This window comes from Euprymna scolopes, chromosome 3 (genome assembly GCF_053919585.1).
Source record: "Euprymna scolopes isolate OS-2025 chromosome 3, ASM5391958v1, whole genome shotgun sequence".
Classification (NCBI taxonomy): Eukaryota; Metazoa; Mollusca; class Cephalopoda; order Sepiida; family Sepiolidae; genus Euprymna; species Euprymna scolopes.
Genome location: NC_136484.1, coordinates 118,287,113 through 118,359,201, shown reverse-complemented (window position 1 = coordinate 118,359,201; position 72,089 = coordinate 118,287,113). Strand labels below are relative to the sequence as shown.

The following is a 72,089-nucleotide window of genomic DNA, read 5'->3' as shown; positions in this document are numbered from 1 at the left end:
TTGGATACGATAAGTCGAAAGTGGTAGAATATCACTAAGTCCGTTAAAGATAAATTTCACGAGATCTCTTACTTACAGAAGGGTGCCACCGAGCCATATCCACCTTCATACAAATTTAAAAGGCGTGAACAACTTCGGAAAAATAACGACAATCGAATAAGCACTCTAGATCGCTGTACTGGGATAAAATAACATTTATTAGTCTGTTTAAGAAAGTGTAATTCAAATTATTTGAGCATCAATGGCTTGTACATCAAGTGTTCATTAAAAAGTCTTTGTCGATGAGTGTCTCGTAGAAAAGGCAAACGCTCATGAGTATGCGTTTTCATGTTGAGAGAATACACATGTGGTTAGTTTTTGGAAGGAAAAGAAAATATTCATTAAAACATGCATGCGTTTTGCGTGTGTGCGTGTGTGCGTGTGTGCGTGCGTGTGTGTGTGTGTGTGTGTGTGTGTGTGTGTGTGTGTGTGTGTGTGTGTGTGTGTGTGTTCCATACATATGAAAACAGCAGTTCGAAATGACTTGTTGAAAAGAATTAATTCTCGTTTGATATGCTACTTTCCATGTTGAGAATTTAAGTGTATAGCATGCGCGAAGTCATGTTGGTGATGTTACGTCCCACAATACGAAGCCAACAGCGAAGTTGTTATTTGTAGAACTGCATTTTGAACTGGCTGAACCGGACTGGTTTAATTTATGCGCCCAAAAACGTATATAGACGAGTTCTAGAATATTCCCGACTATTTGTTGTAATACTGCGCGCGATGCATAACGTAGTCCTTTCATCGCAAATCAGGCCGTTGTGTTTTTGCGCGTTCTTCAAACGCGTGCGTGTTGAAAACGGTGATTGCTTTGAAATGTCTCTGCCGAAAGTTTGTTCCGGCCATATATAGTGGATGCTATAACACTCTCCTCCTAGACGAGAAGTCGATATAAGAAGGAATAAAATATTTCAAGTTCATAGCAGTTCGAGAGAAAAGTGACCTCATCAATTTTTGAGTTACGGGCTTGCCTGGGTTTGATAGAATTGTGAAATTTCGAAAGAAATGGGCCCCCATGTATTCGCGAGGTGCATTATGGACGTTTGTATCCGTTTAGAGCATACCGTAGTGTTGAGCGAAGGCAGAATGTCGTAGTGGATAATTCCTCGTCATCCCTCTTGTCTGCTGCGATCTGTCGTAAATCAGCGTTGTTGATGGCTTGAATGCGTGCAGTGAATCGGTATTGTGGAAGAATGCGATGTACTTGTAAGATGCTCCCTTATGCATGCGCGGAAAAGAATCGGCTGTATTTGCAATAAGCTCGTTCCGAAGGTGTCGAGCGTGGTTTGCTCGGCGGAGGGGGAGGGGCGTTAATAATTTCCGTATGTGCGAAAACTGGCGGTATCTTCATTGTACTCGGGATGACCGTAGTTGATCGCAAGAGCGGTTGTTTGCATTGAGTCGCGAGTTCCATGGAAAACTATCGCGTTAAATAAGTATTGATAATCACCCATGGCAACAATGTAAGTAAAATACTATTGGTTGGCAAGTTTTCCAACGTGCTGGCTACATGACCGTTTTCCGTAGAAGATCCATGCGTGTTTTGATGTTAATTGACTTATATTTAAATTAACATTCTCGTCAATAAACGCGTAAATTAAATGGACAATTTTTAGAAATGTATGTTCTTGTTTACTTATGCTTTTTTATTTAGGTTCTTTCTTTTTTTTTTAAAACTGTTTCATGTCCAATGCTTGAATGAATTTTACATTCCAGGTTAATACCGAACGACAAATTAACACGTGAAAATGGCGGTAAATTAGGGTATTTATCTTTTGTTTGGTTGGAGGATTGACCATTGATGTTTTAAATATGCATCTATCAATGATTGTTAGTTTAGCACAAAGGATTAAGAACGCTGAATGCAGTAGGCGCCTCAGGAGTGTTACTATGGAGTTCAGTTATTACCCTGCCCACCCCCTGAATGTACATTCTTCTAAGTACTACTGGGATATAAAGTAAAACCTGTGTGGGGGACATCTACCTAGAGGGTACGAAGATGTCTACTGTAGGAGGAAAGTTCATTTCTAATTCGAAAATTATAACCCTAATCCTAAACTAAAATGTCCAAAAAGTTTCTCAAATCTAATAGGTCCCACAGCGTGGATCAAGCTCCGACCTCTTATCACCAGAATGTCGCATCCCTGTGCCTGTTCTACAAATATTTTAATGGAATGTACTTTGGTGGCTCAATAGTATTTGTACCCTATTTACATAATACTCCCGACCAACCTGACAAGCAGTAAAATCTCACTCTTTTACTGTTAAGGTCCTAAGATACGAGAATGTCCTCTATTCTAATAGCTTCTTTCCTCGAACTGATAACCTTGAGAATTCGCCGCCTGTTTCCTGCTTTCCTGGTTGTACTAACCTGCAGAAGTTTAAATTTAATGTGAATAGCCATCCCACTTCCATCTCCTCAGAGTTCCCTGTTAGAAACGCTCGCAAGATTCAAGTGGCAATATCCTTGTTTGAAGTGCAAACATTTTTTCATTACCACTCTTTAACTGTTGAGGTTTCTTACTATGCCTCACTCTAAATGCAGATTCCATGAACAAAGCTTATTTCTCAGAATTGCCTGCACGTGGAACATTGTTCCGCTGGCCTGCTTCCTGGTTGCATACAACATAGTTGCCTTCAAATCCAATGTAAACAAGTTCTTGTTGAGCCTTCCTCATAAATAATCAAATTCTACCCAATTTACATCTTTGACGATTACGGCACTACCACCTTACATTTATTAACTCTTATCCTCGAGTGACATTTGGGCCTTGATAAGTGGTAATTCCCAAGTAAAAAATGTCTTCTATTCTACTTGTATGTATGTTTTTTTTTTTTTCACTCAGATCGCTAGATTTGGAATTATCTCCCTGTTTCCGACTTCCCTGATTATAGTAACATGCAGAAATTTAAATGTAATGTGAACAAGCATCTCGCTACTAAACTCGCATCATGCTGTCTCTGTAGACATGGTCATAAATAGTATCATCTTACGTCTAAGTCTCAAGACGCTTTTATGAAGCAATTTAGAGTAAAAATTAATAATAAAAATAGGACGTTTCTGAATTTTGGAGATGAGGATTGGTTATTCGTATTAATTGGATTCGGCGGATTCAGCGGATTCAGCGGATTGCTGTTCTCCTCTTGAGTGTCATTTTCACAACGTTTCAGTCGATAAAACTCCAACCTTCTTCAGATATATCTTGTCGAACTCGGGAATGTTTCTGCCGAACTCGGGAATTTGGACGGAATTTCGAGCGGAACCCTTTACTTACTTCACAAGGTAGCATGCTCTTGTTCCGTCAGCCATGATGATGGATAGAGGGTCTAAGTAATTCGTCATTGTATTTTTCGGTCGCAAGGACCTGTGGCACAGTGGTTAGAGTATTTAGAAAATTAATTGTAAAAAGTGATATTCTCTTGAAGGTTCAATCCACAGTGTGGGCGATTGAATAATACAATTGCGAAAACATGGACTTAAAATGAAAACATGGACAAATAGCTGCTACGTTATGCACGCATATTCGTAATGCCGGCTTTCGTCTTTCACTTGGCAAATTCCATTTTTCTTTTTTAATTTTCGCACGTTTTACACATTTTTACGGGCTAAAGCCCAAATATAAAGTTTCGCGTGGGTTCAAATACCATACATATGAAGTTTTATGTCTGTAGAACAAAAACTGTAGGAGGAGTTTGGTAGGCAATATTCTTTAAACAAATATATATCCCTCAACATATATAGAAAGGGCTTTGTGTTTACTATAACCTTTTTACGCAAATATTACGCAAGTATAAATCATGTAGAATATCTGCATTAATATAATTAAACTTTATAGTTAACAAAGGATGATCATTCCATTAGAAAACCGAAAAAAACTAATAGGGAATTAGTTTAAATGAATGTTTAAAAGAATATGAAAATAAGCTAGATCTTTTGTTAGTGAATGCAATTCAACGACCCATATATAGCAACGTTGCATTTTCTTTTTAAATAAATAGAACTAAAGGGTTTTAATAAACAAAAGAATCAGCATTTATAGTATATAAACAGTGTTTCGTGGTAAAAAACTGATGATCCCTTAAATTAAAATTAGTTTTATAGAGAATTCGAGAGACCAAGTTGATGCATTGATTGTAGGTGATTAATGTCCTACTGACTAAATAGTTTTTTAGCGAATGATAAAATATATAAAAATTAAATAAGTTTTTTATATAGATTTACCGAAGTTTTTTTTATATAGATTTAAAGGTTAAAAAACCCTTCCAAGACTATATATATATATATATATATATATATATATATATATATATACGAGCAAAAGTACCCGTCGTTGACGGGGTTCAAAAACAGCCTACAGAAAATGGACTTTGATTTATGAAAATATGATAGGTTATGAAAGGAAGGGTTGTAAATTTGGATTGAATTTGGGGGTATCAAAACCAAAACAAAATATGATGAAAGTAAAACCCATTCATTATACCATACCTGTTCACACTGAAACACCTATCACAATATTCTGTGGATCTATATTAAAAAACCTTGTTAAACTTTGTGACATATTTCCATTCTATGGAGGTCAGGTGCGAACGAACATCCCATAATTTTATTATACCATATTTCTTCAAACTAAAACATAATTATCAAAGTATACTTACGCAGATAGATATGAAAATCTTTATTAATGCCTGTGCCTATTTCCATTCTATCGGGGCTAGGCGCGAACGAAGACCGCACAATTTTATTATACCATCCCTATTTAAGTTAAAACATACTTATCAAAGTATTATTATGCACATCTATATGAAAAACACTTGTAAATGTTTTTTTTTATTTTTAATTTTTTTATTTCCATACTTTGTGACCAGCCGCGAACGCAGACCCCACAATTTTAATGAACCACCTTTCTGCCAGATCGAACATACCCATTCCTGTATCTTGATACATATTCTATCAATATATGCAATCAGTTTTTTAAAATAGTCAACCATATAGGAGCCTATTCGTGACCAGACACACACACACACACGCACACACATACACACACATACACACACATCCAGCTTTATATATATATATATATATATATATATATATATATATATATATTAATTATGCAATATATATGGCGATTAAGCTACACTGAATATTCCGCGTTTCATCCACTCTAGGACTCCTCAGACTTATGCGCGAATTTTGTGGTTGTCTGTTGTTTTTATATAAGCACCTTCTATTGAGATTTTTGTAAGCCAATCAGATTTCTAGTGTCCACCGCGCCCTTCCTATCAGCCAATGAACATGCACTTACCGGACAAAGGACCACATTGACCTCTGGTTGACATGTTCCTTTGTGTGTGCTCTATTTAGCCTGGATATCTGGTTTCTTGATCTGTTTTAAATCTAGGTTAGTTTTTTTTTGTTAGTTTATATATGTATATATTTCCACATATATATGTGTGTACATATATGTATGTTTGTATATATATGTATATATATACATATATATATTCATATATGTGTGATAGTTTATTTATATTAATGTTTATTTAATTTATTTATTTGTTTATTTTCTATTGTTTTTGTTAGTTTTAAATTTATTTTGTATCGCTATCCTAGAGTAAAATTTATTTTGTGAACACAGTTGTTTGATATTTCTTTTCTACAGTTTAATAGATGTTGGGGTTCTTTAAAGTACTGGATAGCAAATTTTTCATGAAGGCATAATCTACATGGGTCGTCTAGGCATCTAGCTGTGGTAGCTTGTATTATTATTTTCCATTCGACTACCGGCGAATGGCCGCTTTCCTTGAGTTCCGAGTATTTATTTGCTAGCGTTGTTTTCATACGGTGCTTTTTTATTGTTGAATGTACTTCTGTTGTCATAATATCGAGTATTGAAAGTTTAAGGCAGACATGCAAACAGGCAAACAGGCATACATACATACATTTATATATTGGTAACTAAAATTGTCGACCCAAACTTATGAAAAAGCTTGCCATATCTCTGAATATCCTTTATGTAAAATTTCAAATATTTAGACCAGAAATTGTCTGTGTAATTTGGAAGAGACCGCAGAGGTCAATTTATATATATATATATATATATATATATATATATATATATATATATATATATATATATACAGGGTGTCCACAAAGTCTGGCTACATAATGTAGCCAGACTTTGTGGAAGCATCCTGTAGATTATGTAGCCAGACTTTGTGGGCACCCTGTATATATATATATATATATATATATATGCATGCTCGCGCGAGCGCGTGAGCGTGAGCGTGTGAGCGCGTGTGTGTATGTATGTATATATGTGTGTAAACGGTCATGCAAAGAAGAAATAAAGAATTAAAATAAAGGATTATTAAATTATAAAGTATTAAGAAGTATGTAGAAAAAACGATAAAGTTGAAGAAAAAATTATATATCTATATAAAAGGTAAAATAATAACTATGTAATTTCAAAATTGGCATAATTAAATTTGGACTTATATTTACAGAAAGAGATCAGTTCATTTTTAGAATTTATGACATGACTTAGAGCCTGGAGTATAAAACTTAACTTATTTTATGATAGTCCATTTGATTGAGAAGGGGGTATTGTTAAAGTTAAGTTTTTTAATTAAAGTGGTTAGAGAAGTTCTTTGGTTATTATTAGAATTATGGTTGTTAAAAGAAGAAATGTGGTTTGATATTCTTTTCTTAATTAATGTTTAAGTAGCGCCGATATATGTATGTACTTTATTAAAAGCTCGAGGTCTGGTATTAATATTAATTTGCTGATTTGTATTAGTTAAATGGTTTGAATTGAATAGTGTTCAACAAATGGTGGGACAATGTCTGTATGAGGACTATTTTGTCTGTTTTGATAATGAGTGTTGTTGGTGTTAGGATGGCTGTTAGGAGAAATATTATTATTATCAGTATTATTATTATTATTATTATTATTATTATCATCATCATCATCATCATCATCATCATTATTACTAGTTGTATGATTGTAGATGGAGGGACTGGTCGAATGGTGTATTGGATTAGTAACTATATCAGATGGAGGATGGGAAGAAGGATAACTTGAAGACGAAATATTAGTGTCTGTTATGGGAGTATTGCGTGGGAGCTCAGTAATTGTGCAAAAATGTATAAGATCTTTGTGGATGCAATCATTATTGAGTGGGCATAGATGGTTGTTATTACAATTACAGTTAGTTTTGGGTTTAATTGTGAAAGGGATATTTTGGGTTGATTTAATTTTTTTGTTATTACATGTTAAGATTTTTTGTGCTAAATTAGGCATCGTTGAATAAGAAATCCTGATTGATTTTTTATTGAAAATAGAACTATATCTGTGTGGGTATTTGAAAGAGTTTTGTCCAATGTTGAAGAATTCCTTAGGTATATTAGTTTTGACATTTAGGCTAAATGGAGGATTAAACCAAATATTTTTCTTTCTTCTGATGCGACTGGTGGGTTAGTGGTATTACGATTAGTATTTTGGTTTGGATTATATATGTAGACTGGTTCTTTGTTATTGATAGTGGCAGATCTTGTTATTTGAACTGTTTTTTTACGAGTCATATTGTGTGCGATTATAGATTTAAGGTGGCCTGCAGGAGGAGCATAATTGTTGTATTTAATCTTTTCCTTGTGTCCTGAGTTCCATAAGGCATTATTGAAGAAAGTAGCATTTTGATTAAAAGTTTTTTTATCAGCAGAAAGAAGCAGAAATTCTTCTAGAGACGGATGGTACTGTAGATTTTATAATTGAGTTGGGGTGGTTAGAAGATTTATGGGCGTATAAAAGCGTAAGATTAGGTTTATGATAGGGGCTATGAGTTTCGGTGTTAAGATTAAGTGTAACATCTAGAAAATATGAACTTTCAAATTTTATATTCCTTGTTAAAACTAAATTTCTCATAATTTTTTTTAAAATTACGGAACATAACTTAAAATTTTCACACACACACACACACACATATATATATATATATATTCGCACACACACACACACACACATATATACACACGCACACACATGGGGGTAACAGATTATGTTAATGTATAGAATGAAACTCACTTGGCAAGATAAGCAGGCATACAAATCGATATAACTTAATAAAATGTTAGACAAATAAAGACACTTGCCTCTTTCCAAGTGTTACTTTCAGTTTATTTAAATGTTATTCAATACAATTAAAACCAAGTACTTCAAAGTATTATCTTTTACCTTGACACAATAACAAATACGAGTACTTTCTAATCTGATTGACTCGGCGCCATTTTCTTTTTTTCACTTTGTCTACCATTCTTTGTCGTTCCGTTCATTGTGTGTATAGTATCACGCCTAATTTAATCTTTTTTCAGAGCCCAGATAAAGAAGTACATTTTATTTTTAAAGCTGTCCAATACAAAAAGTGTCAGACTAATTGTATCGTCCACGTAGACAAAACAAAGCATCGAGTTAAATAGTTTATACGATGAGACAAAAAGAAAAGGGGTTGGTAGTCAAAGAATGCTTTGACTGTAACCCTTTCATTCGGCTTTCTCTCTCTATATATATATCATTCTCTCAATACAAAAGACGTGATAGCATTATATATATATATATATATATATATATATATATATATATATATATATATATATATATATGACATCATAGATGCCATAGGTGACGTCATACATAACATCATGCTATTGGCCATATTGCTATTGTTTAGCCGTATTTTTAACAATGGCATCAGCATATATAATAATAATAATAATGATTGCAACGTCTTTGTCAGACGAGTGCCACTCCCTCAGGTACTGAAAGTCCATGAGCCCGACGATAACCATAACTTTAGTCCTGCCGGGAAAAAAAAAAATTCACACGCACACGCAGACATGACACTGAAGACGGTCACTGGTATATATATACATATATATACATGCACGCATGCATACACATATGCACATACACACATACAAATAACCCGCATATATGCATGCATACATACACATTACATATATGCATACATAGACATACTTATACATAAACATACACAAGACGGTCATTGGCATGCATACACACACATATATGTATGTATTTAAACGCAAATATACATATATACAGATACACACATAACTGTAAACATACACATATATGTACATACACCATGAATATGCATACATACAGATATACATACATACACACCTACAAATACATAGACATATACATACATACGTACACATACGCACATACATATATACAGACACACTTACCTACATGTACATACATGTACGTAAATATGCACTCAATCACACATACAATCACACATACATACATGCCCACACATACACACGCCCATATACATACATGCACACATACACACACATACACATATACATAGACATACACACATACACATACATACGCCCATACATACACACATATGGTGGGAGAAGGAAAAAATAGCATTAGATTCACCGAGCGAAGAGAGAGAGAGAGAGAGAGAGAGAGTTGATTTTTTTATTCGACAATAATGTATTTTATGTATTTAGGAGTTTTCTTGCGTTCGTTTTATATCATAATGTTCCCAATAAGTCTGAAAAATCAATACTCGAAAAAATTCGATTAAAGTTTAATTTACACAAAAGTTAACGCGAACAAGCAAAAGATCCCAATGTATAAAATTGACAGTGGATTCTTTGATAAAACAGAGGCGCGTTCGAGATAGATGTTTCTGTTAGAATCCAAATAAACCATAATGCTTAGCTTTTGTATTTTAAACTTTCATTCAAGTCATTATATAAACTAATTTTACAAAATCAACCGTAGTGCAGTTCTCTACAGTGCCATGAAAACTACAATTAATCAAGTCACTGCGAGAAGAAATGTGAAGCTTCATGCTGTTGCATTTTCGTGGGTCCCTTACAAGAACAGGCAATCAATCGATTTGATTGGGAAATGGGCAATTACGCCGATTTCGATGATAATTGGAAGTGTGGAACTAATTCAATCCCGAGCAACGTTGGATTTCCCTGCTAGTATATATATATATATATATATATATATATATATATATATATATATATATATATATATATATATACTTTCTTAGATGCTGTAGATCTTTATTGCTCCTACATTGTCCCTGAAATACAATAATGATGTCTTTTTTTTTTACACGGTGGTCACCACTTATCAAGGCCCGGAAGCTATTCAGGGATAAGGGTTATTGCAAGCACAGTGTTAGTGTGGAGATTTATTGAAGTGTTTACTTGAGGTGGCGGTTCATTAGGAATTTGTTTACGCTGGACTTGAAGACATCCAGGTTGTAGTCAGGTGGGAAGCAGGCAGACGGAACAGAGTTCCACAGGCGTGCAGTTCATAAAAAGAAGCTTTGTTCATGGAATCTACGTTTTGATTTAGGCACAGATAAAGAGTGGGGAAAATTTTTGACAGTGGATTCAGCTAGACGGGTGTTTTTCGTGAAAGATTGGCGAGGGGGGACCAGAGATTGGAGTTCAGACGAGCACCTGCCATGGAAATAAAGATAAAACAAGGATAGGCTCACAACGTCTCTTCTGTGGGAGAGAGGTTGCAGGGAAGAGAAAAGGGCATCCCCCACTAAGCCACGTCACGCACTAAGTCATCTTTTCTAATAGAAAAGAGTACGTCATCATTGTATGACAGTTCCTTGTACAGAATAGATTTGTTTCTTTAGAGAAAAGATGGTCTGCAAGATCGTTTTAAAGCAGTCTATAACGATCCCCATATAGATGTAATAAACGTCTTCATGTTATAGAAATGGAAATTTAATTCATTTAAAGATAATGATTCTTTCACAAGAAGTTAATACTCATTCCTAAACTTAAGTGCTTGGTGTTTTGCGGTGCGTTAATCTTTCAACGTTTTACATTAAAAACGTTTTCACACAATTTCTAACTTTCGAATCAGATAAAGCGAAATCAGGATTAAGTAAAGTTAAACGACAGATTACGCATTGCAAATTGTCTTGCAATTAAAGCCGTCTGAATCAAAAAGATCATACGATATGAATTCTTTCTAAAATAATTCGTCGGGAAATTTTCCTTCAAAAGAAGTTCTCATAAATCAAGGGGCTAATACTTGAACTCTGTATGAGATACACAGATATTCGAATGTTCTATTTAAGTTCTTTATCTCTCAAACACTGTGTTTGTAAAGAAATTGAGAACATAATTTTCCTCTTTTTTTTTTTTTTTTTTTTTTTTTTTTTACAAAGGCATCACCACATTATCAAGGCCCAGAGGCCACTCAAGGATAAGGGTTAAAGAGTGTACAGTAGAAGTTGGTCAATATAGTAATCATTAGTAATGAAAATTTGGTAAATTTAATAACTTATATGGAACGGCTCATCAAGAACTTATTTACCTTAGACTTGAACACAACCATATTGTAGTCAGCCGGAAAGCAGGAAAACAGAAGACAATTCCACAGGCGTGCAGTTCTAAGAAAGAAGCTTTGTTCATGGAATCTATGTTTAGGTTTAGGCACAGATAAAGAGTGGGGGAAATTATTGATAGTGTTTACAGCTAGACGAGTGTTTCTTGTGAAAGTTTGGCGAGGGGGGACCATAGATTGAAGCTCAGTTGAACACTTTCCATGAAAATAACGATACATCAGAGACAAACTCGCAACATCTCTTCTGTGAGATAGAGGTTGTAAGGAGGAGAAAAGGACATCTCCTACGAGGCTACGAAGTCTATTTTGAACTCTATCAAGGCAGGACAAGTCCTTTCTAGCAGCTCCTGCCCAGATGTGGCAACAGTATTCCATCCTTGGACGTACCTGGCTCTTATATAGATAGAGAATAGCATCAGCAGTGAGATATCTACTGGATCGATAGAAAGATCCCACCATTTTTCCAGCGGCCTTGGCAACAGATTTGATATACGTGTTCCATTTAAGATCAGGAGTAATGGTCAAGCCCAGAAGCTTGTCAAAACTTGAGGCCTCCTGAAGACGAGAGCCATTCATTTCAATTGATGACAAATGTGGATTAAAATGTTGATGATGTAAAGAGAGAAGCTTGGTTTTAGATGCATTAAAAGTAACCAGCCACTCCTTTCCCCATTGTACTACATGCTCAAGATCAGAGGAGAGAGAATTGGAGAGTACTTGCTCGTTTACTGTCTTAGATGTGGTACCATAAATGGTAGTGTCGTCAGCATAAATGTCTACAAATGATGTAAGGATATGATTTGGAAGATCATTAATGTAGATCAGGAAAAGAGTTGGGCCCAGGATGGATCCCTGAGGGACACCGGCATTAATACTGTGAGCTTCTGATTTTTGCCCCTCAACTACTACTCTTATGAACCTATCAGAAAGAAATGATTTAATAATTGAGAAGACTTTTCCAGCTACAATTAACCACTTTGATATGTTAGAGTATTGTTTTTGTCTCATGGTCTTAGTGGATTCTATGACACGAATTTATCGTCTGGTAGAGTATTCAGTTTTGTGCAGTTACTTGAAGTAACATCACTCGGAGAAGGTGCACCATTCCTCGTAAACGCTAATGTGACTTAGCCATAGTGAGGCGATCTTATTTGGGCTGCGAATACTATGTGATTTGGATTATTTAGTCAGGTTTAACTTCTAGGGAAAAGTATCCTCATGCCAGGTTGCACACATTATACCAATATATTAACACTTTCTTTTGACCAATGAGAATAAAGATAAATTCACCCAAAACAAACAAAAAAAATTTTTAATAGTTTATTTTTATTTGTTGATTTATTTGTTTTTTTATTTTTATTTATTTTTCCTTTTCTCAAGTCAAACCAAAATTCAATCCGAAAGGATTTTTCCATTATATCAAAAAAAGGGGGGGTGTAAAATGTTTTTGACTCCTAATAGGGGTGGCTATTTATTTGGTGTCCACCACACAAAAATGTGGCACAAGGCCGAAAGGTGGAAATAGGCAAGCTCCCCTAAAAGAGAGGCACTCTTGCATCATCAAAAATTGCCTGGGCACCTCCGTCGGCATTCCCCGGTAGGGGCGCTTCATGCGACAAGCAATTAACTTGCCCCACCAGAAAGCCCGACGACAAGACCTGGGAGGGTGGACCTCCTAGGTAGTACCCAAGTGGTGTACCTCAGTCCGACAGGTGCTGGACCGAATCTCGGCCCCTCACCTGTCGGGCTGAGTGTCAAGAACGGTCCTTGACGAGTACGACTACCCTATCTCCCTGCAGCCGAAGCCGCTAGGAGACACATCCCCATCAAACGAACTAATGGGGGTAGAGATTTATTTGCTGCCCACCTCAGCAAAATGTGGCACAAGGCCAGAAAGTGGGGATCCAGCAGGCTCCCCTAGAGGAGGGGCACTCATGCAATTGTAAAAATTGCCTGAATAACCCCGTCGGCATTCCCCGGTCGGGGCGCACCTCAGTCCGACAGGTGCTGGACCGGTTCCCGGCCCCTCATCTGTCGGGCTGAGTGTCAAGAACGGATCCTTGACGAGTACTTTTACCCTATCTCCCTGCAGCCGAAGCCGCTAGGAGACCTTCTCTATAAGAGGACTAATGGGGTTATTTATTTGCCGCCCACCTCGGCAAAATGTGACACAAGGCCGGAAAGTGGGGATCCATCAGGCTCCCCTAAAGGAGGAGCACTCCTGCAATTGTAAAAATTGCTTGAGTAACCCCGTCGGCATTTCCCGGTAAGGGCGCCTCAGGCAGTAAGCAATGAATTTACTCCACCGGAAAGCTCAGTGGCTAGGCCTGGGAGAGTGGACCTCCTAGGTATTACCCAGGCGGCGTACCTCAGTCTGCCAGGTGCTGGGCCGGTTCCCGGCCCCTAACCTCTCGGGCTGAGTGTCAAGAACGAATCCTGATGAGTACTACTACCCTGTCTCCCTGTAACCGAAGCCGCTAGGAAACCTTCCCCATCAGAGGACTACTGAGGGTAGAGACGAATGGATTCGCCAATCATTTTTATAACCACCGGCTGTGCTAAACAACCAATGAAAACCTTCCAAAGTTACTATAAAAATTGTCGAATTTTGGATTCAACCAGTTCGCCGTTAACTACGTCACAGACCGCATTTGATTTTTGGCGGCCATCTCGGTTACTGCCAATTACAATCAGGATCTGATCTAAACTACGCCGCCATCTTTGTTCAACATAGTGTCTCAAAGCATAACACTTAGCCATAGTGAGACGATCTTATTTGGGCTGTGATTTACATTATTTAGTCAGGGTTTACTTCTAGGGAAAAGTATCCTCATGCCAGGTTGTTCTGAGAAAAATGCCTGTACAGAGAGACATTAGACATTCGAGGACAGTATCTGTAACGGAAATGTGTAAGGAAAAATTCAAGATGGCACCCGACTCTCTCTTTAACACGGTAAGTTCAGGAAAAGATGTTTTAAATGTTGCAGCAATTCAATAATCTTTATACACCGGTTCTGCATGGAATCCAACAACGGTAAAATATCCTCACACGGCACAAGAAGCAACAGCCACACGATTCCCCAGCCAACTCAATCGTCGCTCTCCCCACGTCTTTTTCCTCACCCGCTTTTATCGTCGTTCTAGGCCGGCTAAATTTGCATATTCCGAGAATTCGTGTGACTTTGCGAGACATCATACTTTACAAAAGACGGCGGCCGCCATCTTGGTCTTTCTTTTCTATTTTTGCTCGGTAATGCTGAGCTGGTCTCGAGGTAAGTCTTTTCCCCTCATCCGTCTCTCCCACGTACCCACACAACACGCAAACACGCGGGCGCTTATCTCCTGGATGCACGTTACACTCCCCCCTTATCTGATGATCACATAGAGAGCACGGGGGGGGGCCTTTTAGTGCGTGTGCTTCTGCGAAGCGGTACATTCACTGTTTCAGATTCGGGCTCTGGATCTGGTTCCGCCTCATCAGATGAAGTATTGCTATCAGTCTCTGGAGGGGGCTCAGTGAATCCGTGCATCGGCAGCTCATCGCTAGACGCTTCACTCCTTTCTTATGTAGTTGTGTGACGCACCTCGGTAGCTGGGCGATGATCTCGCACATGTCGTGAAGTTCCATCGACCAAAACAGACTGCTGGCTAATCACTCCAGATATTTGTCCTCGCTTAAACTTGTCGCTGCACCGATTTCCTGGGAGCCGCACCCACACTGGATCTCCCACTTCATATCTGTTATATGTTCCCTTGTCGGCTGGCTGCGTAGTGTTGATTCCCTTCACTCCGACTCGGTACGTGTAAATAGCATTCGCAGGTGCGGTTGAAGGGGACGTCCCGTCCTTTGGCGTAATGTTGTACCAATATGTGGCTTCCGCAATAGTACATCGCTTCCTGGCAGCAATTCTCTTGATGCTGCGATGGCTTCTTTCAGCAATGCCATTTCCTGACGGCACATGCGCACATCGCAACCGTAGTCGGACGCCCCACTCATCTAACAACTGCCGAACTTGCTGGCTACAAAACGCTGCATCATTGTCAGTCAGGAGCTCTTCCGGCGCACCTCGCTCAAAAAAAATGGATGATAGGTGGCGAACAACATTTGCTGAATCCTGTCTGGTCATCTGCCGCCACACCGCAAATCTCGTAGGCCCGCAATCAATGAGAGTTAGAAAGGGCTTGCCACTGTAATGGGTAATATCCATGGCCAGCCACGTCCACACACTCTCAACTTCCAAGCGACCCTTCTGCCATCGCTCTGGTGCAGGATCAATAGACTGGCAAGCCTCACAATTTCTGACGATCTGTCTGACATCCATCTTGGTCACTGCTGGGTATACGCGCCTCACAAAATAAAGGGTCCTCTTGATACCCGGATGTCCGCTCTGTGCATGAATTTTTTGTATTTGGCATGGGTCGATTGCAACTGCACAAGATCGAGCAGTAATCTCCATTCCCATCTTCGCGGCTTTATACCATTTGTGAGGTACACGGGTCAGTTGGTCAGCACGATTACAATGTGATGGCACCAGAGTGACGCTCAGTGATAGCCCATACTCAGATACCAGGTTTTTTAGCGTGTCTAGCCTTCTCCGTATTAATATTTCGCTTGCTGCCTTGGTACGGATTCGTGTCCGTCCTGAAAGTGTGTCAGACACCCAGTGGTAGACACAGAGAGAATCTGTGTACAAGGTCAACTTCTTAGACTGCCACTGCAGGGCCAGATTTACCCCTTTACAACAGCGTCCAGCTCTGCCAGGTTGATATGCTGAGAATCTGTTACGGGCCGCAGCCAACACGCATCCTCGAACACGTTTCCTCCTTGCCCAACGATACTCCCAACGCCAAAGAACTGGCATCAACCCACACACCTACGTTGTCTCCGTTAACACACCACCGCCCACAGGCAGGGTCCTTCTTGTTCACTCTCTCCAGTGTCTCTTTAATCATCAGAGTTAGTAGGACATCATCGGATATGTTATCCCAACCCGTGGTTGTTAAATTTGCTCTGCGTTTAATTACACCAACAGCTGCGCGGAGCCAGCCACAGACCGGTAAGTGACCAACAAGTTTTCCACACCAAGAAAAAACGGTCCGCCTTGTAACGAGGTTGGGGATGCTTGGAATTTCACTGCCACGCCTCCATTGTAGGGTGCCATCTTCTTCATAAACATCCAATCCCTAAACACGTGCTCCTTCCCTTAAACGTTTGGAATTCTTGCATTCCAGACCAAACTGAGCCAACTTTTCTTTGACACACGACGCAGACTGTACATCTTCATTGACGTATACGTCATCAATGTAAGCTGACGTTGAGTCCCTCATGGGCTTTCCTGGGACAATACTGTGTTGACAATAGTCTTCATGATCTGTGGTGCCACATTTAGGCCAAAGCCAAGGCGTGTAAGGCAGTACCTCTGTCCCTGGAACCAAACTGTCTGGAACGGCCACAACGTCTCATCAACTCGCACGTGTAAATAGGCTTTTCGCAAATCCAATATCGAGACATTAGTGCCTTTCTGACGCCATTCCCTCAACTTACTGGCGCATACGTCAGCATCGGCAGTGTAGGCTTCAATATGCTTGATAAGCTCCCTATAGTCCAGCACGGGCCGTACTTTCGACTTGTTATGCTGGACTACTGCCATCAAGGGTATTAGACCCTTGGGAGGCCCAAGCTTGTTCTCAGGGTAGGGGATTAACCAGCCATCTTGGATCCACGCCTTTAGTTCCTTTTCGTATTCTGCTCGGGCCTCACTGGGTATAGGGTACTCTGCAACCCCATTCTTGAGTTTAGTCGGAGCCATTCCCTCGGTCTACTTCCAAGATGCAATCCAGGCCCTCTTGCGCGAGTCGTTGTCCACTGTAAAATCCGGCCGATCGATATGGAGCGCTGCACACACTGGGGCCTCCAAGAATCGCACCTTTCCATCCCGATGAATTGCGACTCCCCCCAGCGCCTTGATGGCATCGTATCCGAGCAACAGGTCAAACCCCAGGAGATTTCCTTGGGTCACGAGCACATTGATCTTAGTGGCTGCACCGGTGTCCGTGTAGATCTTGACAGTTCCAGCTCCACAGCATGTCTGGGTCTCGCCTCCTATCGTGGTGACTTTGATCTTCCTCTTAGTCCAACTTGGACACAGCCTGGCGCTCACTATAGTATGCGAACAGCCTGAGTCGAGAAGTGCTGAGCAGGGTATCCTGTTTACGTAGACGGTCATCACTGGTTGCGCCTTGTTCAAATTTTGCTCGGGGAGCAGGGCGGCGCTAACGCCCTCTTCCCTGATACGTTTCCCGCACAGTTTTGGGCTAGATGCCCCAAACTGCCACAATTAAAACAGCGCACACGCCCCCTGTTGGTGCAATTCCTTGCAAAATGTCCGCGTCGGCCGCAGCGAAAACATTTCCCATTTGCAGGGTTCTGATTCGGAATCTTCCGAGCGCCAATCTGGCCTGTCTGTGTCGCCATCACAACTGGTTCCCCCAGGTCCTCCTCATCTTTGATGATGGCTCGAGCACGTTCCATCAAGTGTTCCATGGTCGTTGTTGAAACGCTGGTTGAAGCTCTCAGTAGCTGCTTCACCCGAGTGGGAAGGCCCGCCACAAACGCGTACGCGAGCGTCCGCTCCGACACCCCTCCACCGAACAGAACTGCGAGTTTCTTTAACTCAGCGAAGAAAACGTCCACGCTTTCCTCCGGTTTTCATAGGCCGTACAAGGATCCATGGCAAATGCCTTGTACAGCGCAGCTTTAATTGCGGTGACATCTCCCTTTTCGGCAGCACTGAGTTGCTGATATACACTCAAGGCACCCCCAGCCAATCTCAGGGGAATCACAGTGTGTACCCTTTTCACCTCACAAAGGTCGCACGTCAGCTCGACCCTTTCAACCCAGTCGACGATGGACGTGGACCCGTCAAACTCGGGTATGAGCTTTAAGTCAAATTTCGACTCGGTCATAGTCCTAGAGGCCAAATGGCCGAGATAGCTTGTAACGGAAATGTGTAAGGAAAAATTCAAGATGGCGCCCGACTCTCTCTTTAACACGGTAAGTTCAGGAAAAGATGTTATAAATGTTGCAGCAATTCAATAATCTTTATACACCGGTTCTGCATGGAATCCAACAACGGTAAAATATCCTCACACGGCACAAGAAGCAACAGCCACACGATTCCCCAGCCAACTCAATCGTCGCTCTCCCCACGTCTTTTTCCTCACCCGCTCTTATCGTCGTTCTAGGCCGGCTAAATTTGCATATTCCGAGAATTCGTGTGACTTTGCGAGACATCATACTTTACAAAAGACGGCGGCCGCCATCTTGGTCTTTCTTTTCTATTTTTGCTCGGTAACGCTGAGCTGGTCTCGAGGTAAGTCTTTTCCCCTCATCCGTCTCTCCCACGTACCCACACAACACGCAAACACGCGGGCGCTTATCTCCTGGATGCACGTTACAGTATCTAGTAGGCATTCAAGTTCTCTCCATCGTCGGGAAATAGATTAGTTCGCCATATTATATTTGAAATACGTCTTTAGTTCATAAAGCAGGTAATTATTCACAAAATAGACAGAAGCTACTCTTTCTTGAAATATTTTGTTTGCAATGAAGCCATTTGAGCGGCAGTTAACATTAAAATACACTTTGATTTTTAAAGAAATCGTTTCCATAATAGGGACGTATTTTATAATACGAAAAAAATAATTTAATATCAATTTAATATTAATTTAAAATTAATTTAATATTAATTACATATTAATTAATATTAAATTAATATTAAATTAATATTAATTTAATACGCGTAAATCAGATTATGAGTTGAAATATTCTGCCAATCTGGAACTTAATTTAAATTCAGTTTTAGATTAGTCCACAAAAGGCTTGTTTCGTTTAATTTTGTTAGGACTCCGCTTGTGTATTTCAGTCATAGGCGTGTCCATTTTCCTCATGAGATTATCATGGATTACTCTGGTCTTGAGAAGAAATCGACTCTGTTTTTTTTTATTATTATTCATCAAATCTTTGTTGAAGTTCATATATTAGATCTATTGCCTTTTCTGTTTCCTGCGAAGTCGATCTCTCTAGCGATGTAACACTTTACCACAGTAGTTCCACTTTCAGCCCATGTATGAAATACTCTAATCATACGTATCTGGGTTAGTGAATCTATGTCTCTTTTAAAGGTCCTTAATACAGTGCAGAAACGTATTTGTAATTTGATTTGGCCCCACTTTTATCTTCTCTGTAACCTCTCGTTCACAGGCGTAATATTGATATTAACGTATCGTTTTCTATTAAAAGAACATCATTTGTATAATCGTAATATGATCGCTACACTGTGAGGTAGAGAGTATGAGCCATCTGAAATCCTGTTAGATGATTAAGTTGGGGGACGGCTACAATACAATGCGACAGAATGGAGTGTGTAAATATTTCCACTGGAACATCTGTAAAAAGTTGAATATCGATGTAGCAGCAAGTTCTGGGGGCATATACCAGAGGTGAACAGTTAAAAAGAAGTCCTTCATTATCTAGTATGACTATGCATTAGCTAGAATAACTTGACATAGTTATATGGGACGAGAAGGAGAAAGGAGCAACCTTAGTAGAAATTAGTTTCTCCAATGATGCTAAGTCAAACGCAGCGGATATGGAAAAGTAAACGAAATACAAACGTCTTATAATTACATGAAGAACAACTGTTGTCGTAGAAAGACCTCTATTATTCCAGTAATTACACTGGTTAACAACAATTTTACTGTCTCTGTTTTGTTCAGCGGATTTGCGACGAATCTGATGCGCTGAATCCAAAAATCACATTGGTTTTGTTCAGTCGGTTCAAGTTTTTTTTAGCTATGGCCACACTTTTTATTTACGTTTTTGTTCACATATGCGCACGTGTTGAGCATTTTAAAAGTTGGTGTGGGTAAAATGCGATGTTTTGATTATAAATGATTATTTTAATGCCAAGTATCCAGGTCAGGTAGTTCTGGTCAATTATGTGAAAAAGAGTTCAGTATTGGTACGCAGCATACATAAAGAAGAACTGGCCTATGCGGGAAGAATTCGTGCGTTGTAAAGAAAGAAACAATACAATGACCCCTTATATAAAGAGACAGAATACCCTTCAACCGCTACACATCAAGCTCGACTTAATCAAGCTGTTTACCGAGGCTCTGGACAAGATTGTGACTGCTTCATTTTATTGTGCCAGGTTTTTCCAGGATTTGTCATAGAGAAGTTGAAAACTGGCATCTTCAACGGTCCGACAGCGTATCAGAGATCTAGAGTTCGAAACTCAGTTAATGAAGTGGAACTGGAAACATGGAAGGCATTTGTTCTGGTAACGAAGATCTTTTTTTAGCAACAATAAGGCCGGAATCTACACATAACTTGTCCACAACATACTGACTGCTTTCAGAAACCTGGGTTGCAAACATGAGCGTCAAGATACACTACCTATTTTCTCATATGGACCGGTTTCTTCAGAATCTGGATTCAATGAGGGACGAGCATGGGAAAGATTCTATTAGAACCTGAAAGAGATGGAGACTATGTATCAAGGTCGCTGGAACGCAATCATAATGGCTGACTACTGTTGAAATATGAAAAGAAAACACCTCGCTGCTACGCATTCCAGGAGTTCGGAGAACCGGAAGTTCAAGCCCTGAATTGTAAACAATAGTGAAGCAACATGCAATTGACGTGTACTTACCTTTATCTGTGTCTACCGTTCCGTTTAGAGTAATCTATGTTTCTATTAGGTAATCAATATATGTTATTAGCAAAACATGTTTTCTCTTAAAAACATATTTAGGATGATATGCATTGACAAGAATCACTTCAGAATGCCAGAGTAATATAATCGATTTTATCACAACATCTTTTTTTTTCAAATCCACAATACAAAAAACATGAACTGCTAGAGAGAAAAAGGATGCTATTTCCTGATTCAACAGTGCAAAACTACTCTAAATCAGTTGTAAAAATCTAAAGAATATTCAAAGCGTAGAACTTGCTTCATGGTGCGATATTTTATCTAATTTTCTGAAGTACGGCAATTTTTCTGTCGCAGTATGAACAATTTCAAATATTTTAATTTCATGTTTTTGCAATGGCTCAGTCTATTTCATAAAGATGGATGTAAAGTGTTCATAAAAATCTAAATTAATAATCTTTACCCCTGAAATTAGATTTAAGTGGCATTTTATATATAGAAAATAATATCGCATATATTAAGCTCTATTTTATCAGATAAGAAATATTCAGCTTTCTCCCCATTTTTATCAAATGTGGATTAACTTGTTATAGTTAACCCCAAGTGAGATTGTAAACGTCTTTGTAGTAAATTATAAATCTTTATATAATTTATACAATTCTGTCAATAAAAACAATGGAATAATTCTGACCTCCACGCTCGAAATCATGCATTTTTCTAACTTAAATCAACATTTGAACAACAGCTGTCAACAGCATTATAATGATTTCTACCCATTAGTAATAGTTTACTAAACTATCTATTACTACTGATGAAGACGTCTTACGTCGAAAATTTATGTTTTAAAACAAATAATTGTATTTATTTTAACGTATAGTCTTGCCTTAAAATGATTTTCTTATATAATTGAAATAAGGCAATGCTTTCAAACAGTTAAACTATCATTAATTCTTATAAATAGTGTTCTCTTTTGGGGGAGGGACAATCAATGATTGTTTGATTATTTTAAGCTGAAACACTATAGCTATTATACACGCTTTATTATGCATGATTTTGATGTCGCATTTTGATCTTTTACACATAACTTGGGTAAAACCGTGGTTATGAATTCATTAATAGTATTGATGCTTATCAAAGTCACAGTAGATAGGATTAAATTCTACTCGATAGATCCAATTCCATAGTGCATGTAGATGTATATTAGGCCAAATTTGCACTTCTTGGAATCGTTAGAACTAGAATGTTTTGGTTACCTTTAGAAAGCCTGAAAAAACACACAGTTCGTTAATTGATATTCTTAATCGCTCTTTATGCATTCGTCTATTTGGAAAGGCGTGGTCTTTGTGTGACGTCATATCCGGTGGCATATAAAATCGTTTCGTTTCAGCTGTCTTGCTTGTGTTTGCGGTACTGGAACCATATTTTATATTTTTGTGTAAACAGAACGTGCCGTAGAGACCTTCAATTAAAATTTTGTTGCTGACAAAATAGCGTATAATTTCGTAATCTCGGTCGTCCAACGGCCTGTGTAGGAAATGCGCTGCTTGCAAGCAAAGAGCAGAACGAAAGGCAGTCTTACGGCTGCTGTGGCAATAGATAGCTTCGTCTTGTACTTCTGTTGTTGCTTTCGCCACGTAAGAACAATCTTAGGCTATAAAAAAAGTTGTTTCTTTTAAAAAATATCTTTGCGTCCCGGTGCCACTGTTTTTTTCTTAAACTAGCACCAGCATTAGCAGTATCTAGATCATTCTTTTAATTACCTTTTCCCTGTTAATTGCGGTATGTTGCTTCTCCTGTGCAGTTATAGGAGGTCCATCTTTCTATTTTAGAAGAGGCGAGTTTATTGCTAATCGCCTAAGGCTCCCTTTATCGGTGTATGCCTAAGTGATCTCTCATGGCACTTTTGCAGAGTAGAATACCCCTCCTCGGGAGCGCTGACTTTTCAATCCCATTTTGAAATCCTTGTGTCACATATTTCACTGTTGGAGAGAAATAAATACTATGTTCGCAGCACAGTTGGTGATTAGCAACCTGCTATGTGAGATAGTAATAAAAATTAAAAAAATATAAACACGTAAACCTGCAGACGATGTACTCATGACATATTGTATCTTTATATTACGCTAAAGTAATGTCAAGCTAAAAATACTATCTCCAATTTCCCTTAACTCCGATCTGTGCCTAAATCTACATGCAAATTCCATAAACAAAGTTTCGTTTCTAGAACTACCCACCTGTGGAACTCTGTTCCGCTGGTCTGCTTTCCAGATTACTTAAATATGGTTTTCTTCAAGACCAATGTAAATAAGTTCTTGTTGATCCTTTTTCTTAAATAATCAAATTTATCCCAATTTCCACCACCGTTATCCCAGTAACCTCCGTACCCTCATTAATCTTTTTCATTGAGTGGCCTTCCCGTGTGACACTCTTGTAAAAAATAAAAAATAAATGTTATCTCCCTGTATTCATTAGCACGCTGTAAACATTTTTGAAAGATAGCACAGCCCGATCGTCAAATATGCAATTTAAACTAAGTGTGTGTGTTTTTTTTATGCAATCTAGAGACAGTATTGTTGGACATTATTCCTGATAATTTTGTTGGCATTCGTTTCCCCGATATCTTTCTAGAAGGATATTGGGTACGTGAAGGTCACAAACTCTTGTGACCTTCTTTCTGTGGAGTTAACTAGATTTGAACTTGGCGCATCCTGGTTGTCGATCTGTGTCGTTGATCACTGAGCTACCGTGACCTAGCTGACGCCATTTTTGTGTCTAACGTTAAACTCGAACCAAATACAATTTCTTGGTTTTCCAGATAGGACCAAAGCATAGTAACTGTTCTGTTCAAAGCGTGTGCAATAATCTCGATATGTCTGCATTTGAAACTTTGTCCAGTAACCAACACACGTTGTGTGCAGTTTAAGTCACAATGGAGACTAAGACACAGAATAGGGAATAACTCTAACTTTCTTTGTAGTAACAACATTTATTTCCCCATTGTTAAAGCCGTGACGTGACCCCCCTGATCTAGAACATTCTCTACTCCTCTCACGAGAGTTTTAACGTTATCTATTTCCGTTACCTTTCTATTTTTTATAGTATTTTTTTTCTTTTTCACAGTTGCGATATGTTGCAAGCATTTACGTAGGCTCATCCGCGCTATGTTATACATTCGCACCTGACGTTCATGGAATGGAAATATGTCACAAACTCGTACAAGTGTTTAAATATCAAAAGTCTATTAATCAAAATGCTTAGCTAAAATGTGTTCGTTCGAACAAGTGCGTAACAGTCATATCGCGAGGTCTTAGTTCGCGCCGGGCGTCTATAGATAAGATTTTTTTTTTAAGTACGGTAGGAATCTAAAAGGAGTTAGGAATACAGCTGTGGGATTTCCACTAGTTACACTAGTTAGTCTCATTCATTTTAAATATAAAAACAGTTTCTTCGCAATTTTCTCCTTTCTGCCTCTTTTCTGCAACATGATATCTATTTCCTTCTCGCTTTAGGGCAATGTGATACAAATGCGGTATTTTGGTAAAATATTGTGGCGTTTTAGAATTGAACTGATCTAATAACATTTGTCTGGTAAACCCAGTCGGTATTCCCTGGTGAAAGAATGCACATTAGGCAGTTAGCGATAAAAGAACACTTTCCAAAATGCGGGGGGGGGGGAGCAAGGCCTAATAGGGTAGATGTCCTAGAATTATATGGACTAATAGCACAGTCCGACAGCTAAAAGGTAACCAAAATTACCTAATCTTTCTCAAACTCACTGTCGAGAACGGTCTCTCGACTGGAATATAGCGCTTCTAATGTATTTTTTCAACAGTTTTCCCTGCTATTCTACCGCAGAAAGATGTGTTACAAGGCAAAAGTTAAGTATTCTAGCCGACACTCTAAAGAAAGAGAACTCTGTCCTTTCAGAAATTGTCTGAGTAGTCCCATCCGCATTTCTCAAAGAGTGGTGTCAAAGCATGGGAGGCTGAACCTTCTAGTTCTACCCTAATTAATTTCAATTAAACCATTTAAATAAAGCAATAAAGTCTTTTCGTTTCTCCGCGGTCGTGAGTTCAATACTCACTAGTAACCTCTGATTTCAATATTTCTTCAATTTTCAAAAGACACACCAGTCGATATCCATCCGCTGGACTACTTCATGTGGTTATACATCGAGAACATCACCAATATGGCCTCCAACAACACTAAAGACAACCTGATCGCAGCCATCCGCCGAGTATTCATCGAGCTCCCGCCAGCGCTTGTGGAAAAAGTATGCTCACAGTTTCGGATCTGTATGGTTGTGATTGAGATTAAAAGCTGCTACATTGAATATGTATCAGCTCTACTACATAGTCAAGTTACCTAAATTGATTTTTAATAAATAGTTTTAAAATAAAGCTGTAATATTGTTTTCTTTGACGCGATAACTGTATCGTTCCGCCCTATAGAAATGACAATTCTTATGTAATTATTGGTTGCTATCGTCAGTAGTGAGAACTTTACTCTACAGCAAATTATTACTTAAAATTGATTGATAATTTTTTTAGCCACGGCTCCGCGCAGATAATTCGACTATCGATCTAGGAGCATTAAACCTGAAAACTTATGAAATAATAACTTGGAATTAAATAGTAATCTTAATACTCCAAATGATAGTAGAGCTTCCAATGAAATTGTAGTTTAAAACTTAAGCATGATGAATCAAAATTCATGTTATTTTAGACATAAACATGACAAATCATTGTCTAATGTACATATCTATAAAAGTGTAATTGTCTGTCTGTGTGTGTATATTTCCTTCCAAAATTACTCTGTCAATTTTCAGTCTACATACTCGAGATTTGACATAAGGGGTATTGAGATTTGGGAAAATCTTTTTAATCGGTTTTCGGCCAGAAATTTGGCTATCAAGAAGTAAAATTTCAACGATTTGAACTTGGAAATTTTGGGTCTAAACACTTGAAATTTTAGATGTAGGTCCCTTTGACATAGGTGAAACATTTTCCTTGATTAAAGCCCAAAACTATAAATTTTAAGGGCTCAAAATTGGGTTCAAAGTTTTAAAAAAATTAACCTCCTAGCCAATTTTTAGTCTAAACATTTGAAATTTCACATAAAGTTTAATAAAACATATGACAAGCTTTTGACACGGTTTTTAGCCGAAAATTTGACCAAGAATTTCAATAAAAAATTAAAAAATATTTTATTTTATTTTGCTGATTTTATTAAAATGTCTAAGATTGTTAATATATTTATGTGATCTTATGGCATTAGCAATTTTTTTACTTGTGTCCCTGTGTTAGAAACTATAGTTGACTGTGCAGATTTTTATATATCACCTCCTCCTATTCCTGAAAACATCTTTATTGAACTTATGAAATTTGCCACGACATCTGTGGAATTTAGTTTCAACAATATTATGTATCGGCATCCCACGTTAAAGTACACCTATGAGGGAGAGTGCAATTCACTCATAGCTTTCCTTGATGTATTGGTAACAAAAACGCCATCTAGTTACCATACATCTATATACCGCAAACCAACATTTACAGTTTTGTACACTCGTTGGGATTCATTTTGCCCTAAAAACGTAAGATAAATCTAAAGTCAAAATTAGATGTGGAATTGGAAACAATTACGGATATTTTATCAAAAAACGGGTATCCACTAGTTTTGATTAGGTCAATTATTCAATAGAAATGGACTGAATTCTCTCGAATTAAAGAGAATATAGTAGCCAAATGTCCAATTTATCTTCGTTTGCCTTAGTTGGGTACAGTAAGTGAGAAATTTGCCAAACAAATAAGTTCAGCAGTCCATGGATATTATTTTGCTGCCAATGTGCGGGTTGTGTTCTCCACAAGAACTTTATTACCATCTTCTCGAAAAGACGTTCTACCCTCCACCATAATAGTAACGTTATTTACAATTTTGAATGTGGTTGCGGTGCCAACTACTTGGGTCGAACGACATTAAGGTTAGATGAAAAAACCCGTCTTGTGCAACGAACTTTAGCACGGACTCTTTTTCTATTCTTAGTCGTGCTCATTCATTATATCACCTTAAGATCTTGGAGAATATTAACGTTGACTTAGAAAACCATCTCTTTGCAAGCAAATGGAATGCCTCCTGGGTTTGAACGTGATTAATCTCTAGGGTATTCGACCATACCGCTGCTTTATTTTAATCGTTTTTCCCACTTTTTTTCTCCCCGTAAATTGAATAAAATGCAATTTTAAACGCTTTTTCATTCTTTGTTTTAAAAATTTCCCTCGATACAGCTTTGAGAAGCGAGGGTCGAAACCGGTCAGCTGGGTTCCTATTTCTCTTTCTTTCCTCTCCTGTTCACTGTTAAAGGAATATATATATATATATATATATATATATATATATATATATATTTATATATACAAATTTACTTTTAATCATGAATCATAAAAAGTCTTCCCTTCCTAATTGCAATATTTAAGTTTTATGAAATATATATATATATATATATATATATATATATATGCACATAAAGTTATGAACAGTACATAGGACCCGAGCAAAGGTGGACTGAACAGCTGGTATGCTACTAAAAATAAGACTAAATGTATATTTCTTCGGAATCAAGAGCAGCAGTTACTTAAAACTGTACAACGTTTATGAAAATATTTGGGATGTTTCCAAATAGTTCATCTAATAAATACTAACCTTACCATCATCGGTTATAACATCATGGATCGCAGACTATGTGTATTGAAGTAGCAAACAATGGATTTTTTAAATAACTAAATATTTTAATTTCAAAACAGATGTTATTGTTTCGAGAGAACAAAGAAAATATACTCTCAAGGAAGCCCAAAGTTGTTCGAGTTTAACTTATGGTTCAACGAATGCTCCACATATCCAATAGTTTTATTGTCATCGAAATCGGTGTGAAATTGCCCATTTTTTCAATCGAAGGGATTTATTGTCTATTCTAGTCGGAGACCTACAACGGTGCACTGGGAGGTAGCTTCACATGCCTGACCACGGTGACTTAGTGCACAATACATTGTTGTCTACATTACACTGTAAGGACTCTACGCTTTATTTTATGAATTATTTTAAATTGCTTTGAATTAAAGTTTAAAATACAAAAGTCAAGTATCATTGTTCAATTGTGCTCTAAACATAAACATCTATATTAAACGCGCCATTATCTTATCAAAGAAACTATTGTTGATTGTATATGCCGAGCCCTTTTATTTGTGTGGTGATAAATTCACTTGTGATATAAAGCTGTATTAGAGTGTGAGATTTGGTCAAAATCGAACTGTTCCTTCATTAATTTTTTTACGCGAGAAATCACGTCAACGGGCGATAGACACTGAAATATATAAGAGAGAAAAAGGAGATAGGAATAGCAAATAGACAGAGAGAAAAGCAGAAAAAGAGCCAGAAAGGTATTTCTGTCGTACTTACTGTATTTATAGAGCAGGTGATAGATATCGGTACAAAGAATACATAAATAATAATGTTAATATTAGTTCGTAGCATTGCATTCATAGTTAAGTTTCTTTGTTCTCTGGCAAAGCAAATAGAAGTTTGTCCCAAAACCGTGGGTCATCGTATCTTAGATAAGTTCTTGTCTTCATGTAAAGTTTTAATCCACCATCAACCAAATCCGGGTTAACATCTTCCAGCAAAACCACAATAACGCTGTTTAATTTATTTGATAATGACTCTAGGTGGGCCGCTTGAAACTCGTATCTACACCATTCACTGGTGAGGAACTCATTCGTTAACAACAGAATCGTTCTTTTACTGTTTTCAATACTTTCAATGATATTATCTACAATGGGAGCTCCGACTGGAAAATCTCTAAAGTGGACGCACAATTTATAAGCTGGACTCGTGTTTTTCTCTAAACGCGGAAGCATTTCATTGACCACAAATGCATCCTGGGAATTATGGTACGAAACAAACGCATCGTATTTCTTATCCTTTTCGTCCAACTGGTTTTTCCTCGAAAGAATACGCCAACCAAAACGAACGAAAAGCAAGATTTGGATTTCTATACGATGCAGATATAAGAAAGCACCAAACATAAATACAAGTAAAATAAATACAAGACTAATCGAAGAACTATAGACGGAAACCGGCTTTTTTCTGGGCAACACTGGCGAAATTTCGTTGAGAGATTTGTTCCTACAGAAACGTATATCAGCCTGGATAACCGTAATTTCAGAGTGATTGCAGAAAATATTTTGAGAATAGATTTGTGAAAGTCGATTAATTAAAATATCGCTCAAACTATTTATATCTTCACATTCGCATGACCAAGGATTATCAAAAAGAAGAATCGATTTCAACTTATCAATATTAAATGTTTCACTGTCAATCTTTTTAAGACTATTGTGGCTCAAATCTAAAAGTTCTAAACTTGGTGTCACATTAAACGTTCCTGGCAATATTCTTTCGATATTGTTGTGATTGAGGATCAACTTGGTCAGATTTCTTAAACCCAGCAAAACACTTGAGTCTAAAATCCTGATCTCATTATAGTCTAAATACAATACTTTAAGATTGTTGAAACGAACGAATGTCTCTGCACCAATTCCTGTTATTTTTGAATGATTTAAATACAATATTTCAGCCATAGTTGGCCTGATAAAAGATTCGTTAGTCAAGTATCCAAATTTGTTAGCACTAAGGTCGACCAAAATAGCAGCTTGAGGTATATCAGTTCCATCAGTCAGATTCCTATTCTTACAATCGACACGAAACTCTTTGAGATCATATCTAAATTTGCAGATACAACTTGCAGCGCACTTGTTTTGGCAGAGACAGTTTTCTGTCAGACAACATTGACAGTTTAAGTAACAAGAGAAAGGTAAAGTGAAGAGAGAATTGCTTTTGTAACCGCATGCAAACTGTTGTTGTTGGCGGGAGTTGGGAGAAGTCGCTTCTAAGTAATGTATATCATCCTGAAGGCATTCACTCGGTGCTAGATCTAAAAATATTGGATATTTATTGAGTGAATTATTTTTTAACGATGCTAAGTGACAATCACATTTTAATGGATTACCAAATACTGTAAAATTGGTGACTGTCATAATATTGGGATTAATTCGCATACTTGAAGAATCGAGCCGGACAAGTTCATTCCATCTGAGGTCGACATTTTTTAGATATTTCAAGTTTTCGAATGTCCCTTCTTCTATTGTCGTTATTTTGTTATTCGACAAGTTAATTTCTTGAATTGATTCGGGGAACATATTTTCGTTTAAAATCGAAAGAAAATTGTGTTTTGCATGTAATTCTCTCAGATTAACACAAAATCTCAGAACAGTATTGACATTTTCGATCTTATTGTACGTAATGTCGAGTTTATTTAGATGGGTTAATCCATAAAAGGCGAACTGCTGTAAAGTTTTTATCATATTGTTGTTTAGTTGAAGGCTTGAAAGAGCATGGCACTTAAGAAATCTGTAATTCTCTAGTGTTTGTATTCTGTTGTAACCTAAATTCAACGTCTTCATATGGTACTGCGTATCAAAATCAAATACAATATACTTTATTTTATTTTTAGATAAGTCGATTTCGAATAGACTTTTCGGTAATGCTGGCATAGCTTTCAACAAATTCGAACTCAAATTTAACCGTAGTAGGTTGGATAACGATGTAAACGTTCTGTGTGAAATGAAGTCGATTTTATTCATATCTAAGTATAAAGTTGTCAATGACTTTAGTCCATGAAACGATTTTCGATGCAGATTCGCAATATTGTTATTCGACAAATCGAGAAGACTCAAAAAACTGCATTGGGCAAAAACGTCCGTTGGAATAACACGGATTTGATTTTGCCCTAAAATCAATCCCTGAAGATGAGAGTAATTACCACAGAGAGGAGAGAAAATCCATCTTAGACTGATGTTACGAGCATCAAGAAACTTTAAAGGCATGCTTATGAATGACGATATATTGCCTAATAAAGTGTTTGTGGCGTGGACCAATGTGAGATTCGAGAAACGTTTCATAATCGTATGTGGAATTTCTTTTATTGGATTATTTGACAGTTTCAGGTATTCCAGTTGCGGACAATTAGATCCAAAATCATTAGGAAGTGTTTGAAGATAATTTTGCGAAATGTCTAAAACTTTAAGTTGAGGAAGATTCACTATAGAACCATTTTGAATTGCCTCGATTTTGTTTCCCGTGAGTGTAAGAGAGCGAAGATTTTGAAACGTTTTAAAAGATCCGGATGTTATGATTTCAATTTCATTAAAATCACAAGTAAAATCTGTTAACTGATTGAAAACAGACTGATTTTGTGAGCAGAGTTCTAAAATTTCATAGAAATTCCGAATTCCATTTCGAATAAGAAATAATTTCCTGATGTCTTTCAGGACGCACAAACTATCGTGTGATGAACGTGTCCAATTGCTCTTGACAATTTTCAATGAACGCACATGTCCGAAGAGCTGGAACATCGCGAGGTGAAGTTTGAAATTAACGGCTTCTGAAATGTAAAGCTCTTCCGAATAGTTGAAGTTAGTGGAATATTCTTTATTTTGATGATGAAAATCACATTGCGAAAAGATGAGTGATGTCAAGGCGTACAATTTCTGAAACAGCTGAGGTTCTAGCGAGGACGGATCAAAGCTATCTCCTTTGCAATTTACGACCAAGACAGACGTCTTTTCTGTCCAGCTTCTGGCCGATTTCATGGCGTTCACATCGCAGTAGGTGGTCAATGCAGATATGCCCAGTTTCGGTACGGATTCTTCCCTGCATTCACATTGTTCTGGACATTTTAAACGGATACACAGGACAGAGTGAAGAACAAGGGGTACGAAGAGAAAGTTGGCAATAAATAATACATGAAATGCTTCCATGATATGACGTTGACAGCTTATCTGCAAAAAAATAAGCATATATATGTATATATAAGATATCTTATTCAAAGTATAAAACTATAGATTTGGCTCATAGACACATATATATTTACACACACGTACGCACACACACACACACATACACACATATGTATATATATATTATATATGAAAATAAAATTCAAAAATTATCATCAAATGCAATGCTAAAACTGGATGTATGAAAAAAAGATAAAAAGACAAACAAAATAAACAGGGAATATAAATCATGAAACCGAGAGTTTTAGCAGTTTTGTATTGCTCAGCGATTGTCTCAATGAAAAAAATACTGATCCAAATGAAACCAGTAAATCTCTTTTTTAATATTTATTCCTATGTTTAATTTATATTTCTCTTTTGCTATTTTTCACACACACATACACATACGCGCGCACACGCGCCCCCCCCCACTTTTTAGGCGATGGTTCTAGGTTCAATCCCCGAATTGGGAGAGATTCTAGTCTAGCGGCACTGATGAGTTCTGATACAAGGAAACAGAAATGTATGTCGACTATATATATATATATATATATATATATATATATATATATATATATATATATATATATATATATATATATATATATATATATTGACGGACATTTGCGCTTATTAACGAAATATGTCGTGTGGATAAAATGAAATAAAACATAAATAACGATACAAAAATGACAAAATAATAGAATCATCACAGGAAAATAATTTAAATGTGTGCTTATTAAAAATACTTGAAGCAGTTTTTTTATATCTTAATATCCGCTTATTAACAATTAAATAATTAATTAAAAAAAGCTCAATAAATAAAATAACGAAATCGATTCAAGCAATAAAAATATGATACTTGTATATCTACGTAAGAGATAATTCTTTACAAGATTTCAATCGGCTTAAACGATTTAAGGGTAAGGAGGCTTGGCAAATCCATACAATAAATTTCAATAAAAATGTCGTTCATGAAACTAACCCTTCAATAGTTGCCATTTTTACATCTCAGTTTTTTTCATTTTCACGTCTCGGTGGAGTCTGCTAATTTCAGTTAATGTTCATAGATGTGATATCTACCGCCTGCATACCAGCAGTAACTATCTTAGCTGTATATGACGCGTGACTTGTCACATAGTAGAATGTAGAACTAGATTGAATTTAAAAATTCGAGGCATAGCCAATAGATTACGCCGTGATCCATATGTTTAGGTCGTCAGTATTGCACACTTCATGCGTGCGACGACCTGGGTTCGCGCCTATGTCTGAGCACGTCACTGGTTAGATGCCGTACATCGAAACCCACTTTGGGTCTGTTGTTGTGCGTTGTCGATTCTAATTCGGGGTTCTCGCTTTTTCATCGAAAAGTGTTTGTGAACAGGTATATATATATATATATATATATATATATATATATATATATATATATATATATATATACTCTTATAAATTCGATTTTCTTTTGTGTGTATCGATATCATATTAAAAATCATCTTTTCTATTTATTCACTAGCAAACGATCTAGCTAATTTGAATATTTTTTTTTAACATTCATTCTAATTAATTCCCTATTAGTTGCTTCGGTTTTTTAATGGGACAGTCATCTTTAGTTAATTATTACCTGTAATTATATTCATGCAGATATTCTGCATTATGTTTACTCGTATAATACAGGGCGACCCAATAAAAACGGGCCTAACTCTAATTAGGCCGTTTCTTACGGTTTTGTCCGAATGAAATGAAACTTTGGTCATAACTAGTTTATTATATTCCAAACATCACATCAAAACACTAGAGTTTTGGTCTTTTTTTTTCTCCGTTGTCCGTAAAATGCTCAGAAAACCAATTGAATGTCCTCTGGGTTTTTTTTGGGTTACCCTTTATTTGCGAAAAAGTTTATAGTAAACACAAAATTGTTTCTATATATTTATCTATGTATGCGTATATATTTTTGTTAAACAAATCTATCTATCTGTATATCTATAAAATTGAACGTGTCTGTGTATCTGTCTGCGTGTCTGTATGTGCATCTGTCTGTGTACATTTCCCTACGCAATAACTCTTTCAATTTTTAATCTACAGACTCAAAATTTAATATACAGGGTAATGAGATTTGGGAAAATCTTTGTGATTGATTTTCGGCCTAGAAATTGTGCTGTTAAGAGGTCAAAGTTCAACGATTTGACCTTTGAGAACTCTACCGAACTCCTCCGACAATTTCGTGTCCAAACACTTGAAATTTTAGATATAGGTTACTTGGACATGGATCTAACTTAATAACTTTATTAGAGCCCTAAACAATAAATGTTAAGGGGTAATAATATGGGCCAAAGTTTAAAAAATTGACCTTTTTTGTTTTTTGTTTGTTTTTTTGTTTTTTGCTCAGCACACACCTCACACTCGGGCAACGCCGGGCACCCATGCTAGTCTATATATCTATAAAAGTGAACGTGTCTGTGCGTCTGTATCTGTGTCTGTCTGTCTGTGTACATTTCCCTACACAATAACTCTGTCAATTTTCAGTCTACAGACTCGAAATTTGATATACAGGGTACTGAGATTTGGGAAAATCCATGTGATCTGTTTTCGGCCTGAAATTTGTCTGGGAAGAGGTCAAAGTTCAACGATTTGACCTTTGAGAACTCTACTAAACTCCTCCGACAATTTTTGGTCTAGACACTTGAAATTTTAGGTTCCTTGGACAAATAAAATAAAATCGAATAAATCGAAATTTTAAGTAACTTATTTTTAACAATTTAGCATGTTAACATACATAATCAAAAATATATACATAACGTCTTTTAACGCTTGATAATCGTACAAACATATAAAATTAAATCACGTTCTACACATGATGCAGTTATTCTAAAATACATATAAAACCTCTTTAAAGTCTTGATAATCGCTTAAAATTATTATATTAATGAAATATTAGGGTAATTTCAAGGTTACCAGTAGTCAAATTTATGTATTTGAGCGGTTATTATGTTTGTATTTTTAGTACTATTGCATCTTGTACTGAAGTGTTTTTACAGCATCTGTCATTAATTTGTTAGGTGAAAGTATGCAATAGTTGCAAAACACTATCCCCTTCTCACGTTTGTAATATGTTTCTAAATAATTACATGATTATTTCAGTACGCTTCAGTAAATGCATAAGTCCAAAAAGAATATCATTATTGTCCAAAGAGGAAAATTATAAATATACAGGGTGACCCCCCCCCCCAAAAAAAATGGCCCAACTCTAATTAGGCCCCGTTTCTTAGTGTTTTGTCCGAATGAAATGAAACTTTGGTCATAACTAGTTTATTATATTCAAAGCATCACATCAAAACACAAGAGTCTTTGGCTTTTTTTCTCCGTTCTACAGCATATGTTCTAGATGGGCTCCATTTAGCTTTTGTTTTGTTTTTTTGTTTTTTTTTGGGGGGAGGGGTCACCCTTTAAAAATAAAAATATAAGTGAACATTATTTATCAAACCGCAGCATTTATGTTTTATGCAAACATTGTCCTCCTCTTGCAGGCGATCAGAATGAGAAAATAAAATTTTATCCTAATAAATTAGTTAATGTGTAAAATAAGATGTGTACAGGGGAAAATGAGCAAACATTGATATAACATCGGTCAACAACTACTAGTACGTTGTTTACATTTCACGGCGACGAACACGAAGAAAGAAAGAAAGAGGAATGTAGAATATACATTTATTACTAGATACTATACGTATGTTTGTGGATGTTTTAGTCTTAGCAGAGAAGCTTAACTATCATTAGTTACGTAAAAGAGATGGATTATTAGTTCGCCGTTTTTATATGTTGGAAATTAAGTGTGTATTAACTGCTAATGATGCTGTGCGTAGAAGTATTTGTCATAGTGACGCCATTGTAATGTTTCGAAGTGTTCGTTTTGAATGATCTAATTCCAGAATTAGCGAATTAGCGGACATTCAATAAAAGGCAGCGGACTTTCCCGAGGCAGACCATATTATTTTTTTAATCCACTATGGGAAAGTTATAAGTGTATATGTGTATATATGAGCCAGTTACGGGTGGTGTAAACGTAGATTCTTTTGAAAGTGTAGACTTCCTCCTGAGATCAACAGTAGGTCTAAATATTTTAAGGGGAAAATGGGTACGCCTTCCGCTAACGATGTTGCGATTGGTATGGTGTTCCTCCTATTAGGCAATGTAGTATTTTATTATCAGGATCGAATGTGTCTGTAAAAGTGTTTGAAAGCTACATAAAATACTGGGTATTAGATTAGATGTATTGAATTTGTATGTGGCATTCGTTGTTGCGAACCTACAATAAATTTTGCCAGAGGGGAATTCATGCGGTTACTTTATTAATATAGAGATGATATACGAAACATGTAGGTTACGCAGAGGCGATAAAACTTTATTATTTAAAATACTTGTCGTTTATAGATACAAAAGAATACGTGGATAAAAGATATTTTATAATAAATATCAATCGGTTTAATCATATTCTAATGGAACAGGAAATATTACAGCGATTGACGAAATGGGAAAGGAAAAATACAGAGAATGAGATGAGATCGAGAAATATAGATTGATAGTGCAGAAACAGAAAGAAATTAATCGCGAGAAAAAGAGAGGGTCACAATGATAAAGAGAAAGGGCGGGAAGCAAAGACAAGGATAAATAAAACGGAAGTGAGCAGTGGGGTGATCGATCGAAAAGAAAAAAGAGAGAAGAAAGAACAAGTAGGAGAAAGAAAGAGACGATTACTGCATATGGTACAGTTCATCAATTAATAGTATTTTTATATCGGACAATGTTTTTAAAAAGTTTCGAATCTAATAGATCCTACAATGCGAAATAAATTCCATCTCCTGTACAATCGTCACAATGTTGCATCCAAGTACTTTAATGGAGTATGTTCTGATGAACTCGTAACATTAATCGGTCCTCGACGTCAGTATCTAAGACTGATCAGAAAAAAGTAACATTTCAAGCTTTCAATCTAGACATTCCCCATTACCAACGAGCCTTCTACTCTGCTTCTTCCCTCTGATTTCTAGACTTTGGAGTTCCCTCTCTGTTCCCCTGCTTCAGCAGCTCTGCTAAGAAGCATAAGTTTAAGTATGATATGAACAGGCATATGACTGTTAAACTTCCTACATTGACTGTCTTTAATCGACAGTAGAGCTTTACGCCTCGGAGGAAATTTGACTTATTTGGGGTAAATATGCGTAGCAAAAAGACAGCGATAGAAAGACATATGCTGCTAAAGAGACAGAAACAGAGAGAGATAGAAAAATAACATGATACCAAATGCGATAAAGTGACATACAGCTACATAGAGTAATACCGCGATCGGGGAAGTGATAGATAAATAAATAGACAGAAAGGCAGGCGAAAAGATAAGCAGAAAGGAGACAGAACACTATATTTGACACATTTATTATATTTATAGAGCATGTGAATTACCGTTTTAAAGCATACGTAAATCATTAACAACGTTAATATTCCGTCTAATTAACGTATTAACATAATATTGAAGGTTATTGTTATGACTCCTCATATAACGTATACGAATCTGTTCGGAATATTTACATTCAAAGTTTAGTTTCTTCTTCTTTTATGTCGGGCATAGTGAACCGAAGTTTGTCCCAAAACCTTGGGTCATCATATCTCAAGTAGGTTTTCGTTTTCATGTAAAGTTTTAATCCACCATCAACCAAATCCGGGTTAACATCTTCCAGCAAAACCACAATAAGGCTATTCATTTTATTTGATAATGACTCTAGATGGGCCGCTTGAAACTCGTATCTACACCATTCACTGGTGAGGAACTCATTCGTTAACAACAGAATCGTTCTTTTACTGTTTTCAATACTTTCAATGATGTTATCTACAATGGAAACTCCGACCTGAAAATCTCTAAAGTGAACGCACAATTTATAGGCAAGATTCGTGTTTTCTTCGAGATTAGGAAGCATTTCATTGACCACAAATGCATCTTGGGAATTATGGTACGAAACAAAAGCGTCGAATTTCTTGTCGTTTTCATTCAACTGTTTTTTTCTTTTAATAATTCTCCAACCAAAACGAACAAAAAGCAAGATTTGGATTTCTATACGATACACATAGACAATGGCCACTGTTCCAATTAGGACTACGAGTACTGGCAGACCAATTGATAAAACGTATATGTGAACATCATGTAAAATATTTGATGTTTGACGAATTGTATTTAATGCCCTGTCCCGACAGAACCGTATATATTTGATAACTTGAATATCACTCCGATCACAAAGTATATTTTGATAATCAATGTTTGAAAATCGATTAATTAAAATATCGTTCAAACTATTTACATCTTCACATTCGCATGACCAAGGATTATGGAAAAGAAGAATCGATTTCAACTTATCAGTATTAAATGTTTCACTGTCAATCTTTTTAAGACTATTATAGCTCAAATCCAAACGTTCTAAACTTGGTGTCACATTAAACGTTCCTGGCAATATTCTTTCGATTTTGTTGTGATTGAGAATCAACTTAGTTAGATTTCGTAAACCCAATAAAACATTCGAGTCTAAAATTCTAATCTCATTATATTCTAAATGCAATACTTTAAGATTGTTGAAACGAACAAATGTCTCTGCCCCGAGTCCTGTAATTTTCGAATGATTTAAATACAATATTTCAGCCATAGTTTTTCCGTTAAAAGATTCGTTAGTCAAGTATCCAAGCTGGTTAGCACTAAGGTCGACCAAAATAGCAGCTTGGGGTATGTCAGTCCCATCAGTCAGATTCCTATTCTTACAATCGACTCGAAACTCTTTGAGATCATATCTAAATGTACAGATACAACTTGCAGCGCACTTGTTTTGGCAGAGACAGTTTTCTGTCAGACAACATTGACAGTTTAAGTAACAAGAGAAAGGTAAAGTGAAGAGAGAATTGCTTTTGTAACCGCATGCAAACTGTTGTTGTTGGCGGGAGTTGAGGGAAGTCGCTTCTAAGTAATGTATATCATCTTGAAGGCATTCACTCGGTGCTAGATCTAAAAATATTGGATATTTATTGAGTGAATTATTTTTTAACGATGCTAAGTGACAATCACATTTTAACGGATTACCAAATACTGAAAAATTGGTGACTGTTATAACATTTGGACTTAGTCGCATACTTGAAGAATCGAGCCGGATAAGTTCATTCCATCTGAGGTCGACATTTTTTAGATATTTCAAGTTTTCGAATGTTCCTTTTTTAATGGTTTTGATTTTGTTATTTGACAAGTTAATTTCTTGAATTAATGCTGGGAACATATTTTTGTGTAGCGTCGATAGTCGATTATGTTGTGCATTCAGTTCTCTCAAGCGTGTTAAATTTTGCAAAGAAGAATTCATATCTTCGAGATAATTGTACGAAATTCTTAATACTTTTAGCCAATTCATATTCCGAAAAGCAAATATTTTTATATGCCTTAACTTATTTTGCTGTAAGTTTAATTCTCTAAGAGATATGCAACACAAGAAGTTATCGTTCTCGATTTCCTGAATATGGTTCATTTCTAAATTCAAAATTTTCAAGTTATACAAAGCAATAGGGTAGAACTGCGCCTTTTGTAATTCGTTTCTTCCAAAGTCAATAATATTTATGTCACTTGGAAATATGGGCTTTTCGTTCAGCAGATTGTTACTCAAATTTAAATATCGCAATGATCTTAATCGTTGAAATGTTCTTTGTTCAATACGTGATATATTGTTTATGGATAAATCTAAATTCTCCAATCCTTCAAGTCCGTTAAAAGATGTATCCTGCAAAGATTTGATAAAGTTAGCTGATAAATCGAGGCATTTTAAATCACTACACTGCTCAAAAGTATTTGCTGGAATATCTTGGATTGTGTTCTTTTTAAGGACACCGATTTTAAGAATTGAATTATTTCCACAAAAAGGAATTGGAATGTTTTTCAAAGTACAGTTTTGCACGTCTAAGTGTTCTATTGACATATTTACAACAATAGAAATATTACTTAACAACGTGCCATTTGCTAGGAATTTTCTCAAAGTCTGAAGTTTGCTGAACGAAGCAGGTAGTCTAGTTATTGGGTTTTGGTAAATTCGGAGTTCCCACAATTTTGAGCAGCCAGTACAGAAATCATCCGGAAGTTCTTGAATGTAGTTTTGTGAAATATCCAAGAATTTTAGATGAGGAAAATCTACAAGTGAACCGCTTTGGATTTTCTCAATCTGATTGCTTAAGAATGTCAGGTACGTGACATTCTGAAATCTTCTCGCAAACCCTGTTCTCAAAATTCGAATCTTATTATTATTTAGTAAAAGCTGTTTTATATGACTAAAAGAATTTTCCGGGCAGAATGTCGAATTTGTCACAATTTGATTGATAGAATTTATCGAGAAAGCTAAAATCGTGATGTTGTTTAAGAGACAGAAATCTTCTAATGAGAAGCTCTGCCAACCACTTTTGGAGATTATTAAGTGTTTTAATTTTCGGATCTGATGAAAAAAGTTTCGAGGAAAAGATAAATTACGGGAATTAAAAATTAAAAGACTCTCCAAGAATGGCAAGCCTTCAAATACTTGTTTGCTTATCGGAGCAAATATACAGTATCGAAATATTATAAGTTTAAGATGGTAAAGTTTCTGAAACATTCGTCGTTCCAATGGAAATGGAATGCCGTTGAAACACACGAACTCCAAATAACTCGTTCTCACAGGTAGCATTTCGTAAGAATAGATAGAGGTTAAGCTATCGATCTTGCACGAAGCATGAATCGTGGCTCTATTGTATTTGCATGTGCATTTTTTTGGACATATCTTGGAAACAACTAATAAAAAATAGAAGCACAAACAAGCGCAATACAGCATTGATTTGAACTGGGGCACAGCCATTTTCTTTCGTAATGTAAATCCAGATCGCAATCTGAAATGAAATAAATGGTTAGAATTAGTGATGGGGCGATTTCAAAATTTTCTCGATTCCGATGCAATTACCGATCCCGTTCTAAATTTTCGATTCCAATGCAATTACCGATTCCGTTCTAAATTTTCGATTCCGATACGATTCCCGATTCCGATTCCGATTCTTTTAAAATTTATGAATATTTTATTAAAGATGTGTTGTTTAATTTTGTTAAATTTCAAATTATTACACAATTCCCGAGTAATTTCTGCGTATATTTTTTCTCAAATGTTTTCTATTTAGCCAATAGACATAAAATTACGTCAGAAAAACGTGTATTATTTTAAAAATTCAACTTCTATTCTAATGCACCTAAAAAGAAAAACATCCAATTTTAGGCAATTACATGTAAACAGCTTGAAAGATATAGTGGTAAAAATAAAATAAAATACCTATCAATAAGTTTCATATATAATTTAATGCAAAATGACCACACTTTATTGATCAGGCAATGTTTACAGGAAATGTAACCAACTTTATTTGTTTTAAATTTTGGGAATGTCAATGTTCCAAATTAAACTTTAGTATAAAAATATATGATTGTTAAACGTTATAAAAGCCACGCACCTTTCCTAATACTAGCCCTAATTTTGGGTGATAATACGAAAAATAAAGCAATTACATGCGATTTTATGATTTTGCTGATAGGACTTAGGATTAATGGTAAAAAGGTACTTAACTACTTAAAAAGTTAGAATTGCCGGAAATGGGATCATTTTTTACATTATATTTATACGCACAATTGAACCTCATATTCTAAATTTTAAAATAAACTTTTAATGTGATCACGCAGAAATGCATGAAAAAGTAGAATCTCAAATGTCTAGGGTATTTTAAATGTAAATAAAAGTTTTTTTCTCAAGTTAACAAACTTGTAAATGTATTCTCTTTTCATATTCTATGCAAGGTTTTGATAAACTTGTGAAATTTTCAGCCTTATTTTTCACTCGTGCCAAAACCAAACAAAATATAAGGAAACAAAGAATATTTCAGAGGATGTGGTTATCAGACAATACTAAGATTAAAGCAGCGCCAGTAAAAAAAAATCCAAGCATTTTAAATATTTTTATATTAAAGCGTGAAGTCTCTATTAGGCATTATACTGCTGTTTATTAAATATGGGCGAAAAGATTTTTAAAATCTATGATATTGAATAGGCATGTGAACTCTAAAATATTTACTTTGCTTACCAGAAAAACTAATAAAAACAAACTATATTAGACCTCGAGAGTCAATACTAACTCTGGAAATGGGATACATTTTATGTAAGGTTTTTCTCATCAAATATCATTGGAATAACAAGTTAAAGATTTCCAGCCATTACTTTTGCAGTTTCCTGTCTTTTTTTCCTCTTGACACATTTCGACTCAATTCTTTTCAATTCTTTCACAATTTGTCCAATTTTAGTTTAATGTTTTATTTTATTTTTACCACTAAATTTTTCAAGCTGTTTACATGTAATCGCCTAAAAAATAGAGAATCATATTTTATTTCTTTTTTAGGTGTATTGGAATAGAAGTTGAATTATTTAAATAATTAAGGTGTTTTTTCATACGTAATTTTATGTTTATTGGCTAGATAAATGTATAAAGATTTTCATAAAATATCAATTTTATAGACTTTATTCATTAGAACAAAAAAATCCCTGTACGCCAGACAGATATTTATAAAAAAAAGTTAATTTTGTTTTAGGAGCAAAACATCGACTTCAACTCCGTTGTTGGATTTAAAAAAATAATAAACTTAGTTTTTCGTATGTAATTTTATGTTTTTTTCGCTAGATAAACATGTACAAATAACATTTTTACGTAGAAAATTGATTTTATGACGGAATGACATTTAGCACACTTGCGTACTGTTTTGTGCGAAGCAAAATGGCGGATTGAAAATCTGGCGTCCTAACTTGCTGGTGTGCTGCGTCCCAAAATAGATTTTAGTGTTAGTAGAAATTTAAATTAATAAATACTTTTCTTGTATTATTACTTCCAGCAGTGGCAGATGAAAAAAACTAAATCAAATAAAATATAAATCGTTTTTGGCATCAGAAATTAGGCACAAACTTTTCCGATTTAGATACCGATTCCAATACTCAAAAAAGTCCGATTTTTCCGATTTCTGATTCCAATTAGTCGTTCTAATATATATATATATATATATATATATATATATATATATATATATATATATATATATATATATATATATATATATATATAAATTAAATCCCCGAAACAGTGTTTCATGGTAAACAACTGATGATCCCTTGAAAAATAAAAAAAATTGGTATTATAGTAAATTCGAGAGAGTTGATGCAGTGATTGCAGGTGATTAAATGACTTACTGACTAAGTGTTTTTTTTTTTTAACGAATGATAAAAAGTAATTTTTTGTGTAGTTTCAAATGTTAAAAAACTTCAAAGACTATATATATATGTATATATATATATATATATATGTGTGTGTGTGTGTGTGTGTGTGTATTGAAGTAAAAATGCAAGAATATCCTGAAGATGTCCTCTGAAATAAGGACTAAACGTTGATTATTTTAATAATTTCATTCGGTTTTTCTATTTTTCTCAAAACATAACGTCAACCACCGCTGGTATTTTTACATTTCTTATACATATGTATATATATATATATATATATATATATATAAGTCACTTGATAGTTTGAAAATCAAATAACGTTTTCTTAAATGAGTGTATTTAATTAATTCAATTTTATTCATAATTTTTATTACACAGTTTTTAGTGTGGAAATTTGTTCTGGCTTAATTACGAAAGATAATGTCTCTTAAGTAGCCTCTGTTCTCGGCTTTGCAAAGTCGAACTCTTTCTAAGCTATTCTTTATGACAATTCTTAACATCGGAAGCTGTAGGGAAAGAATTTTCTGCGTATGTTTGCCTTAAGTTCTTGGATGCTTAGAGACTTATTTGTATACACTTTGTCTTTAAGATATCCTCAAAGCCATAAGTCTAGTTCTGTCAAATTAGATGAATGTGGAGGCCATTCAAAATCGAAATTTCAAGAGATTTTTCGATTCTGAAACATCACAATTAACAACTGCATTGTTGCTCTATCTGTATGTGCAGTTGCTCCATTTTGTTTGCCACCGACACCCTGGCATGTTTACTAACTGAGGTTGAACAAATTAAATAGCATATCTTTTAAGAGGATATTGAACATTGAAATGGCGCATATATCTTTGCATTGCAACAATTGACCGTCCATTTTCCAAGTAAAATTCAATTATCATCACTCGTTGTTTTCTTGTAAACTTATCAAGAAAACAAAATTCTATAGTTTCTATTTTATAATTCTGAAAAGGGAAATTAAAAGATATTAATAGAAAAAAAGTTATTGAATTTTTTAAATGTAAAGTGACTTATGGGCCACCATGTATATATATATATATATATATATATATATATATATATATATATATATATATATATATATATATATATATATATATATATATATAATCCAGCTGGGTAGACAAGAATGTTTAATTAGACTACTGTTGTTCACAGATAGAATTGGGCCACTATTAAATAAATTGCGTTCGGTTGATCAGTACGCCTGTTATCATTTAGAAGAAAACAAGTAACGTCTCTCAAAATGAAACATTCTTACTTGTTTTAAACTGGAGTTTTGGTTTAGAAAGATAATTCTATGTTACAGAAGTGACAACGCCATATGATTGAGACTACGACTTGTACATTTATCAAGGATCTAATTATGACGAAAACAAGAAGACGTTCACGGTATGTGCAATGAACGCACACGCACGTTTCCAAGTTTGAAACAATCAAATAAAGTATTACGTGTGTGTAATTCGTTTTATTTGTCTAAAAGCATATCAACATATTCGGGGTTATTTAATAGTAAAACAGGTCATACAAGGACTGATTGATTTTATACGATGAATTGAAAAATGTTGTTATTTTAAGTATAAAGAGATAAAATTGAGGGTAAAAGTTGAAAAAGATTCACAATCAGCCATTTTTTTTTTAATTTATGAATAGAAGATTTTTGTTTAGAGTCCATCGGTGATTGTGCTGCTCATGTAACTATCGAAGACTTATTAAAAATCACACTGCACATTTTACATCTTCAGTGTTATTTTACACAACAATCATTAATAATAAGTATCTCAAACCGTGAAAAGCAAACGTTTTTGCATATATTTAATTCCTTTGGCTTCAAGTTGATTGATCCTTGAGAAGAAATACAAAATTACTGCATCTTTCCCGAATCCCTCAATAGGGTCCGCGTCCTATTTTTAAAATGTTCAACAGAGGATGAATGGAGAATTGTATCTTCCATAGCTGTTTTTCTTCTTCTTTGTTGGTATTTTACTATAAGGTTACTACCGATAAAGATAACAAGTTTAACGTAATATTTATGTGATAAAAACCGTAAACAATGTCAGGCAATGCGTCATAGATCAGTCGTAAAACGCCAGATTACTGGCAGACTAGATGTGAGTTTAATTACGGCATAAGTCAAATTAAGTTTGATGGCGCGCGTCCATGTATTGCTTTTCTGTACATAAAATTTATATATAATACACGTTATCCATCTATATATATACATATATACATACATATATATATATATATATATGTGTGTGTGTGTGTGTGTGTGTGTGTTACGTTTGTATATGTAGATGTATCTATATATATATATATAACTGATATTTGTATGTAATTTAACTCCGTGGAGCACTGATTACACATGAATAAATAACGTAAGATTCACATTTAGATAACTCAATAGTGCAATATAAGAACTATATATATATATATATATATATATATGTATATATATATATATATATTTATCTATATATATATAAATTTATATATATATATATATATACATATTATTTTAATTAAATTCAATTTTCACCCCCAACAATGCACAGTGCCACTTTGATGTAGAGGGGGGGGGCTAATATCGGAAACATAAGCTGCAGAGGCATTATGAAGGGAGATTAGTAGCAAAACTACATTACACTTAAACTTCTGCATATCAGTACAGTGGGAAAGCAGAATCCCGGAAGGGAGTTCCAAAGTCTCCCAGTTCTGGGGAAGAAACTATTGGAGTAGAAGGCTTTCTGACACCTTAGGATCTCTACTGTGAAGGAGTGGGACTAAGCTGCTTGTCGGGTTTGTCGGAGGTAGTCACGTCGAGGGGGTACAAGTGCTTGTAGTTCGTCAGAGCATTCACCATTAAAGTACTTGTAGAGCCGGCAGAGGGATGCAACATTTCGTCGGTGGGACAAAGGCTGAAGCCTAGATGACAATTCAATTCAGGACCTATCAGGTAGGAAACTCTCCTTTGAACCCTGTCCAGGAGTGAGAGACAAGTAGCAAATGCACCAGCCCAGATGTGACAACAGTACTCCATACATGGCCGAATGGTGGCTTTATAGAGGTACAGGATACTTTCAGGCGTTAGTAGTTTTCTAACACGCTCCAATCCTAAATCTGCGGCGCTCTTGAACAGATGTGTATATTGCTGCATTCGTTTTACTCTTCTATGATTTCCATTCCTCCAACTTTATTTGCAGAAAACAACCCCAAGTCATCAATCTTCGACCTTCAAATTTTACAGTGGGAACAGTATTAAATTCTGTACTCTTGTTCCTCCGTACACGGGTGTGCATGTTTCTTTCGAAAAGCTCAATTTTAGTTTCCTCTGATGATATAACTTTGTTCTAGAAGTCAGCTGATTACATTGATATTTATAATAGGATTTTACAATGGGGTCTCTCTCGGTGATCTAGAATACAGGCCTGTACGATTCAATGATCTCTTGAGTGTGTCCTTGCTTACTTCAATACCTGCTTTCTGCAAGTCCTTCTGGATTTCTGAACTAGTCGGAAATGGCTATGTAGCAGTCAGTAACATCGTTAAATTTACGTCATTTTTACGTAATTTACGTGATTTTTACGTAATTTACGTGATTTTTACGTAATTTACGTGATTTTTACGTAATTTACGTCATTTTTACGTAATTTACGTGATTTTTACGTAATTTACGTGATCTTTTGTATTGCCACCCATTGTTTTTCAATTTCTTACGACAGCCCACCAAAATCACCACCAGAATTAGTTCTAAGGCTATTTTCTGTATCCATTTCCATGTTTATGCCTTGCTATGATTTTCTTTTTTAACAATTTTAATACAGTAATGAAAGAGTCAACCTGCGCACTGTTTGAGAGCTGTAATCAACTGACCTACAAGGAGCCAAACCCCTAGGGTACCTTCTGATTGAGTGAAATACTGTAGCAAAATTAAATGACTGCTTAGGAATGAAATTTCACAGTATGTTAAATACTTTTGCATATGGGTAATTCGAGTTTTTGTTAAAAAGTATTTGTCACCTAAGTATATTTTTATTTCCATTTTATTTTTAAATGGATCATATCTGTTCAAAGATTGAGTGTAAATTTAATTCAAATTAACTTAGTAATTCTTGAGAAATAAGAAATAAACAATGTATCAACTACTTTTGCTACCCACGGTATATATATATATATATATATATATATATATATATATATATATATATATATATATATATATATATATATATATACATATATATATATATATATATAGTGAAAGAGAAGGAAATTTTAAAAATTTCTTTAATATATATATATATATATATATATATATATATATATATATATACATATATATACATATATATTAATTCTGGCTTGAGGTAGTAGCGTGCCTAGCCGCACTGATGAGCTGTGAAACAGCGACACAGTACTGTGTGTGGCTGTCTCTCTCTCTCTCTCTCTCTCTATATATATATATATATATATATATATATATATATATATATATATATATATATATATATATATACATGTGCATAAGTACGCGTTTACGTAAAATATCATGTAAGAACTATTCATCAATATTTGTTTGTGAAAATGTAATATAACGATTTTAACTAAAGAATCGTTTTCGATGTACGAACGACATGTTTCCTGAACATGTGTATCATTCGAATCAAGTTAAACTAAACCGATTCCAATTTTTGACACAGTGTGTGTGCGTTTTTTTCATTTTTTTATGCCTATTTCATGGAGACTTTTCGTATAAAATTTCATTTTGTTTGTGTATGGTTTTTCAGTTGAGGGCAATGATCTGGTGACTGGTGATTTTTCCTTACTATTTGAATTTGTTTTAATTGTGTTTCTCTTTTCCTAGAATAGCGTATTAGCTTTCATTTGCTTTTAAACTGATACGAAATCATTCTGACGTGTCAACTTATTAATAGTTCTATTGTAAATTTTCCAATAATTATTTAACAGTCTGCATATTAGGTTTCATGATTATTGTGAAATTTGATTCTTATAATATATATATACATATATATACATATATATACATATATATATATACATATATATATATATATATATATATATATATATATATATATATATATATATATATGGTGTGTATTTTACGGGCCGTGCTATTATGAAATAGGATTTCCGAATTCAATTCAATTTACGCTACATTTTTAGATTTTAAAATGTTAGATAAATATAGAGACTAGTTAACTCCTATCCCAAGTAAAGAATGGCTTTCTGATTAATAATATTATTATTTTATCACCCTCATTAAATTACACAAATAGCGCATATACATTCTCGTACATAGTACACACGGTAGATAGAAAGAGAAAGGGAATGGCAGATACAAACAGGGAACGATTAAAAAAAAAGAAGAAAAGAACGTGCGAAAGAGAGGGTGATAGAGATGGAAAATTGCAAGCGAGTGAGAGTGCGAAGTATACTGCATGAGATAGAAAAAAAAAGAGCGAAACAAACGCAGACCGAAGGGGGGGGATGTAAGCTAAGTCGAAAAGCTAAAGCTATTTCTTCCACACTTATATTTATAGAGCAGGTGGCAGTACTGCTTTTAACCCATATATTGTGGGGGATGTTATATATTCCGTTTAATGAATTTTTCTAAAGAAATAAAGGGATATAATATCAAACGTCATTGATATGATACTTCATAAAACATATAGAAATCAGTTCGAAATATTTGTATTCACAGTTTAGATTCTTCTTTTTTCTCGGGTAACGTGAACCGAAGTTTGTCCCAAAACCTTGGGTCATCATATTTCAAGTAGGTTTTTGTCTTTATGTAAGGCATTAATCCGCCACCAACCAAATCCGGGTCAACATCTTCCAGCAAAACCACAATAAGGCTATTCATTTTATTTGATAATGACTCTAGGTGGGCCGCTTGAAACTCATATCTACACCATTCACTGGTGAGGAACTCATTGGTTAACAACAGAATCGTTCTTTTACTGTTTTCAATGCTTTCACTGATATTATCTACAATGGGAACCCCGGCCTGAAAATCTCTAAAATGGACGCACAATTTATAGGCTGGACTCGTGTTTTCTTCGAGACGAGGAAGCATTTCACTGACCACAAATGCATCTTGGGAATTATGGTACAAAACAAAAGCGTCGTATTTGTATTCCGTTTCATCCACCTGGTTTTTCTTTGATAAGATTCGCCAGCCGAAACGAATGAAAAAGAAGAGTTGGATTTCCATACGACACACATAGACAAAAGCCATAATTCCAAGCACAAGTACAAGAATTGGCAGACATATTGATAGAACGTATACGTGAACGTTATTTAAGCTATCTGAACGATGACATTTTTTTCTTTTATATTTGATTATTGGGATCTTCGTCTGATCACAAAGTATATTTTGATAATCAATATTTGAAAATCGATTAATTAAGATATCACTCAAACTATTTACATCTTCACATTCGCATGACCAAGGATTATCAAAAAGAAGAATCGATTTCAAATTATCAATATTAAATGTTTGACTGTCAATCTTTTTAAGCCTATTATGGCTCAAATCTAAAAGTTCTAAACTTGGTGTCACATTGAACGTTCCTGGCAATATTCTTTCGATTTTGTTGTGATTGAGGATCAACTTGGTCAGATTTCGTAAACCCAATAAAACATTCGAGTCTAAAATCCTGATCTCATTATATTCTAAATGCAATACTTTAAGATTGTTGAAACTAATGAATGTCCCTGCATCAATTCCTGTAATTTTCGAATGATTTAAATACAATATTTCAGCCATAGTTTTTCCGTTAAAAGATTCATTAGTCAAGTATCCAAGTTGGTTAGCACTGAGGTCGACCAAAATAGCAGCTTGAGGTATGTCAGTCCCATCAGTCAGATTCCTATTCTTACAATCAACTCGAAACTCTTTGAGATCATATCTAAATGTACAGATACAACTTGCAGCGCACTTGTTTTGGCAGAGACAGTTTTCTGTCAGACAACATTTACAGTTTAAGTAACAAGAGAAAGGTAAAGTGAAGAGAGAATTGCTTTTGTAACTGCATGCAAACTGTTGTTGTTGGCGGGAGTTGTGAGAAGTCGCTTCTAAGTAATGTATATCATCTTGAAGGCATTCACTCGGTGCCAGATCTAAAAATATTGGATATTTATTGAGTGAATTATTTTTTAACGATGACAAGTGACAATCACATTTTAACGGATTACCAAATACTGAAAAATTGGTGGCTGTTATGATATTGGGATTAATTCGCATACTTGAAGAATCGAGCCGGATAAGTTCATTCCATCTGAGGTCGACATTTTTTAGATATTTCAAGTTTTCGAATGTTCCTTCTTCTATGGTCGTTATTTTGTTATTTGACAAGTTAATTTCTTGAATTGATTCGGGGAACATGTTTTTGTTTAGAGTTGATAGATGATTGTGTTCAGCATACAGTTTTCTTAGGTTTGTTAAAATTATCAGAGAAGAATTCACATCTTTGATGTGGTTGTGTGCAATATGCAAAATCGCTAAACGTTTTAAACCAGAAAACGCGAAATAATCAAAATGGCGTAAATTGTTTTTGTTTAGGTTCAATTTTAAAAGATTCGGAAATTTGTAAAAATTTGCAGTTTTAATGATTTCAATCCTGTTTTGGTCGAGGTACAATGCATAGAGCGTAAGAAAAATCGGACTTTCTGAGAAGTCGGCTGTTTTTAATTCGTTTCCGGTCAGCTTTAGTCCTTTTAGATTATATGGCAATGCTGGCAATGCTGGCAATCTGGTCAGAAAGTTAAAACTTAGATAGAGAAAACTAATTTTGTTCAATGCCTGAAACGTTGTATTTTCGATATATGAAATTTTGTTGAACGATAATGATAATGTTTCCATTGACTTAAGTCCGCTAAATGATTTTTCATTCAACGATCTTATAGTGTTGCCTGTTAAATCTAACCGTGTTAACTGACTACACCATTTGAAAGTGTCCCCAGGAATGTCTTCGATTTCGTTTCTTGAAAGTAATAAGTAACGTAGAATTGAAGATTTTCCGCAAAAAGGAAATGGAATCATCGATATATTGCTGTTGGCGACATTCAGATACACCAAAGACAATTTAGTGAAGACGGAGATGTTACTTAATGATGTGTTTTCCGCTTCCATCGTTCTTAGATTTCGAAATTTCATGAAAGAAGCCGGTAGTTCGGTGATTGGGTTGGAGGAAATGATAAGATGCTCCAATTCTGTGCAACCAGCGCAGAAATCATCCGGAAGAGTTTGGAGACAATTTTGACCGATATTCAGATGTTCCATTTGAGGAAGATTCGCTAGTGAACCATGTTGGATTTCCGCGATCTTATTTGCTTCGAACGTCAAGTAATAAAGACTCTGAAATCTTTTGGAGAATCCGGCTCTCAAAATGCGGATTTCGTTGTGAGAAAGTATCAGTTTTTGCAGTTGATTAAATGAATTGTTATTTCCCGGACAAAATGTAGAATTTTCCACAATATCTTTGATTGGATTTTTCATAACTATGAATGATCGAAACTTGTCCAAGATACATAGTTTATCAAACGATAACGTCTGCCAGTCGGATTGCGCGAAGACTAGATCCTGTAGGTCTCGAGTGTGATGAAAAAAGTTCTGTGGAAATGTTAAATTAACACTACGAAAAATCAAAAGATCTTCAAATGAATTGAGCCCCGCGAACGCTTCTTCGTCAATATAGTTGAAAGAACAACCATAAAAAATTATCGACATCAAACGAAATAATCTCTGAAACATTCGACGCTTTAAAGAATTCGGACTTGAACTACTTTCATTGCATCGTAAATGCAAAACAGTAACGTATTCCGGTTGCAAATTGATTGAATCGATGGCGTTTATGCTATTAACTTCACAGATCGCATATGTCGAGTTCATCTTATGTTTGCATTTACATTCCTTCGGGCATGTCTGACAGACCATCACCGGCAGAAAGATCAAGCTGAACAAGGCCCATAATGTCGGCGATTTCAAATGCAGGGAAGTCATATTTTACGTTGACAATCTGAAAAACAAATTATCTCATTAAAGTAAGCCCGAATAAAAAAAAACATAAGATTATAGGCGGGTTGAGATTTTAAAAAACAACGATTAAAACCAACTTACAAAAAAAAAATTATGACATGAAGAATGTTTTGGAGTTAAAAACTATTTCGTATTATGAAACATTTTTTATATGAGTAAGTATGAAAGTATTATCCGCTTATTTACTTGATACACCATAATTTCTAGTATATCGGCATATTTTCAATATGGTGTTTGAATTCAAATATTTTTGTATTCCCCTATTAATACATAATAGTAACTTAATTTTTACTCCAAAATGTTCAGCATGTCATAATCTGAAATGGAGAAAGGTAATCCTTAATTCAACCGGTATAAACGACAAAAATAGTCTGTGCTGTGCATGGAAGTTTAGAAAGAGAATTTGCAGAGCGTGCAGGTGAGTTGATAGAAAGGAAGGAGTTTGGAATAAAACTAAAACGAACTAAACACCGACGGAGACACCGATTTATTGTTAAAAGATCGTCATGATTTTTTTAGTTTTGTGCATTTATTTCTGAAAATTTAATTTTTGTGTCATAGTGACAGATAAGATCGATCTGAAGGTTATACCAGAGTGTAGTGATTCGACCTCAACCAATCCATTATTAGGTAGATTGAAAAGCTGTGTGTCGGCTGTGCTTAGTAATAAGATAGAGTACATAATCTCTGTGCGTTTGACAGGTGGTGTCTTTTCGATTTAACAATAATTGAGTGAAGAAATTTGGGGATTATCCTTCTATAAAGGAAACCTGTGCGGCATCTACGCCGTTCTTGTACCATCCGATTGTTTGTGGCTCGAGGACTTAATGAAGCTTTTTGCTGAGTTTCTTGACCATATCCGATGGATATTAAAAGCTTCTCGCGTGGAGAAAGTAGGCATTTCTCAGCATCTGGACAGTCTTTGGAATTGATCATTTAGTTGAGATTGTTTTGCTCGGCGCGACAGAAACACATAAGTATGCAGAAGTACTGCACGTTGTTAGCAATGTGAAAGACTAAGCCACAATTCCTTGAATTTTGTAGGAAAGTGTATAGGGGATGGCAGCTATGCACCAGCTTCTTTCCCAGATAAGATGTAAACTCGATGCTATCAATTGTAATAATAACTGTGAACAGGAAAGGTTTCATTCCACTAGTTGATTATGATGCTCTTGCACTATAATAAAAAAAAAACTGTATATCAGGCGTGGCGAAAGTAGATATCGAAGTGGTTAATATTTACTAGAGAACTCACACATATGAAGTTAGGTGCGTTAGCCTCCGACTGGAGACCTGGCGTGCGTTTGGAATTGAGATCCTGGTAATAATGGCTGATAGACGCGATAAAAGCGCTAGAGGGAGTATCCATATTGAAGCCAGTGTAGGTCAGATTCCTTGAGAAATGTCAGTAAAATTCCGCTGAGCACTCTGTCAAAACCAGAAGCAACCTGTGAGAAAAATTCCTGGAACAGGGGATCGATCCGGCTGAAATGTCGTCAGTTTGGTCACGAATCTAAGTAGTGCACTGACGCAGCAGATCGCAGACTGGGGATTAAAAAGTGGGATGACATGATGCCCCATGATCCCACCAAATGGCAAGTCTCGGAGAAATAAGACCACCTCTGCCTAAGGATGGAGATATTGATAGTCGTAGGGGGTGAATGGTTGAAAGAGCGGGGGCGAGAATCAGTAAAGTAAACATATCCTTAAAGTTCTTGTTGATGACAAAAAATAACCACGAATGTCCGTTCAAAGTTCCTTGGAATTCCACGTATATCTGCCTTCTCTCCAACAACAGAATCTCACTTCACAGTCCAGAGGAGTTTATCTTCCTTTGGCGTCCCGTTATACAATCATCATCATCATCATCATCATCATCATCATCATCATCATAATAATAATAATAATAATAAGAAGAAGAAGAAGAAGAAGAAGAAGAAGAAGAAGAAGAAATAAAAAAGAACAGAAAAAAGAAAGGAAGAAAGATTAAGCAAGAATAAGTTCCAACATTCCGACCCTGTAAAGTATGCTTGATAATAACTTGTAAGCATTTAAACCGATTATTTCTGATTTGGAAAAAAAAAATGGTGTCGTTTGTTTTTTCGTGTTATTTGGTTCTTAACGATAATTTGAAAGTGTTTAAATTGACTCATCTAGAGAAGGAAAATAACAATAAAAAATAAAATGCTAAGAATATATATTAGATGCGTTCTGATGCTGTCCTGTTCTTAACGATAAATTTGAAAGCATTTTCTAATGGTCATTTTATATTAAAATCAAAAACATTAACATGTGATCCATATGTATCACAAACATTTTCGATTCTTCGTTGACTCATCATCAAAGGAAAACCAAATGAACAAAAATGCTGAAGAAGAGAATGTTAGAAATTGAACGTGAAACGGGCGCATGAAGTTATGTAGATACCAGAATTAGCGTCACGGGATAATACTCTATCTAAAAATAATACTGGCTTCATAGGCAATATTATTGATTCTAATTGAGTGTTGTTGTAGATACCTTCGAATATTTAATTTTTTTTAAATAGGTTTCGGGGTGTATTATTTTAGTGTTATTAAAATGGATTTGATTTATATCTTAGGCATTTATGTTTTTGTGAACGTCGGTAAATTGAACTGAAATTTACAAGATACAAGAAGAGGTAACGTTATCTAAGACAAAAATAAAATAATTACAACATTAAGTAACTGCAAGATATTGGAAAAAATAGATTAGGAGGGATTTAAATAGATTTAATCGAAATATAATGTTGAAGAAAACTAAGTGAAAAATTGAACGGAGATTTTGACACAGAAGTTAATATTAGAACTATAACTTTAAAATTAAACAAAGGTGATTAATAAATACTAGTGGTGGGACGATTTCAATATTTTTCCCGATTCCGATGATAGTACCGATTCTGTACTAAATTCACGATTCCGATACAATTTGCCGATTCTGATTCCGATTCATAATAAATCCCTAAATATTTAACTATGAATGTGTTCTTTTGTTCCGATTACTGTGAAAACACATCTTAAATATGCATATCTTTTCTCAGACGTAAAAAACACACTTGTGAGGGGTTGATCTAGAGATTTTAGTCTTACGGGAAGTTTGAAATCAATAAATATTTATTATTTTATTATTACTACAAGGAGTGGAAGATGTTTCTTAAACAAAAATAAAATAAAAATGCTAATTAAAAGGATCGGTGTTGGCATCGGAAAATAGGCGCAAGTTTTTCCGATTCCGATACCGATTCTGATACTCCAAAAAGTTCTGATTTTTCCGATTCGCGATTCCGATTCCGATTAATTGTCCCAACACTAATAAATACTAAAGTCAAAATATGAAAATATGAATGAAAGGAATTTCGATAAATTGATAAATACTAAGAAAACAGAGTTATCTCCCTTATAACGTAAAGATATTACGAATGATAATGGAGAGGAAAGGGGAAATAATTAAAATGAAATACTTAGATAATGATAAGAATTGAAAAGATAAATTTAAAATTTAAATTATTGACATAACCAGTATGGATGAAGATAAATTTTATTAAGACTATTTTAATTAACATTTTTATTACAGTTCCTTTACAGGAAATAACATGCTAAGCAAAAATTAATTTGTGGATCGTAACATGTACATAAAGTTTATACAAAACTATGATGGATTGAGAAAGAAATACTGGAACATCTAAATAGAAACTAGAAGTTTAAGGTCTAGATTAGTATTTAAGAAATAAATCAATTAAATAAATAAATTGGAAAAGAAACATAATTATCAAAATAAAAACACACAAAAGATTAAATTAATATTGAAATAGGTGATTGGTTGAAATATCATTTAAAAGGCAGAAATGCGAAAATGGGGCAATTACTAAATTCGAAAGCTATTGAAAAGAGAAAAAAAGAAAATATAAGAGTAGTGTAGCAGTGGGTGCAACTGCTTGATTTCTTAAAATGAAGATTATGAGTGTATTTTGCCGTCTAAAGAGTAGCTATTTTTGGAATATTTTTAAATGATATAATATTTAAATTTGTCCGAATTGAATATGAAACAAATGTAACGCATGAGAAAGTACACTATATGAGGTTTTCATTATATATATTTTGTTGTCTTGTTGTTTGCGAAAATATTATATACATACTCGATTATGAAAACTGATAATCAGGAAGAGTCAATAAATTTTAGTTTGATTTTATTGGTAAACTTTAATTTAAATATATTATAATTTTGGTTAAAATATATAATAAGGTACACACACACATACACACACACACACACACACACACACACACATATATATATATATATATATATATATATATATCGAAATATACTTTATTTCCTTATAATATATACAAATCCTTATTTGATAAACTCAGTGTAATTACAAAGCAATATAATGAAGGAATAACAAAAGTTAATATTCCAAAGTTCATGATGTTGACCATCTTACAATTTATTCCTTTAATTCAGTTGACATCTACAATTCTAGACAGTATCTGTTCCTTTAATTCAATTCCTGAATATATATATATATATATATATATATATATATATATATATATATATATATATATATATATATATATATATATATATATATATATATATAAGGGGGTAGTCACCAACAATGTGTAATTTTTAAAATTATTTTATTATTCCCTGTCTTGGTTTTTCATTGAGAATTAAGTTTAGATCATTGTGATAATGTTTTTAAATCATTGAAATCGTTTTTAACGCGTTTCAGACGTTCTGTGAAGCGACCTCTTCAGAAATTGTTTTCAAAATGTGTTGGAGATGTAAAAATAGCATTTTCGTATATATATATATATATATATATATATATATATATATATATATATATATATATATATATATATATATATATATATAGGAGTTGAAAATGAATTCACAAATACTATATATTGGAAAATATAGAATAAGTCATTTATTTAATAAAGTTAGTTTGGGATAAAGGGGGCTCTTTATACCAAGGTATTTCGAAGCCTAATGCTTCTCATCAGAAGAGTAGAGAAGGTGATGGGTAGCATAATGGGGGTGTGACGTCTAGCGAGGGAATCATAAGGAACTAAATAAATAAATAAAATTACTGATGTTGTTTGGGGGAATTATATTGGATTCTTAGATAAAGATTCTAAGATAAAGGAGGAGCGTGCTATATAAAGTGTAGTGTAAAAATAGATTACAGGGTTTCTATCATAGTTTTAAATAATGTAAGTAGTTTATGTATTTAAGATTCAGAGAGAGGTATAGGGTTAAGTGGGTTGTAGTTCAATCTTATCCTATGTAAGATGTATAGTGTCTATGCATGGGGATTTACGCTAATTTTTTTTATCGACAACGGTACCCGAAACAACAGCAGCACTTAGAGACGGTGTATGTTTTCAGGCGTAATATTATGATGAAGATTTAAAGCGATGGTGTATATACTAAGCAGGTCGGTTGGTTGGTTGGTTGGTTGGTTGGTTGGTTGGTTGGTTGGTTGGTTGGTTGGTTGTTTTTGTTTTACGGCATATCAACCTTTTCGGGTTATTTAATGCCGAATCCAAAGATTTTGAAGAAAATTTTTTTAAATAGAATATATTTGTTGTTTTCACGTCGGTTTCTATTTAACCCATAGTTGGGACCCTAACAGGTACTACAACTCCGGGTCAGAGTGGACCTGGGAGCAATGGTAATTAAAGGGTGGCTCCACACTCCCCAAAGCCCACAAGCTGGGGCCTCACCACTGGATGTAGTTTAAGGTCATATCCAGGACCCCCATTTAGGGACTTTTACCCTCTCCAGGGAGGAAGTCGGCGTATTCTAATGCCCCACCGACAGGGCCATACTAAGCAGGATTAATCAAAGTAACTTATATTACAACATTACTTAAAAGGGGAATATGGCTGTATCGTGATGTTATGAGATTAATGCAAGTTAAATTGTAGATTACATGGGGAGTGTACTAGGGTTATAATGTTATAGGGTAGGGGAAGGTCCGAAAGTGAATTAAAGGGGTAAGTTATGAGGTGGGTATGAGTGGGAATTTGCAAGAAAGTAATAATTTTTCAGATGACAAATGGTGGATAATATGTAGTGATTTTCCTAGGGATGCCTTGTTGTTAGGTGCGTATGAAATATAAGGCAAAGGCATAAAGATAGTGGAATAAAGTTGAGAGAAGCGGGTGAAAAATACAACTGAAAAAATTGTAAATAAATAATTTTGGACACGAAAAACGTAGTTTTTTTTTAATCAAGTTCTAGTTTTAATCATGCACAAATTGGGTAAAGAAAATATTTTTTGAAAATATTCCTGCACCTTACATTTTTCTTTTTCGTCTTTTTTAAACTATTTTCGCATTTTACTGGATGCTAACCAACAAAATTATATAAAAAAAAAAAACAATATTTAAAGATTCTATTAAATCGATTCACTATTTTCACAATCGATTTACAGCTCCGATTTGACGTTGAATCGTTCACACCCTCCCGCCATTATTATTATTTAGTTTTCTTTTCTTCTTTTTTTGCGACTTTTCACTTTGAGAAAAGTTCGGTTTCCCCTGTAATTATTTTTTATTTATTTATTTACGACTTTTTAAAAAGATGCCTTTGCATTTAACTATCCGCGCTATTTTTTTAAATAGTATTTTCACATTCTACGATATCTTTTTTAGTAAATTGTTAGGTGGAAGTACAGAATAGTTACAAAGCACCCTACCCTTCCCATGTAAAATAATAGGTTTCTTAATAATAACGTTATACGTCAAATGTGTGTCGTTAAATCGAAAAGTACGTTTTTTAACGTAATTCCACGTGAATTCATGAAAAAAAAACGGGATGGGATTGAAAATCCTTTATATAAGAGGGTTTTAATCCGTTGAAAAAAGTGAAAAATAAAGAAAAGAAAAAATACAATGCGCATTGTACAATCGACCCTAGTTTTGTGTGTATGTGTGTGTGCACTCGCGCGAGTGTGTGTGTGTGTGTGTGTGTGTGCGCGCGCGTGTTTACAGCCTTAAAAATATCAAGAAATTAAAAATTAATTAAATAGTATTTAAAGGTGAGACCGTATAAATTATTAAAAAAAAATTCTATTTATATTGTTTACAATTTAAAATTAAAAGAACACTCATGATTCGTCGGGTTAAATAAATATTTAATGTATATTTTAATAATAGGGTCAATAAAACTTATTCTTCTATTTACAAAATTTTTTGTAAAATTTTAGTGTTTTTAGTAGTGCTAGCAGTAAAAATCGTGATAGCAAATGTACGCAAACGACTTTTAATAAATTGCAAGAAGAAATATGATTTAATCATGCACAAACATATATTATGCAAATAATTTTTTTTTAATAGCGTAAATTGATTTTTTTAAAATTTATTTCTTTTAAACAATTTAAACGGACTCTTAAACCGGAATCGAAGACAACATTTCTATCAGAAACTTGCAGAGAATACAAAATGTACGATTTCGTAATTCTTTACATTAGATTGATAATTTGTATTTTTTTTTATTATTATTTGAACTACTGTTCTCATCTTGGATATTATTCTCACAAAGTCTAACGTCTGGCCTTCATCATATGAGTTTTGTCGAACTAAGGAATCTATACAGAATTCTGAACGAGAATTTTTAATTAAATAAACATTAGACATAGGAAGAATTTTTACATAATTTATTTATGTTTAGTTCGTAGAGGAGTAAACAAATATAGTTTCAAAATATAACTAAAAACATAACCTCTTAATGAGGGGTGGAGTAAACGGTGATTCATTACATTTTTACCTTACCACAGGAGTCGATCAGTATCATGCATAACCTTACTCTGGTTACAGATGCGTGTTCTACATGCAATATAAATCATATATATATATATATATATATATATATATATATATATATATATATATATATATATATACTTCGGAGTAGTTTTTATTTAACAATCAGTGGTTATGTAAACGTGAGATTGTAGGTTTACAAAATATTACTGGCAGTAATATTCTATAAGTTATCCCATCTTAACGAGAATTGCTCGATATTCAAGATAGAGCAAATAAATTAAATTGTAATTCAATGAATTTCAAAAAACTCTCATTGAAATGAAATGAAGTGGTTGAGTTTCATATCAAAGAATTTTTATTATTCTAAGCAAGACAAAGAATGTTTTAGAAAGTTTATCTCCTTAACCTATAGGGTTTCGATGTCTACCATCTCATCAGAGGAGTGAAAATATTAGCAAATAGTTACAAAGGTATGCACCCTATTTGCTAAAGTCAGTGAGACATGGAAAGTCAAAGTGAAAACATTATATTTATCAGAAGTTCTGTGGCAGGAGTATTTGTAGAAAAAGGATATGACTGTTTTTGTTGATCCAACTTGTTTGGTAAAATCAAACAAGTTGGATCAACAAAAACAGTCATATCCTTTTTCTACAAATACTCCTGCCACAGAACTTCTGATAAATATAATGTTTTCACTTTGACTTTCCATGTCTCACTGACTTTAGCAAATAGGGTGCATACCTTTGTAACTATTTGCTAATATTTTCACTCCTCTGATGAGATGGTAGACATCGAAACCCTATAGGTTAAGGAGATAAACTTTCTAAAACATTCTTTGTCTTGCTTAGAATAATAAAAATTCTTTGATATGAAACTCAACCACTTCATTTCATTTCAATGAGAGTTTTTTGAAATTCATTGAATTACAATTTAATTATATATATATATATATATATATATATATATATATATATATATATATATATATATATATCCTGGATATGACCTTAAACTATATCCAGTGGTGAGGCCCCAGCTTCTGGGCTTTGGGGGGTGTGGCGCCACCCTTTAATTACCACTGCTCCCAGGTCCACTCTGACCCGGAGTGGTAGTGCCTATTAGGGTCCCAACTATGGGTTAAATAGAAACCGACTTGAAAACAACAAATATATTCTATTAAAAAAATTTTCTTCCGAATCTTTGTATTCGGCATTAAATAACCTGAAAAGAGTTGATATGCCATAAAGCAACCAACTAACCAAAACCAATCAATATATATATATATATATATATATATATATATATATATATATATATATATATATATATATATATATATATATATATATACCCGTGTCAGAATTATAGGCAAATTGATATTTTGGGTCTAATTCCGATAGTTTTCAATGAAAATTTGCGAAACCTCGAACGTTATACGGAAATACTAACGCATTCGCAGATATAAAATTTTAAGCTGATGTGCGCAATAGCGAGCAAACGGCAGCCATTTTGATGACTTGCAGTTTTTTTCAGCGTGGCAACTTTATATGCAATATGGGACGTAAAGGTGATTTAGGTCACGCTGAGAAGTCTAAAATTGTTCACAGGCTCCATAATAAGATTTCCACCTTACAAATTGCCAAAGAATTACACCGTGATCATCGTACAATATATAGAAAAATATTGTACTAACCCTCCACTTTGTCGGACGTTCTGACAAAGGGAAAATTCGTAAGAAATCATATCTGTCATGTCGAACAATGAGCAAGGTAGGAGAGAAGTTCGCCGTAACCCACTTTCACTTGGGGATGTTGGCAACCATTACATCGTTCTTTCGTGAGTATTTGATGTCTTTCTAGAAACAATTCTTACAAAAAGATATATATGAAGCGAATGCCAACAATAATCATCTCATTAATTCGAAATGAATGAAAGAATTATGCCTAACAACAACAACAACAACATTAATAACAGAAACCATCATTAGCAGAATAGTTAGTTTGACGCTGACCTGTGTTGGTCGGCTTTTAGAAAATGATTTCCAAACTAATTCAAGCTTGCCAGATACTTATTTATCCCTTATAATCTCTGATAATATTATTTAGTTGTTTGTTTGCATGTTGAATGTTTCATATACTGGAAGGAAGGGTGAATAAAGAGAGAAATAGTGGGAATCGCGGAATAGAGGGAACAGTGTTAGCATCGTCGCAAGAGGAGAGAAAGAGGGTGGCGTTAATAAATAAATGACGTAAATAAAGAAGAGTAAAAAAACATAAGAAGCAGCAATTCATAATTAGAAATATATAAATCTGATATATGGTGAATGAGATAAAATATCTAGTTTGTTTTGCGTCCTATATACGAACCTTGACTATAAGACTAAAGTGATCTACTTACAATTTCAATTTTCAAAAACAAACACTTTATATTAAAACATAAAACTTTTTGCATTTAAATACAACTTACATCTAATTAAAGTACACTTTTCAAATAGAAATCACTTCTATTTTATATACACATTAGTACAAAACACAAAATTGTTTACAAAACAAAAAACTTCCTTTTTAATACAAGATTTATTTTAAAACAACAACCCCTTTTGATTTTCAATGCAACTTAAATTTTTAAACCGCAATAATTTTAAAATAAATCAATTAAAATCAAAATATGTTTCATTTTAAATACCATTTAAGATGTGAACACGTAATTATTCTGAATTTAAAAACAACTGTATCTGTTTCAATCGATATAAAGTTAATTGATTTATTCAACAGAACAATATAGTTAATTTTAATACAATTTAAATTAAATGAACATAGACCACTTAGGTTGTAAATAAACTAATCATAAAGCAGGGGCCATTTTCCTCTTTAATTAAATAAATTATTATAAAGAAAAATATATTCTATTTTATATACAATTAAAATTAAATACAGATAAATTTTTAAAATAACAATAATTTTTACTACAACTAAATTGTTGAAACAACTATTTTAATTTACTTACTTATTTAAAAAGAACAATAAGTTCGATTTAAGTATGAATTTGTAAGTTTAAGCTACAAACATGCAACCATCCTGACTTTAATACATCTTTAAATGTTAAGTAGCAACCATTTTTAATTTAATTTAATTTTTATATTAATCAAATTCAATTAAAATTAAATACAATTTAAAAAGATTTAAAAACGTGTTAGTTTTAAAATATCAAAACATCTTAAAATATCAAAACATCTACCACGTTGATTTTAATTTAATTAAGTAATAACTTTAAGCAAATATTTTATTTAAATGCAATTCATATTTTGACTCAGAAACCATTTTGATTTTTGAACCAATTTACATTTTAAACAAACATTTTGATTTCAATTAAGTGTAGCAATTTATGGAATTGAACAAACCACTATTTGGTTTAAAATAACATTTAAATATTAAAAACTACAACCATTTTGATTTTAATCAATTATTTAATAAACGAGAACTATAGATTTCATTTAAATACAATTTACATTTAAAACAACTTAATTCTAAAATTAAATGCTAACACAAACATTTCGATTTTTTTCTGTTAAATCTCTCTTTAATTTATGGCATTTATATTTTAAAAGAACATTCTGTTTAGTTTAAAAAAATAAAATTTGAAGCATCTATTGCAACTTTAATCTTATTATTTGATTACAAAAAACTTTAATTGTAAATATAATATTTTTCTCAGGCAATTTTGATTTCAGTTTAGTTTATCATTTAATAAAATAAAACATAATTCATTTCAAGTACAATTTAGGTGTTTTTAAATACAATTTAAATCTAATTAAAGTACAATTTTCAAATAGAAATCACTTCTATTTTATATACAAAACGCAAAATTGTTTTTTAAAAAAACTAATGACATATGACCGAGGGGTTCTAGACGTTGTATCAAAGTTTACAGTTACCTAAAGGTGCTGAGTTCAATCCTGAACGAAAGCAGTGAAAAGTAACATTCAAAACAGAGAATCAGCAACTATGTCCCAGAGCCTAGCTGGAGTCCGAACACGGTACCCCCGTAATAATAATAAAGGGTTGGGTTCGAGACTCCTAACAAACGGTTCCCCAGTTCGATACAAAACACCTGATGAAGGCCGGAGGGCAAAACGACCGAAACGTTGTGACTATAACAACCAAGATGAGGAAGTCGGTCCGATAATCTCAATCAATGAAAACACCTCATCTCCAAAATACAGACAATTACCAAGTACAAATTAATTTGAATACGTAAATTATAACCGGCATCACTTTTATTTAATTAACTAATCAAATAAAAACAGTATTCATCTTAAACGGAATTGAAATTAAATACTACTTAGGTTTAAAAGAAACGATCACTTAAATGTTAAAACAGTCATTATTTTAAGTTTAATTTAATTAATTAATTAATCACTTTGAACAATGACCGGTATTTAAATAAAATGTGAATGTTCAACCCGCTATCAGTTTTTATGCAGCTTAAATTTTGAAGCAGCAGGAACGTAGAAATTAGTTAAATGTTTCTATTAACTAAATGCAATAAAATTTAATTGAATTAGAAATTCTAAAATAACAACCTGTTTGGTTTTAAATATAATAAAATATTAAAATATCACAATTTTGATATTAATTTAAAATTATAATAAATGTAATTGTAATACAATTTGAAACTAACAAGCTATCTTGGGTTTAAACTGCAACGGTTTTGATTAAATTACGTTTGTAAAATTATTATTTATTAAATTTTGAATAAAAATTAAACAGGATTCAATTTAAATTTATAAAAACAACAGCAACTTTGGTGTTGAAAACAACTCACATACTAAAACAACGACAATTTTCACTTTTGTTTAATCATTTAATTAGATAAACAACAATATTTGTCAGTTTAAATATCATTTACATTAAATATTGTTAAAATTGTTAAACAACAATAAATTTTATATACAAGTTAAATGTTAAAGCCACAACCATTTTTACTTTAATTAATGAAAAAAAAGTTTTATAAGGAACGTGTCGATTTTAAATACAGCGTTAATGTAACAAAAGGAAACATTTTAAATTCAGTTAATTTGTAAAAAAAATAAATAAATAAAGACCGAATGCGATTTAAACAAATACAATTTGGATTTTAAAGGAGCAATCGCTTTGACTTTCTATAAATTACCAGGCATTTAACTTTAAATTTAATTAATTAACTTTTAAAGAATATAAACTTTCAGTAACGTACGGTTTAAATTTTAAACATGCAATCATTGTGATTCTTAATATCCTTTAAAATTAAAACGTTTTGAATTTAATTTGGATTTTCGCTAATTTAATTAATTAATTAAACAGCGATCTGAAATGTTTTGAATAGAAAGTAAATGTTTAATCAACGACGATTTTAATTTTAGATTAATTTAAAAGAACAATAACTTTCAGACTATTTAAAATGAAAATTGGTAACCATTCTGAATTTTAAGTGCATATGAAATGTTTAAACAACAGCAGTTTAGAATATCAATAATTTTTTTAATTAGAAATGAATGGTATTTTTTAGAAAATATATTTCATTTGATATTAAAACATTTATCACTTTCATTTTATTTAATGTAATTAATTGTATGTAATAATACAACGCACATTCAAAAACAATAGCTTTTATTTTAAATACAATTAAAAATTTTATAATCCATGATTTTGTTTTTGAATCCAATTTTTCTTTAATAACTAATAATTTTCATTTTTAGTATAATTTAAATTTGTCTGTAAAATCATAAATTTTAGAAATTTTTCTTTAAAGCATAAATGTACAATTTTTAAAGAATTAAATTAAGTCAAGAAGAATTTTTAAAATCATTAACTTACATATTTCTGCGGTTAACCCAGATCAATTAATTTCGGGAGTCATCACCTTTGCGCTTCCAAAATATTTTAATACACATGGACGTCAATATGTATCATTTATAGAAACTGAACCCCTACACCTTTCATTCCCCAAAAACTTCTGGGATGATTTTTTCACGTATATTAACGGACTCTAACAATGGTCCTTTTTCTTATGTAAAAAATTTTTAAAAAAAGAAGAAAACAATGAAAATTCAATGATCATCTTCCTGACTAGACAATGTCATAAAAACAAAACACTTAAAGAGTGTCACGAATGTTCAAGTAGCCGGATTTTGCAATGAATCGACCGTAGCCAGAACCACCAAAAGGTTCCGTTTACATTAACGAGATGAAGAGAATAGTTTGGCTTCTTTTCATAAATTCTTACACTTTCCTATGATCCTTATTGTTAAGTGTTCTGACATTATGTTGAACAAAGATGGCGGCGCAGTTCAGATTAGATCCTGACTGTAATTGACAGTAACCAAGATGGCGGCCAAGAATCAAATGTGGACCGTGACGTATTTAGCGACGAACTGATTGAATCCAAAATTCGACAATTTTTATTGTAACTTTGGAAGGTTTTCATTGGTTGTTTAGCACAGCCGGTGGTTATAAAAATGATTGGCGAATCCACTGGTCTAATACCACCATTAGTCCTCTGATGGGGAAGGTCTCCTAGCGGCTTCAACTGCAGGGAGACAGGGTAGTAGTACACTCAGCCCAACAAGTGAGGGGCACTTGACACTCAGCCCAACAGGTGAGGGGCCGCAAACCAGACCAGCACCTGTTGGACTGAGGTACGCCGCCTGGGTAATAGCTAGGAGGTCCACCCTCCCAGGCCTTGCCACTGGGTTTCCCGGTGGAGTAAGTTAATTGCTTACTGCCTGAGGCGCCCCTACCGGGGAGTGCCGACAGGGTTACTCAGGCAATTTTTACAATTGCAGGAGTGCCCCTCCTTTAGGAGAGCCTGCTGGATCCCCACTTTCCAGCCTTGTGCCACATTTTGCCGAGGTGGGCGGCAAATAAATAACTACCCCCAAATAGTAGTCTTACTATGATGGGATGTGTCTCCTAGCGGCTTCGGCTGCAGGGAGACAGGGTAGAGTACTCGTCAAGGATCCGTTCTTGACACTTAGCTGGAACCGGCCACGCACCTGTCGGACTGAGGTACACCGCCTGGGTAATACCTAGGAGGTCCACCCTCCCAGATCTTGCCACTGGGCTTTCCGTTGGAGTAAGCTCATCGCTTACTGCCTGAAGCGCCCCGACCAGGGAATGCCGACGGGCTTACGCAGGCAATTTTTACAATTGCAGGAGTATCCCTCATTAGGGGAGCCTGCTGGATCCCCACTTTCCGTCCTTGTGACACATTTTGCTGTGGTGGGCAGCAATTAAAACTCTACTCGCAAATAGTAGTCAAAAACAGTTTACACTTATATTATAATTCAGATGTTCAGCCTGAAGGCATCAAGTAGTATGTTTTAGACTTTAATATAACTCAATTTAGGAATGGACCCTTCAACCATCTTGCTAAATGAACTGAAGTGACTGTTAATCTATAATTTTCTAGCTGGTAACCGCAAGTTAACATTTTTTTTTTAATTCTATTTCAATTTCTTTAATTTTAAAATCCGTACTGGGACATGAAATGGATATCTGACACAAGTGCAGACCCATGGAAGCAAAGAGAAAGTAAGAGTGAAAGTCAATTAAACAGACATATTACTTTATTAATATAGAGTCGTAATGTCCTTGTATATCTCTCTCTTTTTGTCTCTCTCTCTTTTTTTTTCTCTCTCTCTCTCTTTGTTGGAGGATTCAATTTAAATTAAAGCCCTATACTAAGACAAAACATAAGTTTCCTTAGGTCATAATAGCTTATAATTCCAATACTGGTTCCATCATTGGGCATCAACATTACAGTTCATGAAAGCTTTGTCGGTACAAAATGGTTTATCACTGCAGACACTGTGAGTATGTTCAATTGTGTGTTTGGGGTTTCTAAAAGAGCAGTTGCTTTTTGTTGTTGGTTTTGTGCTGTGGAATTTGCCGGCTATCTTTCTAACTTTTGCTTTTGCTTGGTTAAGGGTTAACTATTTCGCTCATTGTGAGATCAGTAAAATCTGGTAAGTAGCAAAGCTTTACGATCCATGCGTAGAGAGCAAAGGTTTTACAACTGTGTATGAAACCAAAAAGAGACTTATTGGTACACTATGTTCACTACTTGTTGTACAAGGAAGAATTTCCACAAGTAATTGTTTTTTTTATGAGAAATCTATTGGTTGTATTACTTTTGTATTAATGTTTACAATAATATCGTTACATAATGCTCTGTTAAGGACATCTATAAACACCAATAAATATGTCATACGCATTAACAATCCTTTTTTCTCAATGAGAGCATTCCCTTAGAAAGAGGCTAATTGGTTATCCAAATGATAACCAAGCAGTCTACTGGGCGTAATAATTTCAACTGAACTCCAAGAGAATTACCTAAAACTCTTTGAGGATCTGGCAGAGGCTTTCCTGATATTGCTGAGGAAATACGTCTTTTCTCCTACCTATGTTAAATAGAAAGTCTATCGAAGCTATCTAGAGTTGAGGACATACCGCTCTAAGAATTTGAAATGAATGGTTCTTGTCTTGGGGATGGGGAGGCTTCATGTTCTGACAGGCTTCTGGGCTTGACCTTTACTCCAGACCTGAAATGGAACACGTATATCAAATCCATTGCCAAGATCGCTGGAAAAATGGTCGGATCCTTCTACCGATCCAGTAGATATCTCACACCTGATGCCATTCTCTTCCTTTATAAAAGCCAGGTACGGCTAACGATGAAGTACTGTTGCCACATCTGGACAGGAGGTGCTGGAAGCAGCTTACCTGCCGTGACATAGTTCAAAATAGACTTCGTAGCTTAGTGGGGGGATGCCCTTTTCTATTCCCTGCAACCTCTTTCCCATAGAAGAGACGTTGCGAGCCTGTCGCTGTTTTATCGTTATTTTCAGGACAAGTGCTCAGCTGAGCTTCAATCAATGGTCTCCCCTCGCCAAACTTTCACGAAAAACACTTGTCTAGCCAAAACCACTATCAATAATTTCCCACACTCTTTATCTTTGCCTAAATCAAAATGTACATTCCATGAACAAAGCTTCTTAGAACTGCACGCCTGTTGAACTCTCTTCCGATGGCCTACTTTCGAGCTGACTACAATCTAATTGTCTTCAAGTCCAACGTAAACAAGTTCTTAATGAACCGTCCCCCTAAGTAATTCAATTTACAAAATTCCCCCTACTTATGTTTACTCGCTATAATCACATTGACTAATGTAACCTTAATTCTCGGGTGGCCGCCGGGCCTTGATAAGTGGTGATTTCTGTGTAAAATAAAAATATTTCTGTCCTTTCTTTCTCTTTCTGTTTCGTGCTTGTGCTGCATTAATACGTGTACTTCGTTTGCCTCGATTTAGTCTTATATCTTCTTCATTTCAAATGTCTTTTTTGCAGCTCCTTCATTTTTTTTTCTTTATTACTTTCTACCTTTTTCTCTGTCTTTTCCTGTTTACTTCCATTTTTTTGTCCTTATTTCCTCATCTTTATCTTTTTTCGTCTATATTCCATTTCTTAAAGATCATTGATTTTCTTGTTATTCTTCTTCTGACTCTTCTTTTTCTTTATTCTTCGTCCTTCTGTTTCTTCTTCTTCTTCTTTTTCCCCCCTATTTTGTTTCGCAGTATTCTTTATTTTTATCTTTATCAATTTCTATCTTATTTCATCTTCATTCTTCATTTCTATTTTTCTCTTCTTTCTTCTATTACTTCTTCTATCGTTTTTTATAAACAGATGACTTTGCTGTTGTTGTTCTCTTTAATTATATTTTAGTTTTTTCTTTCTTTTTTCCGTGTATCAAATGACCAGATATAAAAGCTAATATTTGTAGATGGGAACATATATCCATTCAAAAGATAGTGATAAATAAAGGTCTTTCCAAGACAATCTTCCACCCTAATTTGTTTGGTTTTCTCCCAGATTTCTCTTTCATTACTTTGAAGCTGCATCACGTTTTCTCTTCTTTCGATTTGCTTACTTTAAGCTCAAACGTTTTATAAAATACTTTTATTTACCTTTCTTTTTAATTGAAATAAACAGGTTAAAATTTACCAGAATTGCCCAATCAGCTCTATTTATTTAATAAGTACTTTTTATACTCGTAAGTCACGAGCTTTGGCATCGGGGATTGGTACTAGGTACCTCCAAACTCAGTAAAGGAGAAAGCATATTTTCTAAAATGATAAACGCCTCTTTCTGTCTATGTACTCGCATCTGTTTGAACTATTTACATAATGATTCTGCGTCTCGCTTCTTTTATTTAGCATGAATGCATTAGGAATAATACGCATTCGCTAAATCCAAGGGCGGTAACTCATTCAAACTTGAGGAAATTATATGTTTAAGGAAAATGCATATGCATGTGCAAACAGTGGGACGATGTTTTTTTTTTTTAATTTAATTTTATTCCAGATGTTTTAGCTGAGGAAATGTATGAAGAAATATTTATAGAAGAAAACCGTAAAAGCAATAATGGAACGCAGAAACCAGAAAATATGAATATATGAAATTATTTATGAATCAAATCATATTGTCACGTTTCAGAAAATTGCATATATATACTAGAAGATATATACGGCGTCGCCTGGTATCAAACATAACGTTAAATTCCTTTATAAAGAAATGAAGTGAAAAACAATAAAGAGACATATGCATGCAAGTATTATGTACTTTTGTAAGTAAAAATATAAATAGTCGAGCTGAGATTGAAATCAAAACAAGGAAACAGGGAGTCGAGTACCATAACATAAACGCTATACATACGTTGAACGCTAAAGGCGGTTTTTTTTTCGTTCGAAATCTACATGATAAATACAACAAATATTTTTTCAAATGTTGTACTGGATCTAATTTCTTCAAATCAATCATCCCAAGGAAGTTTTAAAACAAACACGAAATCATTAGGAAAATATAAATAATAATATATGTTGGTTCCTTTTTCATTTCTCCATATATATATATATATATATATCTTTATATATATATATATATATATATATATATATATATATATATATATATATATATATATATATATATATATATATATGCTTTATATTTTTATTACCGTTTTATCTGTTTGGTTACATATGTTTCGGATGTTGGACCATGTTTACGATCCAACGGCCTCGTCAGACCTTACAGAAATGATTGTTAGTATTTGGAAGAAGGGCTTTAGAAAAAATACGAGAAAAAAGGGGGGTACGAGATAATAAGTGGAAGGAGATGTATATACAATTACATAAATATACATATTTATAAAAATATAAACATACAGACATATATAGACATATATACAGACATATAAATATATATATATGTATATATATATATGTATATATATATATATATATATATATATATATATATATATATACAGATATGTGTATATTTATACCAAGGTAATAAAGTAAAGATAAGATTGATAAATAAATAAGTAAATGCATGGGTGTAGTTAATAACGCGAGGTTAGGTAGACGCATTACAAGATATGTTCCAAAACATGTTATTGGTTTAATATTTAGGGTTCTGTATTGCTTATTGCTTATTGGATATGGATTAAGTTATAGTGTATAAAAATTTTTGGGATCAAGGTAAAAGTATGAATGAATATAGGAGTAGAGATAGATTAAATTAATAGATTGAGAGATAAAAAGGGGGGTATTAAGGTTTAAAGGTTAAAGATTATGAGAGTGGTAGTTAAGTTATAATGAGCCAGGGTTCTTGTAGTTTCGTTAAGTGTATATATTTTTATGGGGTGGGCTCCTAACATGGTGTTTGGGCAGTGGTTATGTTTAACTTTATTTT

General features: G+C 34.3%; 2 protein-coding genes across 2 annotated transcripts; both read right to left on the bottom strand.

Annotated features, from left to right (window-relative positions):
* Positions 1-27,808: 27,808 nt before the first annotated feature.
* Positions 27,809-42,455, bottom strand: LOC145262299 (uncharacterized). Its single transcript, XM_080119814.1, has 2 exons — positions 37,674-42,455; positions 27,809-32,085 (listed from the first exon to the last, which is right to left on the bottom strand). Exons 1-2 carry the CDS (start codon positions 40,974-40,976, stop codon positions 28,735-28,737), a joined length of 6,654 nt encoding a protein of 2,217 aa, XP_079975940.1. The 5' UTR covers positions 40,977-42,455; the 3' UTR covers positions 27,809-28,734.
* A 6,104-nt stretch (positions 42,456-48,559) lies between these two features.
* Positions 48,560-66,313, bottom strand: LOC145258232 (toll-like receptor Tollo). The gene is made up of 2 exons (XM_080116194.1): positions 66,151-66,313; positions 48,560-52,467 (listed from the first exon to the last, which is right to left on the bottom strand). The coding sequence occupies exon 2, from the start codon at positions 52,449-52,451 to the stop codon at positions 49,143-49,145; it is 3,309 nt and encodes a 1,102-aa protein (XP_079972320.1). The 5' UTR covers positions 52,452-52,467; positions 66,151-66,313; the 3' UTR covers positions 48,560-49,142.
* Between the last annotated feature and the right edge of the window lie 5,776 nt (positions 66,314-72,089).

Excerpts from the sequence above, each read along its gene's own strand:
- LOC145262299 (XM_080119814.1), bottom strand. The coding sequence starts at position 40,976 with ATGGCTGTGCCCCAGTTCAAATCAATGCTGTATTGCGCTTGTTTGTGC. Across the intron at positions 32,086-37,673 it reads TAAAAGAAGAAGAAACTAAA|ATAAGCTGTCAACGTCATAT; the intron begins CTTTGAATGTAA and ends ATTTTTTTGCAG.
- LOC145258232 (XM_080116194.1), bottom strand. The coding sequence starts at position 52,451 with ATGACTTCCCTGCATTTGAAATCGCCGACATTATGGGCCTTGTTCAGC.